A 72,089-nucleotide genomic window follows, 5' to 3' on the forward strand; every position below is an offset into this window, starting at 1 on the left:
AGAGAATCTAACGTGGATCCCCTACCTTGTTGCAAACAGAGAGTAGAAGAGCAGAAGTGTTGGAGGACTGCTTCCAACAATGTCAGAATAGCTAAAAATGTGTTGCAAGACAAAGAAACTGAAAGTGCAGAGTCAGTGTCACAGGAGGAAGAGATGGAACATTGACAAATGGTCGAAAGAACAAGATGCAAAAAGAAAGAAAATTAGAAGAATTTAGAAGTTTTAGAACTTCTAAACGACGAAAAGAAGAGAAACAAAGGAGTGACGAATAAGAAGAAATTAAAACTCAAAATTGTTTTATGTGTGTGAAAAAACTCAAGTGAGAAACCAAGCAACCAAGTTGAAATTGAAAACTGAAGCATTTAGTTGAGTTTTGAACATTAAAGAATTTGTTGCATTTATAAATTTGCAGTTTGATTTTAGTTAGTGGCTTTAGAGGCATTTACTATTTATTTAGAAAGGCTTGAGTAGAGAATATATTTAAATATTCCAGCCAGCATGATTGTTTTTATTCAACTAGGAGAACTGATCACTTTGTGGTGACATGAGAGGCTTGGGTAATCTCTAATCCCTCTGAAAGAGGGAGGAGATTGTTTCATTGTTCTTTCTAACCACAAAGTTTTAATAGTTTTAATATTCAGGACAATAACAAGCAAGATTTCCGAAGGGAAGAAGCATAGTAGGATAATTTTAGCTTGTTGGTTGGCAGGACTGTCCTGCAAACCAACATCTTTCAAAATCTAGGAGAAAAAGTTTTAAATCAGGACATTGACATTGGAAGTCAGAAAAGATGTTTTTATCTTAGGTCACATCCTCAATGTGCAGATTAGTGGAAAAAATTGGAAGTCTATAGTGATGTAGTATGATGCCATTTACATTCTGCAGTGAGTCGATATGACGCGGATAAAAGTAATTTCGTGTATTTTGTAAATTCTGTTCGATGACACTGCACCGACAATGGGGACATTGACTGGACTGTCCGGGGAGTATGCGACAGTCGACCAGCATGGACGAAAATGCAGATTCGATATTTTAGCAGCTAGCCTTCCGAATTGGCAGTTTTGAAGGATTAGCAGTGTTATTGGAACGATTAGCCAAACTGTAAAGGCTAGAATATTTTGGTGTTTCAAATTTTTAAATTTTCGAAGTATGACGTCATATTTCTGAGAAACGTCAGAAACGGCCATTTTGGCAGAAAAACCGAAATAAAACACAGCAACAACAGTAGTTGCGACGATAACAACGGAAAAACCTAGAATCGGAATTAGAGACGAGCAGAAATAGCAGAGACCGTTCCGAGTTGCAACTATTGTGTCGCTACAATAGTTGCAAGGCCGTTGCAAACAACGGTGAAGGGTAGAAGACAGCCTTCCGGAAGGAAAATAAGGTCTTATTTCCCCGGATTCAAGAATCCGGAGGGGTCTCGGGACTGAAACTCATAGCATTTTATATAAACTTTTAGCTTCCCTATTATGTCCTGAATTGAATTTAATTAACATCTGATTTCATTTTGCTAGGATGAGAAGCTAGGAGTTGGGGTAAAGGGTTGATCCATCTTCGATGGAGATGATGATTTTTATCTACTGAGCAAAAACAATAATAATTTAATAAATGGTAGTAGCCTTGTTTTTAGGAGTGACCTCGTGGTCTGGGGATACTGAGACCCAGTCATGAGCTCACTATTTCTGCATGTAGTTAAGCTAATTTGAATGTTTTGACCGAAGCCGAAAGCAGTAACGTTTTTGTCGACCCGATGTTAGAAGGACCACCAAAACAACTGGCTTTGATAGAGACGGTGAAAAACATGTAAGGCTCTGTTTAGACGTTGGCCAGTCGTCTTAGGACCTAGCTTTATTTTCCGTCGATATGTATCTTCCGAGCGAATGATACAAAATGAAGTTTGATGTTATTAAATTAAATTCAGGACAGGAAGCTAAAAGTTGTTGAGACTACAGTCCTCCGACACAATGAGAGAAATTTCCGAATCCGCGGTCTTCGTTGAGAAAGCTCCTTCTTCGCCACCAGGAAGGGTTGTAACCTTCACTTTCAGCCTTCCCAACCCGTGGACTACATCCAGTAACGATTGTAACTATACGCTCGTTACAGCTCGGACGGCTTCCTTTCTTGCAATATCAATATTCTTTGATCGCGATTCGCCATCGTACTCTCGTCTTTTATGTGTGGTGTCCTCGTTTTGATTTTTTCGCGTTTTCAGACATCGCAAAAAACAAAATTGTTTCGTATCAAGCACACTCAAATCAAAATTATAAAATTTACTACTTCGAGTACTCCTGAGCCCGCTTTTTGGTCCAGAACGCAAATAGCGTCTTAAATCGATATCTTCGAAGTATCGTACGACCTTTTCTCGCCAAAAATTCTGTTTTTTTGGGTTTTCCCAGATAACGCCACTGATCAATATTTTAAACTTTTCGTGCGATCATTTAAAATTTAAGGCATTCTGGTCAAATGGCACATACTCCCCGGACAGCAAGAGCAACGTCCTCACTGAATTTGAAGTATCAAAATGCTACAGTACCATGTGACGGAATTTGACCATAAAGCAATTTTATCCACATCAAATCAACTCACTGCGTGCTAGAGAAGGTAAGAAATCACGTCGAGATAAATTTTCATATTGTGCCAATCGACCAGACTGCGGCCAAAAAATGGTTCGACAAAATAAATTTTATTTTATGGTAGTCGCTTTGAACGGAGTAGCAACTCGGACGACTAAGGTTTGAAACATTCGCCCAAACATTACACAGTGACGGAGCGTAAAAAAGCACCTATTGGCGACTGGCAGGCGTCAGTTACCTTAGTTCTACTCGTTTTTCACCGTCTAGACCTAGCCAGTTAGTCAGTTAGTTTTTTGGTCTGTTCAGAGCTAAGTAACAAGTTACCATTTTTAGGCCATCAGTCAAACGACTTTTAATCAGCTTTCGTTTACATGCGAAGATAACCACATAGCTGGGTGTCAAATCCTTACTATTCAGGGCATCGCAGTAGCTAAAAAGTACGTTCAATAGTTTCACACAGTATATAATAGTCTCTAGACACCGAGCCTCCAATTTCCCTCAGAGATAACGCCGTTATATCTTCAATCTCGTGGCGCGAGAGGGTACGGACTCGCTCTGGCCGCCCCACTGAAGCCTCGTTTCTTCTTATCTGCTTCAGCTAAGCGTCTTATCGTGTCTTGTTATCACAAAAAGAGGCTCCATTTCTTCTCTATTTTTACTGCTCTTCGTCTTGTTCATTCGGCGTGTCTGTTTTATCTGTTTTTATCTAGCGTGTCTGTTTTATCGGCGTGTCTGTTTTATTTAGAATATTTTAACCCTCCTTTTTATTGTTAGTCTGATGCTAATGCCTTTATTGTTCTTTTTCAAGTGCGTCAGCGGGTTCGACTGTGCCAATCCGGGGGAAGGACACAGTTCTTATTTAAAGATATGGACCAATAAAGAAGGGTTGCTTTGGACTGACATGATTATTTTTGTAAGTTCGTTTAAAGAGAAAATCACATGAAGATTTTGTTTTTTGCGACCACTGAAGGACGCGAAAATCATAACACGATTTTGCTGCTCAAAACAGCAAATAGAGAGGGTTGAGGCAGAAAAAGATCCAAGACCGATTGGAAATAGAATTGGAGACGCTGCGAGCTGTATTGATTGTGCAGCTACAAATGTTATCGAGCAAATACCGCGAACCAGGAAGGCTGAAGGGAGATATAATTATTTCACATTGTGCCAATCGATCAGACTGCCGCCAAAAAATGGTTCAACAAAACAAGAAGCGTCACAGGGGGAATGACACAGTTCTTATTTAAAGATATGAACCAATAAAGAAGGGTCGGTTTGGACTGACATGATTACTTTTTAATTTTCGTTCAAAGAGAAAATCACATGACGATTTTGTTTTTTGCGACCACTTAAGGACGCGAAAATCATAACACGATTTTCGCTGCTGAAAACAACAAATAGAGAGGGTGGAGGCAGAGCTCACTATCTCAAAGGTAACTATTTTAATTCGAGCGCTTCTGCCAATAGCCTTTATGTAATAATAGTTTTGTCAACCCGATGTTATGAGAACAAAATTAACACATTGACCTGGCTGTGATACAGATTGTTAAAAGCATGTAAGCCTCTATTTAGACACTAGCCAGTCCTTTAGCCAGTTGCTAGCCAGTTTAGTTTTACTTTCCGTCGGTATGTACTTCCGGGCGGTTCTTACCTATGTATTTTTATGGTTTGCTGGGTGTTATTCATAATCTCATGACCGGTGAATCCAGTAACAGAGGCCTCCGCGCCAAGCATATTCTCTAAACAGAGCAGGAAGGGTGGTTCGGAATACGAGTTCCGGACACCACGATTTAGCTTTTCAACCAAGTTAAGACCGAAAATTCACGTAACGTGAAGTGTGGGGGATTGGCCATCTCGTCGTTCCTTAAGCGCGAATGACCAAAAACAATTAAAAATATACAAGAAACTAACCAAAATATTCAAAGTAACCTAAAAAGACCAAAAAAAACATAAACCTAACCACAAAAATTACAAAGTCAGTAGAGAACATCCCTTCAGACGAGATGCGATCTGACTTTCCCGTTTTTTGTTGTAGCATAATTATGTTCTCGTTTGTTGTTTAATCCTGGAAAAATTTTGTTGTTTCAGTCAAAAATGTACATGTCTAAGTCAAAATTTTTGTTTCAGAAACATCCAGACAAATTTACTAAAAATCTTTTATTAAAAAATTATTGGTGAAAAATGTTCTCATCTAAAATTTTATACTTAAAGTTCACTCGTGATTGTCTTATTTTTCAATATGATGGTTTAGAAACAAAATTTTTAAATATAAAGTGATGTTTTATTGTAATTTAGATCAGTTTTTTGTAAAAATTCTGGCAATTCATATAACTGCAAAAACGTTTGCAATTTACCTTTTATCGAAAATTACTCCATTTATTAGTGCATGTGAGGGATCTATAAAAAACAGGAAGGCCGTTTGCTGTCAAGTAGCACAAAAACTTCCGACCACTGAGTCTGTTGATGTCGAATAAAATGTACAAGAAGTTGTCTTTAAAACCTGTATAAAGCAACTAAAAATAAGTTTTTTTTTGCATTTTTTTTCTACTTTCTTGTTACTTGTGTGTTAGTAGAGAACTATCGAAAAATTTAATTGATTTCCATATTCATCATAAAAACCGAGGTTCTAGTCAGGAGTCCATTTACAACATATTCCAGACAAAATCTTAAAAAGTCTCTTAGTAAGGATAAAAGGATTTGGAAGAGATGAATCAAGTTGACGTGAATACAAAAAACTCGATAGGGTAAATGGTTTTTTTTCAAAATTAGCACCTTATTCGACACGAAAAAAAACTAATTTAACGTGTTTTACAAACAAAAAAAATTCGGTAACAGTGTTCATTCAGTGTGCCGAGTTTGCTCGCGGCTGTTGCGACTTGTTTTGCCAGAGAGATTCACTGTCTTAAGATCCTGCCTGCCCAGGGTTCTCCGTACATATAGTAAAGTTCTTATAAAGCTTGCTTTAAAAAAATCATTTCTGGGGCCGGCCGCGCCTTGAACCTCATAAACTACCGGATGAAAAATATGACCATCAAACCATCAAATCTTGAGATTCGTAGAGTTTTTCTTCCGGTTCATTGGTCTTATCTTTCAATATGATCTATAATTTAGAAAAAAAAATTTTAAATATAAACTGATGTTTTACTGTAATTTAAATTAGTTTGTTGTAAAAATCCTGGCGATTCATATAACTGCAAAACGTTTGCAATTTACCTTTTATCGAAAATTACTCCATTTATTAGTGCATGTGAGGGATCTACAAAAAACAGGAAGGCCATTTGGTTTCAAGTAGCACAGAAACTTCCGACCACTGAGCGCCAGGTTGTGACTTGTTTTGCCAGAGAGATTCACTGTCTTAAGACCCCTTACAAACCGACCCCGCACTTACTAATCCTATCGGAGGCTAACGGAGCCACCTATGCGTCAAAACTTCTGGTCACTTCTAATCGGACCTGTAGAAGTTTCGTGGTTCTAAAAACAGAAAAAAATGAGGGGAGAATCTATACTCTGCGTTTCAGCGACATTCAGATTTGAATGCCTACAGAAATTTCTGGATTTTTCAGTCAACAAACAACATTGCAACCATCTTTGATAACGACTTTTTCGCACAAGCAAGTATGTCGCTCTCAAATCTCAGAGCATAATCGAAGTCCTATGAACATTCTGAACTGTTGGTCCGATGGTTTCAACACAGGATTATTTCACGAGAAGACGTTTAACCATTGGAAGCCAAACCAGAATTGGAACGCATTGAGTTTTTTTGTGTCCGCTGATTCGAGTTTCATAATCAATTGAGCAATTTCACCATCCAAGTTTTTTGGTTTTCGTTTTCTAGAAGGATTTCAATTTCAAGTTCAAACCACCGTTTGAGGGTACCATTATAAATTCTAAAAACTTGTTCGAAGCAAAATCTTTGCTTCGGGCGTTTTTCGCTCTATTTGCTGAAGCTAAGGAAGCAGTTGAAGCTAGTAGATGATCGGAAGAAACACCTATGCCAGCTTTGGCTGCCGGAAGAATTGCTATAATTTGTTTTGTTAAATTTCATATGTGTCACCTCGCATGACGAATAATTTAGTATTTTGTTGCAGAGATTCATTTTTTTTTGCGAAAACGGCCTGGTACGCAAAAATTGGATTTCTAGCAAGCAAAAATGTTTTTTCAGAAAGCAAAAAACCATAATAGGCATCTGGTTTGTCAAAGACATCCGAGATTTTTTCAAGACCTTTGCTTTTTGTCGAGCCATTCTTTACGGCAAATTTCGACGGCTTGAGATCCTAGCATCACAAGTTTTTTTTTGCTTTGCAAAATAATTTTCCAAATTTGGGTTTCTCGTGAGGCTTATCATTTTAGTCAGCGACTTCCATGATTGATTTTTTTCTTTTTTTTAAACGAGAAAGTAATTCGGCCATCAACATTTGTTCAGAAACAAAAAATCAGAAACAAATGATTTGAACAAGAACGACATCAAAAATTTTACTGGAATCAGCTTGTCAAAACAATCATTTATGGAATAAATGCACTTGGAGAATTATCTGCGAATGATTTCACTCCAAAAACTTGAAGAAAAAAATTTTGATCGATACAAAGTTTTTATATGAGAATACTAACTTGATGAGTGAAGAAAGTTACGGGTGCTACAACCCCGGAGGACGCAGACTCGGAAGAGTCAACTTCTACCACTACTACTAAAGCTATAGTTCCCTTTGGCTGAAACAAGAAGACTTTAAAAAAACTTGTGTATACAAGAATTTTTCATCCAACTAAAAATGTGAAAACAAAGACACTTAAAACTCTCAGAAAATTAGGAGTAAATTTTGAAAAAAAAGTTGAATAATGTTTTAATAAAACAGATTACATAGTTTAACTAACAATTGCGATGTTTTGATTATTTAACTTTTGCAATTTGAATTGATGAAGTATGAGACGTTTTTAAAGATCTGTGATTATTTTGTACATTGTAATTTAAAATTGTAAAATCTAAGGATTCACAAAAATACTCTATAAGAATTGCTGACTTTAGAGAAGAGAAGCCTTCCGGAAAGTAACGATTAATCAGATACAACTCGTTTCATTGTGAATTACCAAGGTGTAAAGGAAGTACCGCAAAGTAGTTCTTCCTTGTGGTGAATAATTCATCAACGAGTACCGAAAAAGAAAAAAGGTCTAGCATTGAACAGTATATTAACTAAGACTTTCACTTTCTGCTCATTGTACATGTTCTGAATTGATTTTTGTACCCTCAAATTTCAGTTAAAGTGTAGAAAAGGCTACGAATTAGGAAGGGGCAATCCATCTCCGATTACTATTTGTAATATTCTCAACGAAACTACACATAAACTAGAAAAATTCCCTACTGAGGACGACTGACACGTCAGATACCTTTATTTTACCTGTTTTTCAACGCCTTAACCTGCACATTTGATTTGTTGTCTTTTTGAGGTTAAGCAACCATGATACGACTTTTGGGCTAGCAAATAAGTAATAAGCTTTTTCGTTCAGCTATAATAATCACATAGCTGGGTCTCGAATCCCCAGAGAACTAAGTTATGGCTAAAAATAGGGCTAAAACTAATGTAAAAGTTATTTTTACCGACAGTCATATATTGGATGTATTAGATATTTGATAGAAAATCATTATAGAGGTTGGTTTGTTTTTCCTTCATTATGCACTTTCCGGGCGAATATACAATTGTGTTTAGAAAACGCACCTGATGTTTTTTCGAAACATGATTTGCGAGCGTATCCGCATTGGCAAATCTAAGATTGCAATCAATTATCGCAAGTAAAATTTACAGTTCGGCAAGCTAGTGAATTTTATGCACTGAATAATGGATTTTTTTTAGTATTAAGTTGGTTACAATTGATTGCAATTTATACTTATTTTAATCGATTCGATAGTTACTAGTCAAGTCAAGTTTTTTATGACCATTAGGCAGTGCCCCTTGTGGTCATTTCAAATGTTTTTTTTTCCTATTTCCGTTCGAATTCGTACATATCAATTGCAGTCGCTTTCGAATGTTTGTCCAGTTTCCACTTGAATTACTAAAATTCAATTTTAAGTGCATTTTTTTGTACAGATTATATACAAACAAAATTCATTGTAATTTTGTTTCAGTTTTTATAGAAAAAATTTCGAATTCCAAAAAAACTTTTGTTACGTGTCTTGTTTTGTTGAAATAACCAATCTGTTTTTTTTCTCGTTTTTTGTTCAAAATGGCCGTTCCCGCATTTATCAGAAATTATCTCGTTCGAATCGAAAATTTGAAATTTAAAAATTCTAGAATATTTTGACACTCCTTTTTATTGCCAGTCTGATGCTAACGCTTTTTTTGTTCTTTTTCAAATGCGTCAGCGGGTTCGACTGTGCAAATCCGGGGGAATGACACAGTTCTTATTTAAAGATATGGACCAATAAAAAGGGTCGGTTTGGACTGACATGAGTTTTTTTTAATTCGTTCAAAAAGAAAATCACATGATGATTTTGTTTTTTTGCGACCACTGAAGGACGCGAAAATCATAACACGATTTTCGCTGCTCAAAACAGCAAATAGAGAGGGTCGAGGCAGAAAAAGATCCAAGACCGATTAGAAATAGAATTGGGGACGCTACGAACTGTATTGATTGTGCAGCTACAATTGTTATCGAGCAAATACCGCGAACCAGGAAGGCTAAAGGGAGATATAACTACCCTTCCCGATCGTGAAGACGACGCTTCTTCTCGCAGATTCGAGAAGCCGGAGGGGTCGCGGAAACTGACTGTGAATATTAATTTCAACGACTTTCACCTTTCAGGTATGGCCTGAATTGAAATTATTTCAAAACAAATTCAGTTTCAGATTAGAATCTAGGAGTTAAGTGAGCCATGAGCTCACTGTTCTCAAAAATAACTAGTTTAATTTGAGCGCTTCTGCCGATAGCCTTTAAGTAGTAATAGTTTTGTCAACCCCATGTTATGAGAACAACATTAACACATTGACCTGGCTATGATAGAGATTGTTAAGAGCATGTAAGCCTCTATTCAGACGCTAGCCAGTCTTTTAGCCAGTTGCTAGCCATTTTAGTTTTACTTACCATTATAGAGGTTGGTTTGTTTTTTCTTCATTATGCACTTTCCGGGCGAATATACAATTGTGTTTAGAAAACGCACCTGATTTTTTTTCGAAACATGACTTGCGAGCGTATCCGCATTGGCAAATCTAAAATTGCAATCAATTATCGCAAGTAAACTTTACAGTTCGGCAAGCTAGTGAATTTTATGCACTGAATAATTGATTTTTTACTACTAATTTGATTACAATTGATTGCAATTTATACTTATTTTAATCGATTCGATAGTTACTAGTCAAGTCAAGTTTTTTATGACCATTAGGCAGTGCCGCTTGTGGTCATTTCAAATGTTTTTTTTTCCTATTTCCGTTCGAATTCGTACATGTCAATTCCAGTCGCTTTCGAATGTTTGTCCAGTTTCCACTTGAATTACTAAAAATCAATTTTAAGTGCATTTTTTTTGTACAGATTATATACAAACAAAATTCATTGTAATTTTGTTTCAGTTTTTATAGAAAAAATTTCGAATCCAAAAAAACTTTTGTTACGTGTCTTGTTTTGTTGAAAATAACCAATCTGATTTTTTTCTCGTTTTTGGTTCAAAATGGCCGTTCCCGCATTTATCAGAAATTATCTCGTTCGAATCGAAAATTTGAAATTTAAAAATTCTAGAATATTTTGACACTCCTTTTAATTGCCAGTCTGATGCTAACGCTTTTTTTGTTCTTTTTCAAATGCGTCAGCGGGTTCGACTGTGCCAGTCCGGGGGAATGACACAGTTCTTATTTAAAGATATGGACCAATAAAGAAGGGTCGGTTTGGACTGACATAATTTTTTTTTAATTCGTTCAAAAAGAAAATCACATGATGATTTTGTTTTTTGCGACCACTGAAGGACGCGAAAATCATAACACGATTTTCGCTGCTCAAAACAGCAAATAGAGAGGGTCGAGGCAGAAAAAGATCCAAGACCGATTGGAAATAGAATTGGGGACGCTACGAACTGTATTGATTGTGCAGCTACAATTGTTATCGAGCAAATACCGCGAACCAGGAAGGCTAAAGGGAGATATAACTACCCTTCCCGATCGTGAAGAAGACGCTTCTTCTCGCGGATTCGAGAAGCCGGAGGGGTCGCGGAAACTGACTGTGAACATTAATTTCAACGATTTTCACCTTTCAGGTATGGCCTGAATTGAAATTATTTCAAAACAAATTCAGTTTCAGATTAGAATCTAGGAGTTAAGTGAGCCATGAGCTCACTATTCTCAAAAATAACTAGTTCAATTCGAGCGCTTCTGCCGATAGCCTTTAAGTAGTAATAGTTTTGGCAACCCCATGTATGAGAACAACATTAACACCTTGACCTGGCTATGATAGAGATTGTTAAGAGCATGTAAGCCTCTATTCAGACGCTAGCCAGTCGTTTAGCCAGTTGCTAGCCACTTTAGTTTTACTTTCCGTCGGTATGTACTTCCGGGCGGTTCTTACCTATGTGTTTTTATGGCTCTGATGCGTGTTAGTCATAAATTCATGACCGGTGAATCCAATAACAGAGGCCTCCGCGCCAAGCATATTCTCTAAACAAGGCTCTTAACCAAGAGCAGGAAGGGTGGTTCGGAATACGAGTTCCGGACACCACGATTAAGCTTTTCAACCAAGTTAAGACACGAAAAAAAAACTAATTTAACGTGTTTTACAAACAAAAAATATTCGGTGACAGTGGTTCAGTGTTCATTCAGTGTGCCGAGTTTGCTCGCGGCTATTGCGACTTGTTTTGCCAGAGAGATTCACTGTCTTAAGATCCTGCCTGCCCAGGGTTCTCCGTACATATAGTAAAGTTCTTATAAAGCTTGCTTTAAAAAAATCATTTCTGGGGCCAGCCGCGCCTTGAACCTCATAAGCTACCGGATGAAAAATATGACCATCAAACCATCAAATGCCGATAGCCTTTAAGTAGTAATAGTTTTGTCAACCCCATGTATGAGAACAACATTAACACCTTGACCTGGCTATGATAGAGATTGTTAAGAGCATGTAAGCCTCTATTCAGACGCTAGCCAGTCGTTTAGCCAGTTGCTAGCCACTTTAGTTTCACTTTCCGTCGGTATGTACTTCCGGGCGGTTCTTACCCATGTGTTTTTATGGCTCTGATGCGTGTTAGTCATAAATTCATGACCGGTGAATCCAATAACAGAGGCCTCCGAGCCAAGCATATTCTCTAAACAAGGCTCTTAACCAAGAGCAGGAAGGGTGGTTCGGAATACGAGTTCCGGACACCACGATTAAGCTTTTCAACCAAGTTAAGACCGAAAATTCACGTAACGTGAAGTGTGGGGGATTGGCCATCCCGTCGTTCCTTAAGCGGCGAATGACCAAAAACAATTAAAAATATACAAGAAACTAACCAAAATATTCAAAGTAACCTAAAAAGACCAAAAAAAACATAAACCTAACCACAAAAATTACAAAGTCAGTAGAGAACATCCCTTCAGACGAGATGCGATCTGACTTTCCCGTTTTTTGTTGTAGCATAATTATGTTCTCGTTTGTTGTTTAATCCTGGAAAAATTTTGTTGTTTCAGTCAAAAATGTACATGTCTAAGTCAAAATTTTTGTTTCAGAAACATCCAGACAAATTTACTAAAAATCTTTTATTAAAAAATTATTGGTGAAAAATGTTCTCATCTAAAATTTTATACTTAAAGTTCACTCGTGATTGTCTTATTTTTCAATATGATGGTTTAGAAACAAAATTTTTAAATATAAAGTGATGTTTTATTGTAATTTAGATCAGTTTTTTGTAAAAATTCTGGCGATTCATATAACTGCAAAAACGTTTGCAATTTACCTTTTATCGAAAATTACTCCATTTTTTAGTGCATGTGAGGGATCTATAAAAAACAGGAAGGCCGTTTGCTGTCAAGTAGCACAAAAACTTCCGACCACTGAGTCTGTTGATGTCGAATAAAATGTACAAGAAGTTGTCTTTAAAACCTGTATAAAGCAACTAAAAATAAGTTTTTTTTTTGCTTTTTTTTTCTACTTTCTTGTTACTTGTGTGTTAGTAGAGAACTATTGAAAAATTTAATTGATTTCCATATGCATCATAAAAACCGAGGATCTAGTCAGGAGTCCATTTTTAACATATTCCAGGCAAAATCCTAATAAGTCTCTTAGTAAGGATAAAATGATTTGGAAGAGATGAATCGAGTTGACGTGAATACAAAAAAACTCGATAGGGTAAAAGCTTTTTTTTTTTCAAAATTAGCACCTTATTCGACACGAAAAAAAAACTAATTTAACGTGTTTTACAAACAAAAAATATTCGGTGACAGTGGTTCAGTGTTCATTCAGTGTGCCGAGTTTGCTCGCGGCTATTGCGACTTGTTTTGCCAGAGAGATTCACTGTCTTAAGATCCTGCCTGCCCAGGGTTCTCCGTACATATAGTAAAGTTCTTATAAAGCTTGCTTTAAAAAAATCATTTCTGGGGCCGGCCGCGCCTTGAACCTCATAAACTACCGGATGAAAAATATGACCATCAAACCATCAAATCTTGAGTTTCGTACAGTTTTTCTTCCGGTTCATTGGTCTTATCTTTCAATATGATCTATAGTTTAGAAAAAAAAAATTTAAATATAAACTGATGTTTTACTGTAATTTAAATTAGTTTGTTGTAAAAATCCTGGCGATTCATATAACTGCAAAACGTTTGCAATTTACCTTTTATCGAAAATTGGAAGCCAAATCAGAATTGGAACGCATCGATTTTTTTTACGTCCGCTGATTCGAGTTTCAAACTCAATTGAGCAATTTCGCCATTCAAAATTGGCTATATCCAAGTTTTTTGGTTTTCATTTTCTGGAAGCATTTCAATTTTAAGTTCAAACGACCGTTTGAAGGTACCATTATAAATTCCAATAACTTGCTGCAAAGCAAAATCTTTGCTTCGGGCGTTTTTCGCTCTAACTGCTGAAGCTAAGAAAGCGGTTGAAGCTAGTAGATGATCAGAGGAAACACCTATGCCAGCTTTGGCTGCCGGGAGAGTTGCATGTAAAAACTTTTTATTGTTAAATTTCATATGAATCACCTTGCATAACGAATAATTTAGTATTTTGTTGTAGCGATTCATTTTTTTTTGCGAAAACGACCTGGTACGTAAAAATGGGATTTCTAGGAACCTATAATGATTTTTCAGAAAGCAAAACCCATAATAGGCATCTGGTTCGCCAAAGACATCCGAGATTTTTTCAAGACCCTTGCTTTTTGTCGAGCCATTCTTTACGGCAAATTTCGACGGCTCGAGATTCTAGCATCAAACGTGTTTTTATTTTGCTTTGCTTTTTGTTTCTGAAATGTTTTCCAAATTTGGGTTTCTCGTGAGGTTTATGAGCTTAGTAAGCAACTTCCTTGGTTGATTTTTTTTTTTTAGACGATAAAGTAATTCGGCCATCATCACTTGTTCAGAAACAATAAATCATTTTAACAAAAGATTTGAACAAAAACGACATCAGAAATAATACTGGAATCAGCTTGTCAAAAAATTCATTTATGGAATAAGTGCACTTGGAGAATTATCTGCAAATAATTTCACTCCAAAAACTGGAAAAAAATTTGATTGAATTGTAGCATTTATATGAGAATACTAACTTGATGAGTGAAGAAAGTGACGGGTGCTACAACCCCGGAGGACGCAGACTTCTTGTGTATACATGAAACTTACACCCAACTAAAAATGTGAAATCAAAAACGTTTAAAACTCTCAGAAAATTAGGAATAAATTTTGAAAAAAGTTGAATTATGTTTTAATAAAAAAAATTACATAGTTTAACTAACAATTGCGATGTTTTGATTATTTAACTTTTGCTATTTGAATTGATGAAGTATAAGACGTTTTTAAAGATCTGTGATCATTTTGTACATAGTAGTTTAAAATTGTAAAATCTGAGGATTCACAAAAATAATCCATAAGAATTGCTGACCTTAGTGAAGAGAAGCCTTCCGGAAAGTAAAGATTGTTCATATACAACTCGTACTCATCGCAACTTACAAAGGAGCAAAGGAAGTACAGCAAAGTAGCCCTTCCTTGTGGTGAATAATTCATCAACGAGGACCGAAAAACAAAAAAGGTCTAGCATTGAACCGTATAATAACTAAAACGTTCATTTTCTGCTCATCGTACATGTTCTGAATTGATTTTTGTACCCTCAAATTTCAGTTAAAGGGGGATATAAAGGGCTAGGAGTTAGGAAAGGGCAATCCATCTCCGATTACTATCTGTAATATTCTCAAAGAAACTACACAGAAACTAGAAAAAGTCCCTACTGACGACGACTGACACGTCAGATACCTTTATTGCACCTGTTTTTCAACGCCTTAACCTACACATTTGATTTGTTGTCTTTTTAAGGTTAAGTAACCATGATACGACTTTTGGGCTAGCAGCGAAGCAATTAGCTTTTTTGTTCAGCTATATTAAGCACATAGCTGGGTCTCGAATCCCCAGACAACTTAGTTATGGCTAAAACAGGGCCATAACTAATGTAATAGTTATTTTTACCGACATTCATATAATGGATTTATTAGATATTCGCTAGAAAATCATTATAGAGGTTGGTTTGTTTTTTCTTCATTATGTACTTTCCGGGCGAACGTACAATTGTATTTAGAAGACGCACCTGAGTTTTATTCGAAACATGATTTGCGAGCGTATTAACGAAAGACTTCGTGACGAGCGGTTTCTTAAGTAAGAGACATCAACATTCAACAAGGATGAGTAATTCTGAACAGGAAAAAATCCTCAAGATTGCTAGTCCAAAAGGTATGCTATCCGTTTTTTTGCTTAATTACTGCTTGCTAAAAATGTTTACATTTTCTTTGAGAGTATTGATCAATTGTAGATTCCTAAATATTGAACTGAATGATTATTTGGTTTTTAAGCAGATGAATTCTTGTTTTCTATCAACTCGGATGAGTAGTTTGATAGAAGTAGAAGACCATACCAGCAGTGCACGGAATAATTGGAAGGGTCAAAAGGACATCAACAACCAACTGTCGACTAGCTCTAAATAATTTTGTATCACTTTTGGTACATAAAGTATGATTTTAAATCATGAGGGGGTACGACATCTGACTTTTAATCAAGTTGCGAATTTCCTAGTTAGGCAGCCTATTTCAGATTTTAAGCGGAACAGCAATAGCTTAGTCTTATTCATACAACTACTTATTTTCATGTTTTTGCTCCTATTCTGTTTCTTAATAAACTTTTGAACTGATTTTCTGGTCAAAAAAGTGATAGTTTGAACCTTAGAAGATGACTTTTTTGAGACATCTTCAAATTTCTGGCCGGTAAAATGCACAATTTCTGTGATAATTTATGGAACTCAATTTGGTTGAGAAAAAATATTGTAGTCCAGTTTTTGGCAGCTTGTGGGGTTTAAAATACATCTCAAAAAAAAAATTTTTGAAATTTTTAAGTTATTTCGGTACAATTTATAACTCCAGCAAAGTGGAAGTTTGAAATGTCATATGTTGTAACCCGTTCAACGGCATCACTCTGTGTCTACCAAATTTTTTTAGCGCTTCCTTAAGATCAAAACTTTGAGAAGGATTCAAAGAAAGTTTCTGCATTAAAATTGAAGAAAAATATAATTTCGAAAAAGTTTTTCGTTTGTTTTTATGTGGGAAATTGTTATCAAATGTACCGTATTTAATTGTTAGCTCAATATTCTAGTACTTCGGTTAGATACGCGCATAATAACAGTAATTTTGTTTTTCAATAATGTGGATAGAACATTTTGTGCTCTTTGCACGGCAACTGGTTACATTTTTTTTGTTTCTTTTTGGTGTTCGACGCAAAATCAAATGCAAAAATGATGGCCGCAAGGGTTTAAGCGATATACCAGTTGAAAGCTCTTGCAGCCAACATTTAAACCCTGTTAAAATTATCGAAAATTTTTCTCAGTGATTAAGATTTTTTTTTTGATGAGAATGGTCGTCATTAAGGTGTATTTGAATTGACCATCGATTGAAATTACATAATAGGTTTTCGTTCAATTTTGCTCATAGCTGAACGAACAAAATTACCGCAATGTGTAAGTTTCCATTTTTACACCTATTAAATGGCTCGAAACAATCTGTGCTACTTGTACAACAACTGGCTATCTCTGTTTGAAAAGTCAATATCATAATTCAAATCCAGTTTTTCCAGTATTGCAATTTTCCACTCAATCATTAAACTGTGTTTAATTCAGTCGCAGAATTAACTTGGATAACTAGACATTGTATACTGAAATTATCAAAAAAAAGTTACGAGCCAAACAATCATGCTACCTGCTAAGTAACTAATTGCACTAGCCCCTGTAAAAGAAGTTGTTCCGACTTTCATAACAAAATTAACGGAATATTTGTGTTCAGTGTGTTTTTTTTCTTCAGCCAAATTTCAAATTTTTAACTAGCTAAAATTGACGTTTTCTTATATCATTGAAAAAGTATTGTTGTTTTGAGCCTAAACTTACAAACATAGTTTAATTGTGATCATTTTCTGTGAAATTAAGGGGGGGGTTAAAAGATTGCCATTTTGAGACACTTAAAGCGCAATATATTTCGCGCCATTATCGTGTAAGAGGAGATGTAATCGGTCTTAGAAACCCTTGAAGGAAGCTCATTGCCATAATTGATTTATTTGTTACTAGGAGCACATCTATCACTTTGTACTTCAAAAAAAATCTCAATGTAGAAAATCGCTTTTTTTATTCCGTTTAATTTTTTTCATGTTAAAACTGCTGCATAGACTTTAAAAGGTAGTTGGAACATTCAGGGCTTCAATCAAATTCCTTCTTCAGACAAATTTTAAATTTTCAACCAGCTAAATTTGACGGAATTTTCTGATATCATTGAAAAAGTATTGTTGTCCTGAGTCTAAACTTAAAAACATAATTTACTTGTGATCATTTTCTGTGGAATTAGGGGGGGGGTTTAAAGATTGCCATTTTGAGACAATTAAAGCGCAATAATTTTCGCGCCATTATCGCGTAAGCGGAGATGAAATCAGTCATAGAAATCGTTCCAAACTGCTTGAAGGAAGCTTATTGCCATAATTGATTTGTTACTAGGAGCACATCTATCACTTTGTTCTTCAAAAAAATCTCAATGTAAAAAATCGCTCTTTTTATTCCGTTTAATTTTTTTCATGTTAATACTGTACACTAGACCTTAAAAGGTAGTCGGAACATTCAGGGCTTCGATCTTACACGAGCAGTCTTGTTTAGATTTGCTAATGCTCAGAAAAACCTTCAACTTAGACATGAGAGAAATTTATCCCATAAACTCTTCAGAAAAGTGTTACAAAACACGTGTTGCAAAGCCTCACGTGTTACAAAGCCAACCAAAATGACTTTTTACCTCATTTTATCCGTTTAAGTCTCTTAGTACTCTTTGCGAATCCTCTCTTTTTGCTCTTCTCCATCAATTTTCCCCCTTTTACTGGTGACTGATTTATATGTATCAACAGAACCCTCAGATTTGAGAAGTTCACTGTTGAAGTCGATTGTACCGCTTCTCTGACATTTGCAACACAAACAAACCCCCATCAGAGTACGCTGTGTAATAATTAGTGAGGTGGCTGTTTACTGTGTCGCGCATCACGTCATTCCATACTCTACTTCTTGACTGCAGAGTTGCCCGGCAGAGTAAAATTGCCCGGTCTTCAGCGGGCTCACGGTGTTTATATCAATGAAAGACCCGGAATTGCAGATATATGGGGCAAATTTTACTGTTTCTTCTCCCCGTTGAAGTGTTCCAGACGATGATAGAGAGAAAGCCAGCAAAAAGCCAGAACATTTTGACCTTGACATTGTAACTTTTTGACTTCTTTTCAGATTCAAAGATGGTCCCACATCAAGATTTCGTTATTTGTAATTCAGGTTTTTCACTCTAAAATTTGTAAGCATCTGGTATGCTTTTTGTCCATGAGTTGGCAAGTTAGTTTTCAGTAGTGGTTGTGCACGTCTTGTTGCGAAAGCGTTCGCCTTCCAACGAGGAATTTTCGGCTCTATCTCATTATCATTGCAGACTTAGTCAAGCAATATCGCGAAGCTGTCGCGACATGTATAAGATAGGTATTCATCTTTGACGCAAGGTGTGTTCACTTCAACAAAAACATGCCCAGAAGAAACATGAAGTTTGCAAAAACTGGATATAACATAAAGAAAGTGTGAATTTTGATGAGTGATTGTCTTTGGCTTGAATAAAAAAGCCTTTTGCAGGGTACAAACCCTAAAAAAACAAATTTTAACAATTGTGATTTGATATAGAATTCCTAAGCGCGGCGTTGGTTTGGGCAAAAGTTAGAAAACCAGACGAAATTGAAATACAACAAAATCGTTCAAGTAAAATTATAAAAATGAATCGTCCATTTTGTACTAGTTTTAACAAAACCGACAGGGTGACTGTGAGCTCTTATTGGTACTTTTAAAAGGGCACTTTTTAATCGATGTGATTCTCTAAAAATTTAGCCTAATTTCTTTGAAAAACTGTTGTTTCAGAGCACGAGCTGTTAAAATTTTTTGAAAAAACGATAAAAATGTCTCATGGGTTTGATACGTGACTGTTAAACGAAAAACTCAACAATGTTTCTTAGCTGTGATTAAATTTCAACCACTTGGTACTGACAACCAGTCATGTGGTTATCGTGAATGCAAGCGAAAGTTGAACAAGACTCCTCGTATCAAGGCGAAGCCCTGAATGTTCCGACTGCCTTTTAAAGGCAATGGAGCAGTAATAACATGAAGAAAACAAATGTAATAAAAATAAAATATTTTTTGTTAATATGAGATTTATTTCAAACAATCCCCACACGCCATATACAGAACAAAGTGATAAATTGTGCTCGTAGTAGTAAGATAAAATTTGCTAGTAACATATCGGTTATGGTAAATAATCTTGCTTCAACCAATTTGGAACAATTTCTAAGACGAACAAGACTGCTCGTATATCAGAGCAAAGCCCTGAATGTTCCGACTGTCACTTAATTCATATCGATGAGTTTTTGGGAAAAAAATATCGAAAATCTATACATTTTGGACTATCTCAAAGTGTGAAATGTTGAGTCTTGATTAGCTACTGGCTGTTACGGATTCCGTGACATCATATATTTGACACCACTCGACCCACCAATGGAAACATTTGGTCACGAACTCCGCTAAAGGATTTTCAGACAATTAATTCATGTGCGTGAAAATCGTGTGTTGTGATTAGTTTTATTTTGTAACCTTATGCCCTTTTGATAATGATTAGACACCAATTAATTATATCATGAATCGACCATGACCAATCTAATTCAACACAACTTTCTTTTATTCTCTTAAATTAGCTGTACATAGATTGTACATATCTAGTTAGAACATTATAACATTTTTTTAAGGCTCAGTCAAACAAACCAATTTTGCGGAGAGTTCCTTCTTACTCGCCAACCCACAATATAGAGCCGCCACATTCCTGGACCCACTGGAGCGACCAATTTCAATCGGCGATTATAGCAGAAGAGAAACTGGACATCGACGATCTTAGCGGACCAGAGTTCCAAAAAAACCAGACGTCCATTTTGGAGCAGGCAACAGGAAGCAAGGAGGGTACTGAAAAAGTCAGTCAGGAAACAAGGAAAAAGAGTGCGATGAAATTATATGAAGACGCCAAAAAAGCGAATTATTGCAAAAAAAAAAAACATTGGACTGAGAAGGGCAAACGCAGAGAAGCAGACAAGAATTTACTATCCGTTTAATTTCTAGCTATTGGCTACGAAAAAAAAGGTATTCGCTCAGAAAAACCCTAGTGTAAAATTTTGGGACCTCTTGGTTTTAGGTTTTTTAAACCTCCAAAAATCACATTTAAGACGTACAAACTCATGAATAGAAAACAAAGAGACAGAGAATTTTTCGAGAAATTATGCGGAGCGTTGACGGTTTTTGACAGATTCTGCAACATCAGAGAGTCACACGATACAAAATGGATGTGAGAAAACTTTATTTGCAATTTTAAGAAAAAGGAGACCCAACGGAAGCTGTTGTAAGCAACCATCAATCCCTCAGAAGATTCACGTCAGGCTCCCATAGGTGAAAAGGGCTATTTTAACCATCAGAAAAACGATCATAGCAAAATCGACTACCAACAGAGCAAACATTATATCGTATAAAGTAAACAACTATATAAAGAAAGAACCAAGTCTCAAATTGTAACCAGGTAATATGTGTATAAACTGCGGAAATCCGTTTACCAAGCGACACCTGAACGTTTTTCCAGCAAAAAAAAATTTAGAAAAATTGTAACTACAGAGAATGTTTTGTGAAACTCTGGATATCGAAAAAAAAAACGACCAAGTGTAATTTTTGTTAACGGTAATGTTCATGCTGATAACTGTAATTACGCTCCATTGCGACCAATGATAGTAAATTCTTGTCTGCTTCTCTGCTTCTGCCCTTCTTAGTCCAATGTTTTTTTCTTTTTTTTTGCAATAATTCGCTTTTTTGGCGTCTTCATATAATTTCATCGCACTCTTTTTCCTTGTTTCCTGACTGACTTTTTCAGTACCCTCCTTGCTTCCTGTTGCCTGCTCCAAAATGGACGTCTGGTTTTTTTGGAATCCTTGAGCGGAAACCAAGAACCTTGGTATTTAGAGAACGGTCAGAATGACGATGGCGACTATGCAGAGCTAAGCATGAGAAAAAAATACGATCAAAGTACTAGAAACTAAAAATCTACTGAAGGAAGGTCGCGCATGGGAAATGACTGCACTTGTGACATACCTGTAGATTCAGGAAGCCCAATTAGCTTTATCCAGCAAAACGCGTTACCCAATGGAACATCAGATAAAAGAGTTGAACTTCGGGTTCACGGATGACACAACTAACGTTTTCGGGAAAAGCTTAGTCAGAACTGAATGCAACTGGTGGAATTGCAAAAAAACTCGCTTCCTCATCACGGGAGGACTCTAACGAAAACTTTTGGGCAACGGCAATTTCTTTCACTTGGGATAGAAGTAAAACTGCAGAAATGCCCAGTGTCGATTTGTTCACTCAGCCATACGCCGGGAGAGAGTAAGTCCACTAAGCTAACATATTTGTCAAACCAAATCTTTATGAATTTTACAGACTTATTTAATGGAATCAACAGGCTACCAAACGACAGAAAATTACCCATTTCACGCCCCTCTTAAACTGGTTCAAAATTAAAGCAGAAGCTTCTCATTAGTTTGATTATCGGGCGGGAAAGATGATTTGAAAATGAAAAACGAGGATCACATCGAAAAATTCGAAAAAAAGCGACTAAGATTGTTTCATAAGTCAGATTGTAATTTTCAGAAAGAAAGACAGCTCAATTAGAATAGCACTGTAAACAAAACATTTAGTGAAAGGCCAAGTTTTTAAAAACAAATAACAGATGCCGAACATACTTTAATGATAGATAACGTTGCACTGCATCAGAAAAGACCGATGAGCAGGTCTGGTTCAGTTATCTTGACTTAAAAAATGCTTACAGGGAACGCACTAATTTCATGCTTGATTTCATGGTCTTGGCGTTTTGCCCAAGTAATTTCAAATGAAAATCATACAAAAATTGTCATTTAGACCATATATATTTAGCCTCGAAGAAACACTAGAGGAAAACAGATCAATTGTGTATCGAATACTCACTATCCTCGACAAAAACAATATGGCGACGAAATGGAGAAATGTGTAAGTTTCCAGAAAGAGTTAGAATGCTTGCCCTTCCAGATTCGCCAAAGCCTGAGTCATCTGGCCGGTACAGCAGACGCAAACAAAACCTACCAGTTCCGAAAAAAATTCCGAACTCCGTTCATTCTTCGGCTCGATGAACCAATACGTCAAATTGGTCCTTAATTTTTTCTTCTGAGTTCAGCATTACGATCTAAACCAAAAAATCAGTGTACCTTCGGGATGATAGTCGTTCTATTGATATTGAAAAGTTAAACGCAGAAATTGTAAATAATGCTGAAAATAGCCACTTTGACATTAGAAAAGACTAATTTACATGTAGACGCCTCATATAACGGATCAGATGCTACATTTAAACAGCTTTAAGGCGGAGAGTGGAAAACGATCGCATTTGCTTCAAGCCTTTTGATGGGTTTTGTAATGATTTAGTGGACCAATGAATTGGAACTGTTAGGCGTAGTATGGACCTCAGGGCCTTTTATAAATTACCTTTATGGCTCGGAACTTGAAATGGTTACAGAGCACAAGGCTATATTGTCAGCTGTTTTAGCGAAACACAGTAGTATAGCGATGCATTATAGACTAACTCGTTGGGTAAACAGATTTTTACCGTTCAATTTGGAAAATTCACACCTACCAGGGAAAGATATGGGTTTAAGTGATCTTTTATCTAGACTTCTTTCAGGCAAAACTTCACCCTCATCCTTTTATGACGAAACACTTGTCATAAAATCAACAAACAAAATCGAGAATAGTTTTATTGAAGACACTCAATTCTAATCATGTAAACATCATCTCTGTCGCTCCACCGTCGGAAAATACAATTTTCCCGTCGGAAACTAAAATTTCGAGCAATTTGATTCGTCAAATTGTTACTAAGAGCTTTTTTTGGCATCATACTGCTGCTATTGATTTTTGTATGGCTCAGTCACTCAAATCTTGCAATAATTCTCAAGTAAGAACAAAAATTGTTCATCAATTTTCTTACCTCTAGAAAACTTAAAATTTAATTGTAAAAGCTTCTCATTTACTAACAAGGCCTTACTTTTTTCTGTCATGTTAAATGAAAATTTTTACCCGCTGAAATTTAAGCAGAGAAAACCCAATTTTCTGAACTTGTAGTTTTTCCCGAAGAACTTAACATAACCCTTAATTTTAAAGACGATTCTTCTCAAAGTTAGCACGCGTCTCTCTTTAAACGTTATAACACGGATTGGGTATTACCCAAATCTCCGTTAATCTCAGAAAATCTCTGCTCAAAGAAATTGCTTCAGATAAGGACCAAGGACGATAAAATTTTACGGAATCTGATTACGACAACGGCCGACCGATGGGCATGCCTGGCTTGTTCACGAAAAATTATGAAAAAGATATTTATACAAGGGATGAGTTCGTATTTTTTGACAAAAAACTGCTAGCACCAGCGCCAGTTTGCGGAGCCTTCAATTCAATTCGTTTTGTTGAAAGCATGACCGAAAAAGAAACCTATGATGTGACGACTATAATTTCAAACAAGAGTGCTAACGCAATCATCTCTACACCAAAAGCATTTATGTGATGGTCACCCTCAGATTTTTAGCATTAGCAGATTGGCCTGCTAGGAACAACTAAGACTTGATTTGACTTTATTTATCTCTGAATGATATGTAGTTTTCTTATCAATTTTTTTGGTAAAATGTAACTTTAGAACAGACATTTTAATTGAACACATTTCTTATTTCCCTTATTCTTTCAAATTAGCTGTACATATATTGTACATACCTAGTTAGAGTTTTAGAAAATTTGATTACCGTGTACTCATTAACACAAAACTGTGCTATGCAAAATTAACACAGCTAGGACTCATAATGATGAAGCGGATTTGTTTTCGACAAAACTTGAGTATGGGGGACGTATTTTATTGGCTATCTTATGCAATTTTCAGTTAAACGTCCATTTGTAAATTAACAGACGGTTTTTGTTTTTGGATCGACCATTAAATATAAAGTTCCATGAGCTGAGGGTAAATGTGTTAGAAAAAATCCATGAGCGTAAGTGTCAGTTATGGAGCAATATTTTTTCGATTTTTAGTATCTTTTTCCTTCCTTCTATTTTCTTTTCTAGTAGCTCCAATAAGTTTTTTCACTCGAATTTCAGCGATAATAGTCTTAATTGGCATATTCTTCTACTGAACTACAATTTTCATTTGAGTTACTTTTCCTAGCTCGGTTAGAGATTAGAGGCAATGGTCAGAAAGCTACATACAACCAATTTCAGTGAGAACATATTTTTTTCGTATCATTTTGCTCGTTTGCCAGTAAAAAAGACATTTTCTATCGTCGACTTAAGAATCCAATGCTAAAAGAAGACAAGCAAAATCTGATACTCCTAACCAATGCATGAGATTAATCGGGATCAAATCATCAGTTCCATCAAATCATCAACAAATGTGGAAAGAAGAGAAGTCAAACAAAAAATGTCAAAAATTGGGATATTAAAACTCAGTTGATCTATTTCTATCTTTTCATTGAGATGCACTAACATGCAGTCTATTTATGAGTCTGAGAACTGCCTGCATTTGTATTAAGCTGTCATCCCGGGTCGAGGTCCACGACTTAATTCCATCTTTCGCGGAACATTTTTGGCTCGTTCAGACGTTTGTGACCAAATTTTGTCATGATCAGACTTTCGCCACCGAGACGGAGGTCGTGCGACCTGATTTTTGCGACCATATTTGGTATGTCCAAACTTTCGCAACCAAGCTTTGCCATTTCCAGACTTTCGCGATCGAAAAGATCAGCCGTGAGTTTCGCGACCAAGGTGGAGTGCTTTCCAAGCTTCCGCTACCAAAAAGAAAAATCGCAATTTTCGTGAGCCAGCTAGATGCGGCTCCACCGGCGCAACGCAGGAAACGCCTCGAGGGGCGCGACCCGACATGTAGCGGCGAGTTTGGCTTGATCAAATTCTGCCATTTTTGCGACCAAGAGCTCTGTCGCCACTATTGTGAGCGAGGTGGAGACGGTGCAACCGGCGCGTTTCGAAACGCGGCAGCAAGACCGAAGCGACCAAACTCAGCCAGTTTTAGATGTTTGTCATTTCCAGAGCAATGCTGAGATAATTAAGCAAAAATATATAACAAAAATATTTAAGTAATGTTTAAATTCAAAGCGTTTGGTTAGTAGTTTCAAGTGACATTTTATGAGGTGAGGAAAAAGGAAAAATAGCCCCTTAAGTTTTGCCCAAAAAATAACGCGTTTTTTGGCGCGTGCTCCAACTCAAAACTTTTATATATTGGTGCCAAAGGTGCCTGTAGAAGTTTTAGAGTCGGTTGGCCGAAAACCGATGTTGCAAAATAGTATCAAAGGCGGGAGGTGATCGAATCCCTGAGGTGGAAAGCGCCCCAAGGTGGTAAATCTACCCTGCCCCAAAATGAGTTTCTTAAAAATTCTTTGTAAAATATTGGCTGACGATGTTGGCATTGACCAAACAGATACTAGCAAAACATCTTTTAGATTTCTGGTACAATTAATAAACTTATTTGCTTCTATAAACTTTATACGGTTCATTTCTAGAGCTGTCATGGAATTGAACTCTATTACAGTAATTTACATTCTTTTATTCGTAGGTAAGTCTACCATTTTAAACGCTGAACTGATAAAACTGGCATAAAAAAGCTTGAAAAGTGGAGAAAAGAAAACAGTCTGTTAGGCAGCTTATATCAAGCGCGGGTCTGAAATAAACACGTATTGCCAACCCAAACGCAGCTATGTGGCTTTGGTTTTTCATCAAACATTCTAAAAGAAAGCGAAACTATTTTTGCGGTAGAAAAACCCAAACAACTTGATAGTTTTTATGAACACAAAAAGATTTCACAGAAAGTCACAGAGATTTTTTCCTTTAATATCTCACGCAAGTTAATTGATTAAAGAAGCTGTATTAATTACAGTGTGCTGGTGTCCTCCATGTGCGAGGGGAAGTTTTTTGTCCACGACGCCCTCAGCCGACTGGGAGTCTATCGTGTTTTGGATCTCCAATGAAGTCTGGAAGTTCGGCCTTGCATGTCGTCAGCACAGGTTTCTACACAAATCAAAACCTTTTTCGAACTTCATTTTTTGTATGAAGATATTTGCCGACGACTTGTTTGGTCTCGACGACGATTTTGACTTAAGTTGGTAAATCGCCTTTTCAGCTTAAGGAAGTCACCATTTTCCAGTTTTTGAAAATGTCGTCAGCAGTGTTAAAAGCTGTTAAAAAGTTGAGACCATACAATTGAGTTTTGTTTGTGCACTTCTTTCCCTTTTTTGCACACTTTTGGAAGGTTGTGACCACCAAAAATTCAATTTTGTCTCTTTTTTCTTAGGTCAATTCTCCTCGTAATTACAAATCTCTTCATAAGTTAAATTGCGAGACAGAAGTTACAACATTTGATTTTCAGGCAATGAAGTGGACGAAAATTTTGTCACGTTTCTGCCGTTTTCTGTACAACTACCAAAAGTTTACGGTTGAAAGTCTTACTTGTGATAAATGAAACTGTTAACTAAAATTTGTGTATAAAGTTGTTTTAAGGCGTGGCTTGGCTTTTTACGTAGAAGGCGTCAGAGTGGTGTTTTTAAAACCATAAGAACTCTGTGAAACAACAGAAGCAGTTTCAATTTTGGACTTAAAAGTATTCGATTGGAACACTAAAGCTTCAAGCTAAGCCCTTATATGATAAACAGGAACTAAAAATTTTGTAAGGCTCTTATACAGAAGTTGACTGAAAATTTAGTAAAATCAGTAAACGCAGAAAAACAGAGTTTCTTTTTTTTGTGGCTCAGTAGCTTCTTTTCTTCCTTTTTAATTAATAAGGAATTTATATGAGGGCCTAGCTTATTTTCGTAGCTTTCCAACGAAGGCCTTTAAGTCCACAGTCTCAAACTACTTCTGCTATTTACGGGCGATTTTTTATTTTGAAAACACTTCTCCGACAGCCTCTATTCAAATGGCTAAACTACGTCTTATAGTTTAATTCAACTGTGTATCGCAAGTAGTTGTAGAGAAAACAACAGAAACGCTAAAATGATTTTAAAAAATAATTGCTTGAAAACTAAAAGTGACAATTGCATGTCCCGTGACTGCAATATCGATTCGCATCAACGGTTCCTTTAAAAATGTTCTTTTTTTCCAAGTTTTGTTTGTCTAACACAGTTTTTTACACAGTCTAACACATTTTTTTTCGGTCAAGTCGATCGAAACCTAGCCAGTTCGTGTCAATTGGATCAAAAGATAGCCAGTTTTGGTTGAGTAGGTCAAAACAGCTAATTTAGTTCGAATCTGTCGAAAAAACTCAAACAATTCAATCAGGGTAGAGTGTCAAAATACAGATGGGTTATTTACTCATAGATTTTTTTCCAAAAGATCAATTCTGTTAATTTGTCTATTTTCATGCAAATTTTCTCTCAGTTAGTAGTTTTTTTGCCATCAGCCAGTATTACTGTCTGGACGGTTACCACACCCTGAAGAGCACTACTGAGAGCAACTGTGTCGCGGACGCCCTCTTAGAACGAGACGAGGCTGCCTACCTAGCATGGTTTAACATCCTTGTACGGGACCAGTGGCACAGAATCAACATGATCGACTTAAAAAACCCTAGTTAGATGTTCAAGTTTTTCAGTACTGTTGTGATTCAGTATTTTTAGTATGCTATAATCTTGACCTCTATTTTCTTATTACGTACCAGTCAATGTTAAGTCTACGAAGTCCAGTGGACTTCGGTTCACTAGTTGCTCTTTTTAGACTACAGTCAGTTTTAATTCAACCAATACTTTTATTCTCTTTTAACTTTAGTTAGATACAATAGTTACCAGTGGTACATCTCAACTCTTTATTATGGCGCAGTCAACAACTGATTCGAACCTGAGGGGAATACCCGCCTTTTGGCCGAACCACACGGTAGAACCTCCCACCCAATGGAACAATTGGATAGACCAATTCCATTTGGCTATTATCGCGAAGGAAAATCTAGACTTAGATAACCTCAAAGAACCAATGGAAGGGGAGACGACGTTACCGATCCTAGAAGGTGCCCAGGAGTCAGAAACTGACCAACAGAGGAAAGCCAGGGAGGCCAGGAACAAAGAAACAATGCGAGTCTACGAACACGCTGAAGAGAAAAGACTAGCAGAAGAAAAACGGAAATTCGGAGGAATGAGGAGATATGAGGCCGATAAAAAAGTAAGGTCAATCCTATACTTGGCCTTAGGAGCGGAAGGCAAAAGAGTTTTCGCCCAGAAACATCCAAGGGTAAAAGTCCTAGGAATCTCATTCAAGGAATTTTACGAAATGCTAGAATTGGCTTTTATCAAACCAACCAACATAACATTTGAACGATACAAACTATTGAGCAGGAAACAAAAGGATAGAGAATCCTATGAACAATTTTGGGGCGCGTTATCAGATTTAGCAAGATCATGTGAAATTGGAATTAATGCAGAACAGGAGTGGATCAGAGACGTATTTATTTTTAACATGAAAAACTGCGACTTACAACGTAGACTACTTTCGGAAACTCTCAATCCATTGGATGCACTAAACCAAGCAATAATTGACGAAAAAGGCTACTATAACCACCTCAAACTAACCAATATGACTAGATCTTTCAACACGACAGGAAATAGTGGGAGAGGGTATAAAAACTTCAACAACGTAAGAAGGAACCAAGCTTGAACATAGAAAGATCAAATACTTGTATGAAATGCGGGAATGCGTTTACCAAGGGTCATTTGAATGTATGTCCGGCGAAAGAAATTGTGTGTAATATTTGTAAATATAAAGGACATTTCGGAAGACTTTGTAAATCGAAAGGAAGAAAACCCGCTGTAAATATTGTAGATGAAGCTGTAAATAGTCAGAATTGTTCATATTCCCCAGAAGACCTTCAGGTGAGAAGCGAAGAAAATTTTTGCGGAGTGATTAACGCTTGGACCGAAGAGGGGATAAGTGATAACGATGATTATTCCGTTCTCAACATTAGAAAAATCTACGATACCATTGGTTTGGAAACCAAGAAACTTGTCAACATCGGTTTGGGAGACGATGCAATAGTCAACTTTAACATTCCAGTGGATTCGGCAAGCCCAGTGAGCTTCCTGAAACAAAATGTACTTCACGAATTGAAGCTGAGAAATCCACAGTTGAAGATTCAGCCAGTAGAGAAGAAAACGAGGGAACTATATTGCGGATTCACTAACGACACAATCAACATCATCGGGAAAGTGGTAGTGAGATTACAATCCAATGGATGGATCGCGGACGAAACCCCATTTTTCATCACTTCTGGACATGAGAGGAACATACTGCGTAACGACAATCTCCCGAGAATTGGAATAGAGATAGCCCAACGACAGCCTCTACTACCCGTCAACAACATATCACGCCCAGAGTTGTGTAAGTTAAATAACTATTCAGACACGACCCTTAATCTGTATCATAGGTACAAAGGGCTATTTAACAGAGTGGGAAAAATACCATTGGACAGAAAAGTTACTCATTTCCATTCCCCATTCAAACATATCCAAACCAAAGGTAGAAGAGTTCCCCTACATCTACTCAATAACGTAAAAACGGAACTAAATAGAATGGAAAAAGAGGGGCATATCATAAAGTTAAACAAATGCGATGAAGATTGTTTTATAAGTCCAATTGTGATTACAAGAAAAAAAGACGGTAGCATCAAGTTGGCATTAGATTCGAAACTATTAAATAATCAGATATTCAAGAACAAGTTCCAGATGCCAAACATACATGAACTGATCGATAATATTGCACTCCAACTGTCAAGCAAAGAGTCAGGGGAAGTTTGGTTTAGTAGTCTAGATCGAAAGAACGCGTACAGCCAACTACAATTATGCACAGACACTAGCAAACAGTGTAATTTTAGTATCGTGGGGGGCGAAACCGCTGGAACCTATAGGTTTTTAACTGGATTTTACGGATTGGGCGATATGCCAAGCGAATTCCAGAGGGTGATGGATTCCTTATTGAAAGACATTCCTTTTACCAATTGTTATATCGACGACATTTTAATAGCTTCGAAAGGTTCATTAAATGAACACAAAGCGATACTAACAAACATTTTAAACATTTTGGACAACAAGAATATGTCGGTAAAATGGGAGAAATGTGCATTCTTCCAAAAAGAAATAGAGTGGCTAAGTTTCAAGATATCAAAATCGGGCGTGAAACCATTGGTGGGAAAGTCAGATTCGATTAAAAACCTACCAAACCCCAAAAATATATCTGAACTTAGGTCTTTCTTTGGGTCGATCAATCAGTATATGAAATTCGTCCCGAATTTTTCTGCTCTAAGTTCCCCCCTACGACCACTTCTCGTGAAGAAATCAGTCTACCAATGGAATGACGATCATACTAAAGCTTTTGATGAACTAAAACAACAGATAGTGAAGATAACAGAGAACAACCATTTCGACATAAAAAGGATGTCAAGACTAAAGACAGACGCTTCTCATAACGGCTTAGGAGCTACATTAGAACAATGGGATGGAGAAAATTGGGTAACAATAGCATTCGCCTCCCGATTTTTAAACAACCACGAAAGTAAATACTCGACAAACGAACTTGAATTGTTGGGAGTAGTCTGGGCTACAGAACATTTTAAAAATTACTTGTATGGCGCTGAATTTGAAATTGTGACGGACCATAAGGCATTATTATCAGCATTAAATGCAAACCAGAGCTACAAAACTATGCATAGCAGATTAACCCGTTGGGTAAATCGACTGTTACCATTTAATTTCAAGATCAAGCACATTCCGGGAAAAGAAATGGGATTTACAGATTTATTGACGAGACTACTTTCAGGAAAAGCACTCCCTACATCACACTACGATAGCGAATTTGTAGTGGCTACAGTACAAAAGATTGTAGAAAACCTCTCTGTAAAAAACGATTGTAAAAAGAATAATTGTAAAAAGAACGAAGTGTATAATCCATTGGATGTAAATACGATTAGTAACTTAGATTGTAATAATCCAATGGGTGGAAAGAAAGATTTATCGCAAAGCATCCAACGGTCGTTCTTCTCGAATATTCTGAATTACGTAAACGACACTATCAGAATTTGTAATTCCAATCACTCGCGTTCAGAGTCTTGCACAAGCGGTTGTGTTCCATTAAATTTATCAAAATTTGATTTCATTTATTTTTACTTATCAGACAAAAAATTTTATCCTTTCTTGCCCAATCAGTATTATTAATCAATCAGTCATTAAATTCAGATTAAAAAAAACAGTTACAAGAATTTATTACATCGGTCAACTTGTTAAAAATTTCCTTCAGGGCAGAAAAGAAAGGAATCTTCTTGAATTTTAATAACGACACAATGTCAGACCTTCACAAGAAATTATTGGCCAAGTACAAGGGAGATCTCAGATTGCCTGACAAACCCGTTATCACTCTCAAATCATTGCTCGAATAAGCTGATTAAACTCATGACGGACGAAGATAAAATCCTCAAGGAGATAAAGAAGGCGGTACAGGAAGGCAAACCATTGGACAAATTCGGAGCCTACTTAAAGAACTTCCAGAGGGATATCCACGTGAAAGAAGGACTGTTATTCAACGATAACAAACTGATAGTGCCGGCTGCATTACGATCACCATTCCTGTCACTCCTTCACGAGACTCATCCAGGGCAGTTCGGGATGAAAGCCCTGGCAGAAAACATCTGGTGGCCACACCTATACAGAAAGATATACCATCATGGAAAGAATTGCACTAAGTGTATAATGGCCGGTAAGAACCTAAAAGTGTTACTAGGGACGAACAAGACTGAGAAACTACCGATTCTGTCCGAACCAAATGAAGAAGTAGATTTAGACTTTGCTGGCCCATTTGACAAGAGTTGGGGTAACGCAAAATACCTTTTGTTATGCACTGATCGCTTTTCAAAGTTTCCGTCTGCGAAGGTAGTAAACAACACCTCGACTTCTTCAATTTTAACTTTCATGACAGATTACTGCCATCTTCACGGATTTCCAAAGTCCATTAGAGCTGACCATGGGTCATGTTTTACTTCGTTTGATTTTAGAAACTTCTGTGAGAAGAACAACATTAATTTAATTCTATGTACGGTTGGTGATCATAGATCCAATGGAGTAGTAGAAAGACTCATTTACACTGTCAAAGCTAAGCTTCTGGCAATGTCGTTCAACGATCCAAAACCATCTTTAAATACGGCTATTGATAAAATTATTTGGAACATACGCTCGACGAAACAATCATCCATTGGATGCTCTCCTTTCTCAAAACATTTTAATAGATCTCCCAGCACGTTCTGGAAATGTTTGGTCTCTCACGCAATTAGTTTAGATAAGGGGAAATCAATCTTAATGAAGGACAGAGCATAAGACTGGGGGGCTGATGACGCGTTCGAAGATGGCTATCTGGAAGACAGAGCAATTGATGAAAGAGGGTATGAGAGCGACCCTGCTGACAAAGTAGATAGAAATCTCCAGCGAGCCCCACTGTCAAATCCTTTCAGCCAAGGAGGTAACTGGTTTAGGAAAACAGTTAACAGGAGGGAAGGAGAACCTTATTTTAAACCACTGGGGAGTAATCCTTTGTCAGACACGAAACATACGGTCACATTAGATAACGGACATGCGATAAGAAAATCTGACTTAGCTTTTAACAAAACCCAACCGGCAGCTCCTAAGACATTCTCCGCAAGACCGAATTCGCTAATTAATAGTAATGATTTAGCAGGCAAGCGAAAAAGAAACTCCCCTTCCAAGAGACGAGACTCAAATATAGGAGGCCCTTCGATGAGTTACACACCAACGGGTGGAAATTCCAGCAAAAAGAGAAGAACAATCATCACGAGCTCGAAAGGTTCAAAATTCGACTTTAATAACCTAGATTCGTCGTTAGAGTTAGACCTTTGGGATAAAGTCATTGACGACTACTTGGGTACGGAAGCGGAAACTGTATGTAATACACCGACTGTTAACCTTCATAGTGATTTAGATCAACCAAGGAGTACCGTGACAAGCCAGACAAATACGCAGACAATGGTCACTTTACCAACGGGCACAAGTTACGACCCAATTCGAGTGGATAGCTCTCCGGAGAAGACAGTGGAGACACCAAAGACCCCGATATCTGCAAAACTTCGTGCAAGAAGAAATCCAGGCCCCCCGAAATTCTATGGCGATAGACGGTTTATCGACCAAGTGACGCTCGGAACGGAGACCATTAGTGCAGTAGACTCCGATGACGAACAGGTTATTACGTTTTCCGGTGCAAAGAGTCCAAAACAAAATTTATCATACTGTACGACGTCCCCCTCGGATTATCTTACACCCATTGATGAGATCCCACGTCATACGATTTTGGTTGCTGAAACCACACAAGACCAACTCTCTACACCGTCATCTCAGGCGACAAGGACCGCATGGGTATCGCCACCATTGGTAGAAGTTACCAGTAATACCCACGATGACGACGGCAGTGACATATCCTCGGGTATCGATACCGATGTAAGAAGAGAGGCAGATAATTTCCATACTAGATACAACTCTACGGTCACAAACTCTGAAAACTTTTAAACTATGGTAACATGACATGTTTTGTATTTGATTCAGCTTTTATCCATTGGATACCCAAAACTTTTTTTTTATTTACCTAGTTAGTGAGTTAGTTAGTTTGCTTTAACTGTACAAATGCTACATAACCCCAATTGTACATATCATTTTGTACATTCAGTGTTGATATCTGTGTAAACCTGTAAATAGCCTGTATATATTACCATATAATCACCTCCATTTGTAATTTGTACTCTCTGTAAAAATCCATTGGTGCTAAAAGCGGTTACGTTTTGTTTCTTCTTTGGCCCTGGTGGAGCGAGGGGAGATGGAGTATATGTGTGATATTGGCTACATCGTCGAGCGGGCAGATATTAAATTTTTGTGCAGTGGGGAATGTTGTGATTCAGTATTTTTAGTATGTTATAACCTTGACCTCTATTATCTAATTACGTACCAGTCAATGTTAACTCTACGAAGTCCAGTGGACTTCGGTTCACTAGTTGCTCTTTTTAGACTACAGTCAGTTTTAATTCAACCAATACTTTTATTCTCTTTTAACTTTAGTTAGATACAATAGTTACCAGTGGTACATCTCAACTCTTTATTAAGTACATGTTTTTGTTACCTATCCGTCGGATGGTATACAGGAAGATAATCAGGCACCTGCTATAAGAATTGAAATAATTCTGCAAATTGCGCTCAAAAACATCCATGAATGTTCCAAGAAATGACTCAGCATTTTAATTTGAATTTCTTCGGAGTTTTTACTCAGCAATTTTGAGCAAATGAAAAATGATAGAAGCAGTTTTTGTTGTTTAAAACTAAAATCAATATTTAGGTTCGCGTAGCTAGGATGAAATAGGTTGCTATTCCTCGATGTGGCTCAAGGTGTCTAGAAAGATAAATTTTCAACAAATGAGGTAGTTTCCAAAAGTTAAAATTTCTACATTTTTAGAGTCGTGTTGCAAAATACAGACCCAGAAGTATATAATTTATGGGTATAAGAACAAGCAGATGACTCCAGATGCCTACATGGATAAACTGACGAATTATGATGACGAAGACAAACCCCTCAATTACATAGCTGTAAGTGGACATACTCGACAAACCAAATGAAAAAGCTAAGAAGGATAGCTGGTTGCTGTGCAACTAGCACAAAAAATTCCAACCACAATCATAAAAAACTAAAAATAAAAAAGAAATAGTTTCTTTCAAATTGTGCCGTTTTTTTTTGTTCGGGGTATGATGAGATGAGAGGATCTGAACGAAGATCTAAGTTTGAAGCATATTCGATAGGAATGGGGGGCAGCTGCTTTTTTTCAGTTCTGGTCAGGGGCGGATTTAGGGGGGCGGGGGGCGGACGCCTCTCTCTCAGGGATTCGACACCCTGCCGACCAAAGGGTCCCCCTTTGGTACTTTTTAAGGAAACCATTTTAGGCCGACCAACCCCAAAATTTTTTTATAGGCGCTTGTGACGCCACGATGAATAATTTTGAGGGTAGAGCGCGCCGAAATTTTCCAAAAAATGCCTAGAAACGCCTTTTTTGGCCTGTTCTATAAAATATTAAAAAATTTGATAATTTTCTTATTCCCAAGAAGTTTTTTGCTCCCAAGAAGGCGTTAAAAGAAACATCGGGAGCAATTTTTAAGCGTTTGTAATCCCCATGGAAGAACAGCCTCCTTCTCACTTTCTTTGGTCGTGAAAATGAGTTAAAAACCTCTCATCTCTTCAGTTACCCCACCCCGAAAAACACGTTTGCAAAAAGGTGGAATTTTGTTACTATGTAGACATTCGCATAAGTTTAAGCATTGCATTAGTCTCTTATACTGAACAATTTTGTTTCAATAATACCATAAGGATATATATAAGGAGATACAATGAAATCTACAATGATGAATCCGAGAAAAAAAACAATTTGCAATTTTAAAAATACCTTTTAAAATACCTCTAAGTTGTATTGGGCTCAATGAATCATAGTTTTTTCTAGAAGCCTTCAATAGATCTAAGTATTGTGATTACTTCATTTTGCGAAAAATGATCCGATTTCTTCAAATATCTTGCATGCATTCCACAGGACTGGATTCAAATTACTTCAAAACGTATATTTTTTCAGGCAATCTATATTCCTGACATATGTCAAAACCTAATCATCGAAGTCGGATTTGGACCCGGGTCTCTTCGGAGGAACCACCATCTGAGTGTAGTCGAAAATGCAACCTACGTCATGGCAGGCCGCGATCTACCTCAACTTGGTATAAATCATATCGACACGAGAGTGTTTGACTACCAAAATCCAGGGAAACATCTAACATTCCATTGGTTCAAACATACGATCATGTGCAGAGACAACGCGTGGATTTGCGAGGACCCTGGAAAATTAAACGAATCGAGGGACGGTGGTGAAGGCGGAAGTCGAAACTCAGGCGGCGAAGGGGACGGAAGTGGAGCGATCGAGGGAAAAAAGAAATATAAGGGAGGAAAGAAAAGTCAACGCAAGAAAAGTGCAAAACATAAACAGCAATCATTATGAAAAAAAGTTTCAATCATGAATTGTCATCTTTAAATCGGCACTATTAACAAGTAAATCAGAAAAACAAAAGGAGTAGAACATTGCACGACTTTTTATAGCAGTCGTTGCAAAAAAATATGATAGTTTTTCATGAAGACTAAAAAATCCATCTAGAACAAGAAGACGAAAAATCGTCAGCCCTCAATTCGTTGGCTGTATAACAAATTACTCTGTATAGCAGCAGTCTAAAACGGTCGGATAATTAGCCTTTTTGAAAAGCGTCACAAAGTTTTTTGTTAACATTGAATGCTCAGCGCAATAGTACGATTTTAATTTTCAACTGCGACTCACTAGCCTTTGGCATCAGGGGCAAATTTAAGGGGGGCGGACGCCCCTTCCTCGGGGATTTGACCCCCTGCCGACTCAAAGGGTACCCTCTTTGTACGATCCATTTAAGGTATCCATTTTTGGCGACAGACACTAATAAATTTCTAAATATTTACTAAATTTGAGGGGGGAGCGCGCGCCACAAAATTTTGGTCAAAATTTTCAAAAAAGTGCCTTAAGTGCCTGCTTGGCCAAAACAGGGTCTTTTAAGTGCTTTGGGAGAGCTCGGAAAATCAATTTGAACGATCTAAAAAAAGGTCGACAAAATTTTCGAAAACTGTTTGGAAATCCTCCCCTCCCTCGAGCAAATCCTAGATCCGCCCCTGTTTGGCATGATACAAATCTCATTATTTTATTGTTTCTGCGCTTTTCAGCCCTCCCCCCGCAGACAATTTCCTTCAGTTGAATATAGCCTTTGCCCTGAGCCCTGCCGCCATAATTGTTCCGAGCATTTGAAAAATGGGAAACATCTTTGTATTCGGGTGTTTTAAATTTTTGCTTTTTTTAGTGTTCTTGCAACATCAGGTACCACATATAACCATCTGAATGGGTCGAATGACATTTCATATTTTGGGAATCAAAAACTTCAAAAATTGAATTAGTTTCTGCAAAAAATAGAAAGTTGGTTTTTAAGATTTTTTTTGTTAATATAAACAGCTTTCTGGAAAAACGGTTTTCCAATCGGCCTTTTTTGCTATGACTATCGAATACATTTTTTCGTTCACATCCTTTTATCACACCACGCAAAAAAATACACTAATTTCAAAAACCTTTTTTTTATTTTGTAGATTATGATCGGAACATTTTGTAGTTTTTGCACAGTAACTGGCAAGGGGGGGGGGGGCGGATCTAGGATTTTCTCGAGGGGGGGGGGGGGGGGGATTTTCAAGGAATTTTCGGAAATTTTGACAAACTTTTTTTTAGGTCGACCTAACTGATTTTCCGAACTCTCATAAAGCAGTAAAAAGACGCTATCTTGGCCAAATTGTCTGCGCCGCAGGCAAATTTTTTAAATAATTTTTATCACTACCAGAAACATTATAACTTCCATCAGCACCTTCAGTCACAAGTCAAACATCATCAACTACCTTCCTCACAAACTTTACAAGTCATCTAGAAGACCCCTCCACTGTGTGGCCAACATCTCGATAGCAACTGACTCCTTAATTGGGCATAAAACAGACTACAGTATAGACAGGATATTCACAAAGATATTCGAGAACATAATATCCAAATGCTTTCACGAATGAACATAATATCCAAATGCTTTCACAAAAAAAACTAAACAATTTAGTTCATCGTCCATTACCAATTTCACCATTGGAAGATAAACAATTTCACCATGATTGTGAAGATAACCAACAAAAAACACAACCTAAATATGCAAATAACCAGGTCACACAATATGAATTTGAACCACAAAAAAAGCAGTTTTTGGGCACTTTCTGGACATTTCTGGAAATTTTCAGGGTCGGTCGGCCAAAATTGGATTTCTCAAAAAATACCAAAGGGGTGACCCTTTGGGTCGGCACATCTAACCGCTAAATCCGCCCCTGTAACTGGCTATCCTTGTTTGTTTCTGTTTTCGTTTTCACTGCCTCGCTGATTTTTTTTGTCTGTTAACATTCTCACCGTTTTTCTGAAACAGTAGTTGAACGGCCCCACGCTGCAAAAGAGAAATTAGGCTGAAGGCCATGAAGGCCATGAACGCTAGCTACGGTGCTTGTAAACGTCGCTATGTTCGAAGCCAATCTAAATGAGATCCAGGGACATCAACTTATATGAAAGTTTGAATGCGTTTTGAATGAGTTTGAGTTAAAAGTGCCGTCGCCACGAGAAGTTTTGTGACCGATTGGAGGTCAAAAAAAGAAGCCTCCAAGAGTTCGATCAACAAAAAGATAATTGCTCGGAATAATTGAATTTATTCGGTTGGCTGATTTGCTTGCGACCTCCAGGTTGATTTCTGGATCGCTCTTTCGTCGTTTGACTACTTTACATTATTTCGAATTCTTTTCAGGTTGATCGTATCCGAGTTCTGGGCCAAATGAGTGGTCGGCTGAAAGTTTCAAAATTGTATTGATGTCGCTCTTATTTTTGTCTGAATTTTTCATTTCAGTTTTTAGTTACTAATTTCCGATCTTTTGTCCGCAAACTGCTGACTGGCACCTTCATTTGGACAATTTTTGTTTGTTTTCTTCCTTCATTCGTCATTACGAATTGAACCGATTAGATATTTCTACTAACTGAATGCTTTTCAGGTTCGTTCAAATTTTTTATCTGGTAGAATCCCTCATAGGCGAAGGACAGAATGGGTGAAAATAAAAATCAACCAATCAGGTTTCAGTATTCCAAAATCTGGAAAGAAAGCGTAAAAATCTCAAAGAAAATGAATAATTACATAGTCCTAATGGTGATAGTGGCCGAACAAAAAAACAGCAGAAATATGCACAGTTTTCAATTTGTCACTGACCACCGGCGAGTTGAAACAAGTTTTCTATTTCAAGAGTTTCGTTTTAAAAGAAGCAAAATATTGCTTCATTTAATTCTTTTTCTGGCAGTTGAGTCATATCATGAAATTACTTTCGAATGTTTTTGTTTTTGGTCCTTCGCACATAAGTTTTTTGCCTATTTGGCCCTGCGCTCATGAGAATAGCTCCCTTTTCATCACAGTTGAATTGACTGTCATCTGGATCATTGGCTTTATAGATTTGCCGATATCTTTTTTCTTCATCTTCTTCGCTTCCCTTCTGTTTTTAGGCAGCGGCCGCAGTAGTACTCCCTCATTAACCTTGAAAAATTGATCACACATTGAATTTCAGCTTAACAATATTTTTTACGCGTGATGCTTTCTCATAAAATATGGTAGAATTAATATTATCAATTTGACTAATTTTGGTTAATTACTGCACTATTATATTTTGATCTATTAACGCGGTAATTTTCTCTGGCTCAAAAATTGTCCCGTTTTGGTTTGAAGCCAGCTAATTGGAACTTATAATACATTGCTAGACTCGAATTGCATAAAACTATTTGTATATAGCATGTGGTCTGATTTTGAAAAAAAGTGAAAAAATTGGATTTGTTTTTCAGTTTTTGAACATTAATAAGATGACCTTTTCCTTTATGGGCTGAAAATTTATGGTTTTCCTGATACGACTAGGCTTGTTGCTCCGACCATTGAAAATGGGGAGTAACTTTATATTCGGATCTGTTTTAGTTTTTTTTGAACTTTTTTTAAATTTAAAGCAAAATCAGGTACCACAAATAATCATCGGACAGGGTCAAATGGTATATTAAATCATGTTCATGTGATTATATCATATGAAAATTAGAATTCTGTGCTGAAAAAATTGAATTCACTAAAAAGAAAAATAGCTTTGGAAGCTTCATTTAGCTCTTCTCTGGCAAAAAAAAAATTCTTTAGAAAATATTTCGATTTTTTTTCAGGTTTTGTTAAATAAAACTTTCGAAGACCATTGGGTTTCGTTTACTCCTAATTCACTTATTTTCAACGCGCTCGTACAGCTGCATCATCACACGACGTACAAAAAAGACACTAACTGGACCAAAAAAAAGTTTCGGAACATTCTGTCCTACTTGCATAGCAACCAGCTATCCTTGTTATTTCTTGCAGAAGTTTCGTTTGTCAAACGTGAACTTGAAGGTTGAACATTAGTTTATTTAGGAGTCCGATAAGAAGGCTTCTATGTTTAAATTGTAAAGTCGACAATGTTACTTTAAAATGGCATTCAGTTTCTTCTATCTTGTATTTTTGTCGTTGCTCAAATGCGTGTCGGCCGGCTTCTCTTCTGGCCATTGTCCCACTGGTCTGGGTGAAAGAATCCGTCAGAATCAGCTAACTGGTCGCTGGTTTGAGATCGAGAGGTCAAACTATGCGCCGTACGAGAAGGAAAGATGCAATTACAATAACTTCACTATAAAACATGGACCCTTCAGTTAGAAACAGTAGTTAATCTATCTGCTCATAGTTTTTTTTAAAAAACTGATTTCTATAGAGCTTTATATACGAGAAATAAATAACCGCTGGATTGACAACAAACATAAACGAAATTATGTTGAGTACATATGAGTGAAAAGGTTCTAAAAAGGGAATTCTTTTGTTTAAGACCTAGTCTCTAGGGCTCTGGAGTTGCTCGAAACAAAAAATATTCTTATCCTCGAATAGGCGTATTTGAAAAACTTTCAACAAAATCAACTTATTGAAATTGTTGTCAAAAAATGGATTTTACAAAAATATACTAGAACAAATTTCGACCACTTTAGAATGCATTTATGAGAATCAATCAAAGTGATAAATGGCGTCGTGATTTGAAGCAGATCTGCCTCTTCTTCGTCGGTTAATTTTCAAGATTGGTTTCAAAGTCATAAATTAATTTTAATTGTGGTTCTATATTCAAATTTGCAAAAATCAATTTCAGGCACGAAAATAGAAATTACTCGTTCTTATTTCAAGGACCACAAATACAACTCAGAGTTGGTTGAGGGTTATGAGAACCAGGATATGTCCTTAAATCGAAACGCATTCACCATCGGACATTCTGTGCTGACCGACTGGACACCAAATTTCTTCATTCTATGTCTATCAACTGAATTTATGGTAACGTTCTACTGCCAGAGAATCCAGGAAATGAAACTAGAGCTGGCTTCAACTTTCTCCCAGACTCGCAACCCAGAACAAAAAGAAATCAAATTAATGGAAGCTTGCTTGAGGTCACATGGAATAAATTTGACCATGTCGAATGTAAATCAAGAGAATTGCCCTTCGCAGTACAAGTAATAGTACATAACAATCATATAATCAGGATTTGCGTTTCCGGTCATTTATAATTTAGTTTAGCAGTGCACTGTTGCTGAAACCATTAGCGCGGATCGAAGTTTGCCATTTGTATTTCGACGGAAGCGGGTCAAACATATAATTCAAGCTCAACCAATCATTCAAGCTCGACCGAAGCTCAACAAAAGTCCATGGTCAAGAGGAGATCCTATGATGGATGTCGGAAAAAGCCGAAGTGATTGAAAAACTGTTTGAAGCCACCATATTTGATGTCGTATAGATTAATCCAGTTTATACAGTGCTGATTTAAATTATCGGGACAAAAATAGAAGAGAATAAGAGTTGCTCAGAATTTCACCAGAATTATTATGGTACATTTTTTCCCCGAAATTCTTCACCAAAATTTTACCCCAAAAATAGGTAGTTTTGGTTTTTTGTATTCAATCAAGAATTACACTACCAGGTTTATTGATGAGAAAATTATAACAAAAAAGCCTTCTACACAGCCCAACAAAATTTTAGAAGGGTAAACTTTTCAAAGCTTGCGTAAAACGTTTGAAATTTTTTTTGAGCCAAAGATTTTGATTTGTGTATAGTACAATAACTTTTTTAAGGTATCTAATATATTCTTTTATAAAGATTTTTGAAAGTTTTACAGTGAAAGAAATTTCTTTTTTTTCATAATTTTCTAATCAATTAATCCAATTATTCCAGCGTAACTCTTGATTGAATGAAACAAACCAAAATAACCTATATTTTGGGTAAAATGTTGGTTCGGAATTTCGGGTAAAAACTGCACCAGATTAATTCTGGTAAAATTCTGAGCCATTTTTGTACTCTCCACGTTTTGTCTAATCTTAAACAAACTTGAGAAAAATGCGTTTAAAGTTTTCAAGGTTGTTTGTTGTGTCCGGTTAATTTGAACCAGCACTGTAGAATTATTGTTGAGTTTAAAAAAAATTTAAAAAATCTTAATAATTTATCAAAATCAAGGAAAAAATGCTGGAGAGAAAACACTCAAACGTCAAATGGTTTTTCCGACTTTTTATATGAGAAAAAATAAAACTCGACAGGACATCTATTATTTTTATTAAAATTTTTGATTTTCTTAAATCTAATTTTGAATAAAAACGAAATTATCTTGAGTAAGATTTGTGATCGTTGAGTTTCGGTGATGAGTGGATCAGAAGAAACTTTTCCAAACTTTTCAAAAAACCTACAGTTTTCTCTTTAAAATTTTCAAAAAATTTATCTATTTGAACCGTTTTTTCTTAACTTGAAGTAAATGCTTTGATCTTCGTAGGACTCTCTGACTTATCATCGGCAACTAAACTCGTCGAGATTCAAATTACGAAAAACATCCTTGCATATAAAAAAGACAAGACTGCTTGTATCAAAGCGAATCTTTGGGTTTTCTGATTGCTCTTTAACGTCCATCAAATAGTTTTTATAATGAAAAAAAAAGATTAAAGTTGGAAAAAATAACAAAAAATAGTAAATCAACAGAATTAAAAAATGAGCACAATCCTTTTGCCGCTTATGAGTTAATGAATGAATTTTTATTGCGCGTTATCTATCCTTAATTGGCCCCATTGACAATTTTCAAATTCTACGAACACTGGTGTTTGATGGAAAAAAATGTTGGACAATAAAATCATCTAAATAATATCATCTTTTGGGAATAAATGATGAACATAGGGGTAAAATGGGGCGGGAGCCGGGGGTAAATGTGAAAACGTGGTGCAAAAATCGCAAAAAATTCCAAAAATCAAATGTTTTTTTTTTGAATTTGGTTCAAAATAAACTGATATTTGTAGCAAACTAATGAAAAATGACTCAACTAATAAGCTATGACAAAAAGTTAGATTATAGTCGATTGAGGAGAACCTATGTTTCAAGCAAAAAAAATCAATTAGTTGCAAAAAAATGGATTATAAACGAGCATAATTGATTAATTTTTTTGTTCAGTAATTTTGAGTTCAGTAAAATAGTATCATTATAATCGGTTTTTAAAGGTATATAATTACATTTTTTTCGGTAATTTTAAAAAGACTAACAACGGAAATGCATCGATTAACCATGAAACTCCAGTGCTGGTATATCATCACATACTAGAAGATAATCATAAGGCTAAATAGCTAATCTCAATTAAATTTGCAATTCTTGACCTGGGTCAAATAGCCGCTTACAAGGAATATATAGCGCGTTAAATGATCCGAATTGGTCAAATTGGCAATGTTCAAATACCTATAACTTAGAAAAATGATTGCAGTGACATAGCTAATGAAATATGAGTTCAATACGCTATTAATTTGCAAATGATCTTTCAAAGTTCTGCTCAAAAAAGGCTTGTTTAAAAGAACTGTCCTCAAAACACCACACGAGAAGTTTTTTTTGGAAATGGAGCTGTCTCATACAGCTTTTACTGACTAAAAATTACAAAAATTTGATTGCCGGCTGCTGCGCAAATTGAATCACAAATATCTTTGCCAACAAACATTTTTATTCCAATTTTTTTATTAAGGGTTGATCAATGTGTTCAAACGATGAATGATTAACGCAGCGAACAGTTAGCTTTCAAAAAGGCTTTCAAAAAATTTGATCTAACAATTGCCGGGTGAAATAATATAACTTATTGTAATGCCTGAATCTTTTTAGTTGAACCGAGATGACCTAAATGTGGGAAGCATAATAAACAAAAAATTGGGATATGAGGAGTGGTTTTGTGCAAAAAACGTTTGGGTACAAACTTTGAGGTCACAGTCTTCGAACTGAATTCATTGATGACCTTCAATGTTCGCCAATCTTCTGCCTAATTTTGGTTGGTAGGTTGTTTTTTGTATCAATTGACTATCGCGACAGTCTATTTAATGGAAGAACGGCCAACACAGCCATGTTTACAATCACTGAAAACGGTCCTGAAATCAAATTGGGAAATGAATATCCTCCATGTTGGTGTATTCCAGGACTGTCGAATAAGCCTAAATTATACTTTTAAGTCAGATCCCATCTCATCACGCAATTTACTTTGAGTAAGATCACACCACGCAAAAAAACTACACTAGTTCGAAAAAACTCTTTTGGTATTTTTTTAAGACAATGGTCGGAACATTTTGTGCTATTTGCACAGTAACCGGCTATTTGTAATTGTTTTTGTTTTTGTTTTCACTACTTTGTTGACAGCTTTTCTTTTTACAGTTGTTCTGCTCACTATCTTATATTTAATGACTGATAATCGGAATGCGCTATGGACACAAATTATAACTGAACGCAATGTTTTAATTTTCAAGTGCAATGTAAAATTTCATAAGGCTCAACATTTAGAAGAAGTCCAAGAAAATTTTAGATTTTTAAATAATTTTGAGTTTCTGAACATTCTCAATTCAAATTATAGGCTAGAGAGTACCTGTGCACTTTTTGTCCAAAATTTCAAGGTCTAACTATCTCAAGGTCAGACAGATTAATTGAAACGAAACAGTTTGGAGGTCAAAACTGATTAAATTGGTCAAAACTGATTAAGCTTCAGGTAAGGTCAATTAGTGATCACCAACTAATAAATTAGCCATTAAATAATTAACTGGTACTTTCGTGATGCGTAGTTTGATATGCCATTTATATTAACTTTCTCAATTCATTCCTCAATAATCACTACATATTCTCAATTATCAGTTCAAACCTCAGATTATATCTCAGTTTAAACTGAGATTATAACTAAATTCAACAATCACTACCTCTTCTCAAACCTCAGTTCAAATCTCAGGTTACAACCCCAGTCCCTAATCCTAGTTGCTCTAACTCTGAATCTTAACATAATGCTCAGCTCAATACTTCAGTTTTAACTTTAATTGTGTCTCACTTGCCTGGGGCCTGATAAAATCAAGGTGACGTCAAAACTAGTCAAAACTACTTATCGTAGGAGTTGAGCAAATAAGTTTGTGAGGGCTCAATTTTTGTTGTTCCGACTCGAAAAACGCGAGAAGTTTATATGCTTAAGGGTGATTTTTTTCAGACCAGTTTCCAAAATGATGTTTGCAGTTGGGGGCCAGATCCCTGGAACAAGGAATTTTAGTTTTTTTTGGCAAAGGGTTCGGTCAATGTTAGGCTCATACATGTGTTCCACTAACTACAATTATTTAAAACTCATTTGCGATTGAATTTTAGACCTGAAAAAATGCAAACACCGTTGTTTCTAATGTTACTGCGCATTGCGCGCTTTGCTTTTATGCTTGTTTTTATACTTATCTTACATTGATCAAGGAAATTTTACGTCATGTATCCCGCCGACAAACGCATTTTTATTGTTTTTCTCTCTGGTCTATCTGGCTGCCTTTCAATTCTTCGTTCACCCATATATCTGCCACCATTTTTGTTCCGATCATTTCAAAAATAGGGAAAACTTTGTACTTGTGTGTGTTTTAGTTTTTCAAATTTTTTTCTTACGTTTTTCTTTTTCTTTTTGTTTTCCAAGCAAATCAGGTACCACCTAATCATCGGAATGGATTTCATATTAAAACCCTTTCAGTTGCGATTCGAACGACATTAAAAAAATTTGAAAACTTTAACCAGAATTCAGAAAAAGTATTTTGAAGTTTTTGGTTATTAATCAAATTTCAAGCTAATAGATCAAGCGAGCAGGATTACAATAGCTTACTTATGCTTAATTTAAGCCATACAATTTTAATTTCACTCAAGTTAGTTTTTGGAGTTTTAAGCGACAAATGTTTTACAATTTTTTCAATGTTCAATGTTTTCAATGTTTACAAAAACTGTTTTCCAATCTGCCTGTTTTTTAGAAATGTCGAATATGAGTAATATATAAATTTTTGCTGACATCTTGTTATAACACCACGCAAAAAAATACACTATTTTGACAAAATTTTTTGTATTTTTAAATCCAATGGTCGGAACATTCTGTGCTACTTGCACAGTAACCGGCTATCTTTGTTTTTGTTGGTGCTCCTCTCGCGATTTTTTTGTGACAATCATCGCGATCTTTTTTTCTCGTTTTTTTTTGGTGCCAAAACTTAGTAATTTGTTTCAGATCAATCTAACTGATAACATCAATAGCCTTCTTGCGTTGATTATAACCTTATTATTCTTTATCAAGTCCTTTTTCTCAAATTGATATCCTTGGGTTCACTTTCCTGTAGTCACAGATTCTATATGCAATTTTGAAATTTGTTCTTGAAATATTGATTTTTTCAATCAAAAGGTGCGCATAGCTGCTATCTCATTTATAAAGGACATGAACGTTTTTTGCTCTGTTCTATGATGAGAGCTTACATAATATTGAAGATTTGACAAGTTAGTATAATCAATGCGCATATACTCTTTTCTATTGAGTTTTCGATGGCAAGAATTTTTTTGAAGCATTTGTAACCACAAATTCATGGAAACTTTGAAAATTTAAAACCCTTGAAACCACTTGCCAAATTCTCGCAAAGGTATTTTTCTAACTGAAAAATATGCGCTCATTGTTCCGACTTTTGTTACAAAATTAACGGAATATTTGTGGTCGGGTGTTTTTTTACGGAACTTGTAAAAAATCATTTGAAAAATATTGTTTCTTTGAGCTAAAAAATGAAAATTAATTCAACTGTGATTATTTCTCGTAAATTATGGATGTTTAAAGATTGCCGTTTTGGCCATATTGGGACAATTAATGCGCGACATATTTCGCGCTGTCAACGCGTAAGCGGAGATTTAATCCGTCTTAGAAATCGTTCCAAATTGGTTGAATGAAACCTAATAGCCACAATTGAGTTGATACAAGGAGCGAAATCTATCACTTCGTAGTTTATATAGCGTGTGGCTGGGATGATTTTAACAAAAAAACTCAATTTTTAAAATTTAAATTTATTTTTTGTACATTTATTTTTTTATATTATTACTGCTCTAGAGGCCTTGAGAGGCAGTCGGAAAATTCAGAGCTTTGCCTTGATACGAGTAGTGTTGCTGTTCCGACTTTTGTAACGAAAGTAACGGAATACTTGTGCTCGGGGTGGTTTTTTCTTCTTCAGACAAATTTTGACTTTTTAACTAGCAATTTTTAACCGAGTTTTTTTAAATATCGTTCAAAAATCATTGTTGTCTTGACCTTAGGTTTGAAAAGATATTTCAGCTGTGATCACAGTTCGTAAATTTATGGTAGTTTTAAAGATGCCATTTTAGCCAATTTGGGGCAATTAATGCGCGATATATTTAGCGCTATTAACGCGTAAGCGGAACTTTAATCCGTCTTAAAAACCGCCCCAAATTGGTTGTAGGAAAGTTTTTTGCCATAATTGATTTGTTACTAGAAGTGAATTCTATCATTTTGTTTTTCATATGGCTTGTAGAGCTGATTTATATGGCGTGTAGAGCAAATTTTAAAAAAATCATCTTAAATCATTACATTTAATTTTTTCATGTTATCAATGCTCCATAGACCTTAAAAGGCAGCAGGAACAATCAGGGTTTCGCCCTGTTAAGCTCAGTCATTTTTATATATTTTCTCAATTGTTTCATGATCCGTATTACTGTTTTTACCACCAAAATATCAGCCCATTGTTTTTGTTTCAAGAAAAAATTGGAAACACCAGTTTCACCTACGAAAAGATCATATTCACATGTATATATTTCATCAAATATATGGCGCCGAATTTTTCATGTTTGGTACGGCGTCAGTTTGAAAAACTCTAGCAATAAAAAAACGTAATGGTTTTTTTCTCGGAACGGAAAATTAAATCAGCGTGAGACAGGAGTTCTATAAAATAGAAAACGAACTGATCGTTCCTCCATTTTTTAAAGAGTTTTAAAGAATTGTCTCCGGAATCCAGGAACATAAAGACACCAAATTGTGCCCCAAAGTTTGGTCTAGTAATGAAATTTTTTAAAACCGGTTTACTCTGTAATTGTTTTGAATCAATTAAATATATAATACCAAGTCATTGTAATGTGATGACGGAAGCTTTTATAATAAACAATAGCTTCAGTGTTTTTTTCATTCATCTGGTATTTTTCATTCATCATCTGATAGACAATTATAGAAAATATTTCTCCAGCAATATATAATTTTCTCAGGCAAGTTTGGCCATTTTTCCAGTTGCAACGAGTATTTATACACAACGTTTCAACAAAAAGAAAGCAGAGGAAACCTTACGATTTATTAGTTGTTCGTTGTCTTCGGCTTCCTGGATAATTATTCAAAGTTTGAATTTAGAAGAAAACTACTGTATTTGGGAAATTGATGTGCTATGAATTAATTTTGTTAGACGCAATTTTTTTCAATTTCAAATATAAAAGTTTTTTTTTGCGCTCATTTTTGTCGTTTTTTTTATTTGGAGCTTAGGATTATATTGAAGCCATTGGAGTCGTACATAAATTGCGGAAGATAAGGTCTGTCTTCAAAATTTGATATCCAAAATTAAATTAGCAGTTGACGTATGTTTACGTATATCACTCTAGGATATATTTTTAAAACCAGTCGGATCTTCCGTGTTTCCCCCTAATACGAGCTGTTGATTTCTATTTTAATATGAGACATGTTATAGACATGAAAACTTAGACAAAAACCCATATGAAACTTATTTGAGTTAAAGCATATTAAATTGGTGTTTTTACGTTCCCTAGATATGTACAAAATAACTGTTCCTTTCTTTGGACTGCTCATCGTTTTCAAATGTTCAAAAAATTTACGCTTCTGTAAACAACGAGTAAATTTATACTCTTCAATTGATAATTTTCTATCCACGGACCTCTGAGAAGAAAAAAACAACTTTGTTCAAAACTTTGTGTAACAGGTCTCAAAACTCTCACTCACGCTCAATCGCGATCATCTAAAAACCCAGAAAAGTCATCAGTAATCAGTATTTTGTGAAAAACCATAATTTTATAGAAAAAGTTAACTTGGAGTATTCATAAGCCGGAACTTGCAGTCATTTCAAAACTAAACTGATACTAATCAAAAGCTGCCGGCGTCGTTAAATGGGCAAATAGTGAAAATTTCAAGCTTTTGAATAGGGAAACATATTTTTTTCAGCGGATTATATAAAAGTATGAATATATAAGGATGAAGAGCAAAGTTTACTTTTTTTCTATATTTCGATGAAAGTGACAGAGTATTTGTAATCGGTGTGTATTAATCCTACAGACGAATATCAGCTTTTAACTAGCTGTTTTCAACAGTTTTTTTGAAATTATTTTAAAAGTGTTGTTGTCCTGAGCTCAAGTTAAAAAAGATCGAACTATCAAGTTTTGTCAAAAAGTAATGGGGGATTAGAACTGAAACAATTAACGCGTGACATGATTGGTGCTATTAACGCGTAGGGGAATAGTACCAGTTTATTTTTTTGACATAAGTTATCATTTTTTTAGAGCAAACACTTCTTCAAGATATGTTTTACAAAGCCATCGACATTCAAGGTCTTGCATTGGTGCGAACTGTTTTGTTCTATTTAATGTGAAGGATATTATAGAATTGAAAACACAGTCGTAAATACCCATGAAGTTTATAAAAGTGATTAAGGCCACTAGAAATCAAAGGAAAAGTGTTTTTCCATTCCGTTGATTGAACCAATTAACGGTTGTTTTTCGTTAACTGCTCATCGCTTTTAAACAACCAACTTTCTTACGCTTTAGTATAAAAGAAGTACTTTTATATGCGTCAGTTGATAACTTTCTTTTCACAGATCTCTAAAAAGAAACAAACCACCTTTTGCAAAATTTTTAATAACAGGTCTGATAGCGTTTACAAATGTTCAATCGTAATCATCTAAAAAAAAAAAGAATTAAAAAGCAAAAAAAGAGAAGAAAGAAAAAACATTTTTGGAATATTCAAAAGCCGGAGCTAGCAATAGTTTCAAAATTAAATTGATTATTTTTATTTACTGTGGCCTCTCAATGGTTCAAGTAGAAAGCCATTTTCAAAATTTAGCTACACTTTTTTAATCAGCTTTTGAAGAAATTGACGGATCATTTATGCTCGGTATGTTTAAATCTCTAGACAAGTTTCGACTCTATAATTAAACTTTTTAGCGGACTACTTATAACTATCTACAAACTTCTGATGCCGCACAGTTTATATGATACAAAATAATTGAAAATGTAATAAGGAAGAACCCAATTAGTTTTCAGAGAGATGTTTTCAGACAAGAGTACCCTGCAAAAAATCCAGATGCATCCAGATCCAGATATATGAAAAAACTGAACCATCATTTTATTTATTGAAAAAGCAACTTTTTATAAGCTACGTAAAAATTATATTATACATAAATACCCAGAGTATTTGAAACTTTTTGATATGAGAGAACATGATATAAATTCTAAATGTAACCAACAGGCAGTTGGAAAAGGTCAAGGAACGCAAGATCACAAAAAAGCAAACTGACTTGTTTTTCAAAAAACTTCAACTTTCAAATTTCAGAAAACATCAATGACCATAAGATTTTTTAAATTCTAAGAACAATTTATAATTGACACTCTTTCATAAAATTAACTCAAATTGAGAAAACGGTAATAGTAAGTAAAAATTCTGTTACGCTGGGAAATTGTAAAATTATATTCCGTTTTCGAAATTAAATTTCAATGACATTTGTCATGACTATTAAATTTTTGCTTTTCAACAATGGAGTTTAACTTCCTTTTAATAAAAGAAATGAACTTTAATAGAAAGAAACCAAAAGCCAAATGGCGGAAAACCAAATTTGAGCGTGAATAACTTTGAAGACTTATTGAAAAAAATTATTACGACAATATAAAAGTCTGAACTACATCATTCGACTCTCAATTATTCACAATCTAAGTTACTCAGTACGTTGCTGTAGGAGATATTGCAGACAAGAAGTTATGGCAGAAAACACCGAAGCAGTTTAGAAGAGAAAAACTAATTAAAATTGGACCTTATTTTAGTAGCGTGGATTAATCTTTTCGCTTAAAGTACTTTTTAGTTTTAAATTTTGTTTCAAAGGGAAGCGTTATATCATATTGAAACCAGTGCAATCGGGATATAAATTGCTAAGAATCGAGTCTCAAGAGTAAAAAAGATTTTCTCTTAAGCTAAAATCTCAGATGATATTTGATGGATCGTCTAGCAGCTATCACATAGTAAGCTTTTATTTGGAAATTTTAAAAAGATGAGAACTTGTTTTTTGACTTTTGAAAAAAGTTGCGAAAGATTTTTGCTCGAGGTTGCTTTTGTTTTTCTGCACAAGTTTTGGTTTTTTCAGTCGGTTTTGATGGGAAATAAAAGTTATCAATGCCTTGGGTTCGAATAAAAAAAACAATTTACCGGCGATTGTTTTTTTTAAGTTATGAGTTTGAAATTTTTCAATTTGGCGAAACTATGAACTATCTTTTGTTTTTTTTCTGAAGATCAATTGAAATTTTTTTTTTCAAAATTACTTTTCATATTATAAATAGATCAAAACGTGTCAGCGTAAACAGATGAACAATTTCTTGCAACATTTCTTGAAACATTTTAAACGCCATGTCAACATTTTTTGAACAGCTTTGCTTTATAGTTTTACGAGGGGGTTGGGAAACTGGTAAAGAGTCATATTGGGATACTCAGAACTTTAACAGTTTGTCTTTTTTCTTGACGCGTAAAAAGCAATTCAAACTGGTTAAGAAATCGTTATAGATTAAATTGAATTCAAAAAACTTTCATAATGCAATTTGCATGGAAGTTTTGTAGAAATCTATTCGTTTATTCACGCTTACATGTTGTACTGCTGTTTAGATGAACAAAATATTTTCAATTAGACTTTCTCAAACTGCATTTCATGAAAAAAATCAAAGGGGGGGGGGGGGGTAGTGGAAATTAGACGCTATCAGAGTTAAATAATAAGTTAGTAGACGTTGAATACTTCACTTTGCATTTTGCATAATGCGTGGTAGTGACGCAAAAGCGTTGTAGGAAAAACTCTCTATGAAAATGAGCAGACAGGGGCAATAGTGGCCTGATTTTGACCATGAAAGTTTTCTTGAAAATGAGTGTCTGAATAAATCGTTTCAATTGAAAATTGATTGACAAGTTTTCAATTGTTTACCATATTCAAAAATTTCAAAACTTCAGTTTCTTGTTTTGATGTTTTATCAATTTCTAAGGAGGAAATTTTTTTTCGTAGACTAATTTTCATAGAGAGTTATTTATACATTATGCCACTATTTTTCTACTCTTTCGTTTTTTTTTCAAACTTAGAAGTGTTTTCACCTGTGAATGATTTTGTTCGAATTAGGAGTTTGAAGATTGCCAATTTGGCCAGTGTGGGATAAATAACGCGCGATATATTTCGACCTATTAACGATCAAGCGGCAATTTAAAACGGACAAATTGAGAAGTTGTTGCAATTCAAAATTGAGAAAATTGTTGCAATTTTAATTTGAGACATCTTAGTTCACCTAACTGATACATTACTAGATGCTAAATATCAGAATTTGTAATATACGCAGCGCGTACCAAGTTTTTTAAAAAGTCATAAGTTTCAAAAAAGATCATATTTGTGAATCTAACTCTCTATCATAGTCAATAAAAGGCAATCGGAACATTCGAAAAGGTCACCCTGATATAAGCCCCGTGAACTTAATCAGCTATAACAACCTTGTTTTTTTTGTTCCGACTTTCGTAACGAAAGAAACGGAATATTTGTGTTCGGGTGGCTTTTTTTCTTCAGACAATCTTTGACTTTTTAACTTGCCATTTTGGATAAAAATTGAAACTTATTGTTGTCCTAAGGTTAATTTTGAAAAAAATATTTTATCTGTGATCATTTCTAATAAAGTTATGGGGGTTTAAAGATTGCCATTTTGGCCATTTTGGCCAATTTGGGACAATTAACGCGCTAGATGTTTCGCGCTATTAACGCGTAAGCGAGATTTAATCCGTCTTAGAAATCGTTCCAATTTGGTTCAAGGAAGATTGTATGTCATAATTGATTTGTTAATAGGAGCAAAATCTATCACTTTCTACTTAATATTGGAGTGTGGGGGGATGTTTTCACAAAAAATCTCATTTTTTTTTCAAAAAAAAATTTAAATTCTATTTTTTTACCTTTAAATTTACTATGTTATTACAGCTCCATTGAGCTTTAAAGCAGTCGGAACATTCAGGGCTTCTCCCTGATACGAGCAGTCTTGTTTTTGTATATTACCATTTGACGCTCCTAATGCGACTTAGTCGACCAACCTTTTTTAGACTGTTTTTTTTTAGTATAAAAAATGAAGTTGAGGTCTTTCAGCAGATTTTGATTGTTAACTCATATAAGATATTTAAAAAACGCATAAAAGTTTATTTTATATAAAAAAAAGAGCTCGGTATGGGGATGAATTTCTCTAACCAAGTGTTTTATCTCACGCTTTGTCTATAAAATTCTAAGCAAAGCAAACTAGTTTAGCGGCAATAACTGTTTTACGCGCACACTTTTTTTTTGCGCCGAATATATTCGCGGCGTGGCGGAGCAAAAAAGCGAAAGTTTGCGTTCTTCTGAATTGATGATTGTTTTAAATTATAACTAAAACCTGGCCCGCTAGGGAAATCTGCCCCTGGGAGGAAATGTCTCGCTGGTCTCTCTGGTTTCCATTATATAAAAGTCTAATAACTTTCAATTTTGCAACTGTACCATCACGTGTTACTTTTGTATTTTTTGATTTTTTGCACAGCAATCAGTATTTGGTACAAGACATTACAGGTTGGGGTGTCACTGATAACTGCTCAATGGTTAAGGAACTACAAACTTTGGTTCTTAGATGTTTTAAAGAATTGTGCCATTACGTTAAATTAACAAAAATTATACGTAATGGGATAATACTGAAAGAGATATATACTAAATGAGATGTCACCGAATTTCATTTCAAAAAGTCTGTGGTTCGAGGCCTTATGTAATGAAACAATTATCAGCCCAGAAAAAAACGCATGGTCAATACAAAGGGACAGAAGGGGGTTTGTCATAATAAGCAGATGAAGTCTTAGATTGGTGTTTTTCTGCGAGGAGAAACAATTTTTAAGCTGAAAAAAAGTTTCAATCAAGTAATGATGGTCGAAACATTATGTTAAGATTCTAAAATTAAATTGTTTTGTTTCTGGCAACAATGGTTAAGCTCTTTTCGGGTCATTTGTCCGATAGCTCTTAATCTTAATTTTTCAACTGTCTGAATACGATGTAAATTTATCTTTATAGTGTTATTATGATATATTTTGCTTCTAACATGAAACATGAAAAGCTGGTTTGAACTAAAAAAGCCTTGATGCAACCTAGGGCAACATGCCTATCAAATATTTATCTAACTAATATTTATTCGAAAAGAGCAAGAACATATTAGTAGTTAGGATGATGAACTTCCAAGGTATTGCTATACTCACAGCAGGTTAGTGGTAAATAAAACTTTTATTTGATTACCGCTGTAATTGAATACATACTTTTTTCTAGAAACTTTTTAATATGGTCTTTGAATTTCAGGTCAATTAAAAAAACTTCCTTGAATAGAATAAGAAAATAATTGTCCCACGAAGAAACTTTGGTGTTTATTTGGGAGTTGGTGTTATATTTTGAAGAAGAAATTAGTACGGAACAAGACAAGGGCGGATTTAGGATCGAGGGGGTGAAGCTTTCAAAAAAAATTGCAAATTTTGTCGACCTTTTTTAGGTTTCATTTTCCGAGCGCAGTTAATTTTTTGAAAAAAAAAAACGGGTCAAAAATGCCGTTTTAGGAACTTTTAGAAAAATATTGACCAATAAATTGCGTTTTTTTTGGCCCGCGCTTCCTTTCAAATTTGTTTTTATTGGCACCAAAGGCCCCCTTGGAAAAATTTTAGGGCTGGTCGGCTGAAAAATGAATGATATAAAATAAGAAAAAAGGTTGGATCATTTGGTTTGTGAGGGGTTCAATTTCCTGGGGAGAGGGCGTGTCCGCCCTCCCCATGCCCCCCCTAAATCCGCCACTGCAACAAGATACTTCTAATAGAGAGAGGAAATTATATACCTTCTTCGTACACAGTAATCAGGTCTAAAATAGAGATTAAGTGACAAAATACGACAAAGGCAGTGATTCTGATCAAATAACCGAACTTAACTAATTGTGACATTAGATAGTGATACAAGATAGCACGCAACTCATTAAAAAAAAGGAACTGCTTGATTTCAATATGACGTCTGGACACAGTGATAGCACGCGTGTTACAAAGAACTCTCGGACAACCATATATTCGGCACCACAAAAGTTATCTGAACATGCAACCACTGATCATTATTGTGTTGAAATTGATTTACACATTGATCTCATAAAGAATGTTAAGGCGAATATTCTTTATGTAGAAAAAAGAAAAAAACTGCAAAAACAGGAGCTCAAAGTTGAATTCAACTAGCTTTTACATAAAAAACTAATGCAAACTGACTTTGATGATAGTGTAGTTGGTACTGATGAAAAAATTGAGTTCCTGCACTCTGGATGCAATGTTACCGCTGTCAAAAGGAAAGACAAAATCAAAAAAGCTGGATATTGAATGATATCGAGAGCTTAGAAACACAAATTATTAAAAGTATATCAAACTCAGTGTACTTTAGAGGCGAAGCAAAAACCTAGACAGCAAACTGTCAAAGCCAAAAACATGGTATTGGAAAATAAAAAAGATTTTTACAAAGGCATATTCTTTAAAAACACTGGAGAACCCAATAGAAATTTTTTAAAATCATGTGAGCGAAATTAAGGGCGATAATAAAAAAAATCAAAAATCGAAGAAAATCCTATTACTGCACAAAAGCTGAAAGACTATTTTGTCGCAATGGGTCCAGAATTGTTATCTGGATTTCTAAACAGTGAAATTTCCAAAATTATTTGCAAATACAGACAAATAAGACACAAAAAAGCATGGCCCAAGAAAAAACCTGAAGATGAATCTTTGTGGAAGCGTCATTGTGGGGCACCTCAAGGTTCTGTTTAGGGTCCTCTGCTTTTTTATTTACTTCAATTATCTTGCCAACATACCACAGCACAACGAATGTATTGTTTATGCGGATTCTATTGTTTTTGGAACACTCAACGAAACTAAAGAACTTAAATCGAATTTGAAATTAAAATCAGAAGTTATGGAAAAAAAAAACTTGCAACATACAAAGGAAAAACTCAAATGATGACTATTAATGGAATAAAAAAAATTGAACGTTTTATCTGAAATCAAAACACGAGAGAACTAAGAAGTGTAGTTAAGTAATTGGAATTCATTTTGCATCAAAATATTAACTTCAATCAAAATCTTGAATAAGTAAGAAAAAAAAGCTGTCGATTCAGTTCCATTTTTATAAATCAAGAAAATTTCTCAGCTCATCTGCTCTCATTAGAGTTTACAAACAGTTCTTACAGCCAATATATCAATATGGAAAATTAGTATATGAAATTGCCAATAAAAAGGCTTTAAAAAGTTTGCAAGTACAACAAATTTTTCAAATTCGAATTGCGTTTTGCCTCCAAAAAAAACACAAGAAGTAAGGAAAATTAAAAAAAAAACGAAGGGAATTTTCTCAATCAATGAACTACATGTAAGCGAACTGCTGAAAATACTCTCTTAACTAATAAGACGAGAGCATGCAAGTGAGAAAAAGAACAATTTTTTTTTAAAACAAGATTTAAACAAATCACTCGATACCACTAGAAGAATAAAAAAACCAACAAAAAAAAATTAACACAAAGTTACAAAAAAGCATTTTCTGTCCAAATACGGACACTACTGAATTCTCTAAATAATTTCAGTATGTATATCGTTAAAGAAATTTTAATTGAACATAAACGTCAGACAACCGCCTGCATGAAATCAGAGATACTCAATAATTGATGGCAACTACTTCATCAAATTATTTTGTTGAAAAAGTATTGAAATAGTTTTTTAATATCAATGAACCATAAAAAACACACAAAAAACATCACAATAATTGAAATAAGGCAAATCATACAAAATATTTTTGTCTTGTCGGAAAAATGTTTTTTGGTCTTTTTTTTGCTGGTATGTATTTCTGAATAATCATATTAATAAGATGCAAGATAAGTGAACTGTAAGATTTCGAAATTTCAGTTTTTTTTTCTTTTAATTTAATTTTTTTGTGGATAAAGGTTTTTTATATTAAACAATCAGATCCATATAAAATAGTAATTAATAGAAAGTTCTCAACCGCGCTTCAACAGGTTGAATTACCTCCTCCACCTGCTCAAGATGGTGCTATTTTAATGATACCTTTTTTATATTGTTCGATTATTGCATTACTTGACTTTTTTTTATATATATATAATACACGACGTTCATATTGGGGCGGAGTTTGATTGTTCCGACTGCCTTTTAAGGTATCTGAAGTAGTTATTAATTAAAGTTGGTAAAGATGTAAAACTTGCCAATTTTCTCCCCTCACGCAATGTCACTTAAATGGTGATATATTTTTCATCGAATAATGCACTTTTTGGGAGAGGTAGATTGCCTCAGCTCATTTTGAAAGTCAAAGCAAGACTCCTTGTGTCAGGGTGAGCCCATGTTTCAAATGTCTTTAGGGATTTTTAAAGAATATTTATAATAACAAATGATGTTAAAAATTTATTTTGTTTCTTCTATAGATCTTCCCGCTCATGCAATGTAAAGTTCAAATGATTTCTGAACTGGAGTTATTTCCTATCCTCTATTCTCCAACAAAAATTGGAATTCTTGTGAGCTTTGATTATCCCAAATTGATGAGTTTAGTCCCAAGGTCAAACCCCCATTATTATTAAAAAATAATTGGGGTGAAATTTTTCTACTGCTGAGCTCAGGGCTTCGATTAAAAGTCCGAACTTGGTCTTCATAAGAAAAGCATTGCTCGTATAGTTTTTGCGTCAGCTTAGTTAGTCTCTGAAATTTGGGGCAAGAAAAACTCAAGGTTTTTGTTCACAGAAGTATCTCTGTGAACTTTGTTCACAAGATCAGTTGAGCTGAGACATGACTACTTTGTCCTAGTTTTTCCGCATGTCCCTAAAACGTAACAAAACCTGTAAAAATTTCAGCTTTTTTGTCCGCGGAGGTATATTGCTCTTTGTACACGCCCCGAGGGTACTCAACAACTGATGCCACTGAAGGTTGGGAGTCGCTGGTGTTCTGGATTACGAACTCAATCAGCAAACGCGGAATAGCATGTTCAACACACAGGTGAGGCTTAGCCATATCATCAAACCCGATCCAATAAAAACCACCCAAAATTGTATGATCACACAGAAATGTCTTCAAACCTTAGTAGCATCCCAATGTAGGTCCCAATCTGGAAAATCAATATTGAAAATAAAGTTAGAAATAAAGCTTAACAATAAAACTATTTTAAAAAGCTTCAAAAGTAATTATTACCTTTATTTGATTATTTAAGTGGGCAAATTTCACCACTGATCAACATTTAGCGTATAGCTAAAAGAAGCAAGCGTAGACTTTCTGCATCTGTGACATTGACATGAAGTTTTGAAGGGAGGTTAATGGCTCTACGTTTTCGGATCTATAGGTTATCTGCCTTTTAGTCAATGGTACTGCCTGGACGCATATCATACTCCGGACCCACAGGCTTCTGGACGCGCGATGATGCCAGACTTATCTGGGCGATCTACTTTTCTGCAACCGTTCGCAGCCAAGGCCTGGTTCGATCTGCTGATAAAAGAAAAATGGGAGGACATAAACATGATCAATTTTCTCAATCCACGTAATTGTTTAACGGTTTTCGCCTGAGGGAAAAATCTTGATTAATTGTTCTAAGTTTGGCACCCAAGGTTTAACATAAAAAAGGAAGAAATGCTACATACGTTTACTTTCGTTTGAATCCGTAACCAAAATTTACCAAATCCAAACCTAGCTGCTCCACGGAAGTAACATCAGTTCCATTTGATTTACAGTTCGTTTGGAGCATGTTTATATTTACGTTGATATCAATTTGCCGGATGAGGAGCTAAATTTCCCGCAGTGATAAAATAGATAAAAGTTGATTATCTACACAAAAACCTATATATTAACGTAGCTATAAAATCGATTTATCTACAATCATTTTGCGAACGATAATAGATTCTATACAGATAATTTGGTGCTAGGGATTTTAGCAGACAGGTTTTTTAGCAGACACAAAACAATTATAAAGTGTGATAGCTAACTTCAAACGCGGCTTTGGCGATTAGCGATTGCTTCCTCCGCTGCGCTTCAATTCAGCACCGTTGTTATTGTGCGCATAAATCTTTGTTTTACCGCTAATTTAGGCAGTTAGTTTTTGAAGTTGATAGTTTTGTTGACAAATCGTGAGAAAATCGTCTTTTTTCACTTTTTTGCTAAAAGATTTGTCTGCTAAGCAATCGATCCGAGATAATCTGCATAAAATCTGCATATTCAGTATATAACCTTCCCGGGATGACCGAAACTTCTTATCATACAATTCCCATATATGAGAAACTTCTTGTCATACAATTCCATACAATGCCATACGTACAAAACATTGTATGAAATCTCTATGATAAACATTTTTCCATAAATGAAAATTGTATGATAGATGTTTTTCCATAAAGCAAAAAGTTTGATTTTTTATTTCTAAATTTATTTCTGAAAAATTTTTGGTTGTGTTTGCAGCCGAACACAAGTGACAAAGACCTTGGTTACTCAAAGCACCAAAGGTTGGACGGTCTTTGCATTTATAATGCATAGAAAACGACCTGAGATCGGCTGTCTTTCACAATTGATATAACAAAAGCAACAAACTTTTAGTTTTTGGCAAAATTTTTTAATGGTGATTATTTTAAATTTTTGAGCTTTCAAATTATCAGACATTGATCACGCAATAAATTAACACACCATACAAAAGAAATAGCAATTTTCAGCGTTTTTGAAAAAAAATTTGAGTGAAAAGAAAAGAAAAGCCAATTTTATCGTATCCAGGACTACGTTATGCACACAAAATATTAAATTTTGCATGCAAAAATTTTTTTTCGAAAAATGTTTGTTTGCGTACGAAATTCGATTTGCGGTTGAAAAAAAACAAAAATTTTTTTGGGCCAAATTTTCAAAATTACTTGTCACCATCAAAAAAAATGCCAGTCATACAATTTCCATATATGGGAATTGTATGATAAGCATTTTTTTCAAAAAACGAAAACCTCAGTTTTTTTATCACCAGACTGTTTTATTAGAATCAAACAGCCACAGAAATAAGTTTATACCAGTTTTCAACCATTTTTAGAAATTGTATGAAAATTGTATGACAAGCATTTTCCCACACACTTGATGTATGGAATTGTATGATAAGCATTTTTGGTGTATGGAGGTCAACCCGGGTTTATGCATTGAAACATGCAGATATTCTGTAGTCCGTACATATTTAGCAGACATTTTGTATGTAATCTGTATACAATTTGAACAAAATTGATTAAATATACCGATTTTATACAGATTTGTAGCCTAAACACTGTGTGCGTCGCAACAATTTCAGTTTTGACCGTTCATTTTTTTACTTAAAGAATTTTTACACAACTTTAATAAAAACTTTTCTCAGTGTTATAGTGAGCGGACCTCACTTGAGGAAAATTGTTCACCGCAAACTACAAAGCTTAAAAGATCCTTAAAAAATTTTGCAATCTAAATGTTCCCGCGGTAAAAAAAGTTATGCGATTTTAAATATCTTCTCAGCGCAATTTTAAAAAAAATCATCAAAAAAAATTTAGAAAATTTAACATAGAGCAAATAGTTTTTGCAGCAACTTTTCCCACAAAAAACAATTTACTCATATCATCTGATTGGCGATAATTTGAAGAAAATCAGTATATAATTTGTATATAGTCTGAATAAAATTTGTATACAAAATGTAGATAATCTGTACACAGCCTGTCTTTAATCTGTATAAAATCGGTATATAATTTGTAGAGAATTTGTAGATAATTTGTAGATAACCTGTATAAATCTGCATAAAATCTGTATGTAGTATGCAGGAATTTTGATGCAGAAAAAAAACAGAATTGGATTGTTTTGGCAATGATTGCAAAATGAATGGACACAGTATGAAAATTTTTGCAAATAAAATTGCATTATTAAAACTACATAATCAAAGTTATACTATATAAAAATACAACAGATACGAAACCTGTACATTTTTCTGAAGATAATCGATTTTTATCCATTTTTGTCGCTGCGGGTTCAGCTAAACTATTAATTACGATTTTTCCTTTTTGGGGATTACTTTTAAGGTCTTATACGAAGTATGTACTCATCATTTACACATTACTCATTCAATAAACACAAAATATATTACCTGGTATCTTTGTAATGCAAATCTTGCAAAACTTAGCAAAAAATCTTTCGCAGGAACACATAAGCTTTTTCTTTGCGAAGTTTTGGATCAGTTGTTTTCTTGCAAGCTTCGCGTACGATTTTCAAAAAATTTGCAGTTTTTGAATAATTATTTATTTTTTTTATATTCCCTTAAATTTGGTGTATTTCATAGTTTCTGTTACTTTGAAGCATGTATTTACACACATAGGAAATTGACAGAATACTGTTTGCCCCAAAGTGTGGGATACTTAGAGAAAATGCACATAACAACTTTGGTTAATAAAGTTATATTGATGATTTTTCAATAATTTTCAAAAGGGTGAATAAGTGATAAAATGAAGTAAAATATTTGCAAGCGAATAGAACATTTTCAGTTTTTGCAGGTAAACATTTCATGTTAATAATAATATTGGGGAAATTACTTACTTCATGATTCATAGACTTTTGTCATAAATTGTTACTGCATGGTTAAGCGTAAGCAACGTATTAAAGAACTATTGCGATAACCTTGGAAGATTATTGTTCCGACTTTCGATACGAAAGTAACGGAATATTTGTGCTCGGGGTGGGTTTTTTTTTCTTCAGACAAATTTCGACTTCTTAACTAGCCATTTTTGACGGAATTTTTTTTATATCATTCGAAAACTATTGTTGTCCTGAGCTTAAGTTTGAAAAGATATTTCACCTGTGACCATTTTCGTAAAGTTATGAGGGTTTAAAGATTGCCATTTTGACCAATTTGGGACAATTAACACGCGATATAATTCGCGCTATTAAGGCGTAAGCGGAGATTTAATCCTTCTCAGAAATCGTTCCAAATTGGTCAAAAGAAGCTTATTCGCCATAATTGGTTTGTTACAAGGAGCAAAATTTATCTTTTTGTACTTTGTATGGCGTGTGGGGGGATGATTTTCATAAAAAATGTCAAATTTTAGAAAAAAAAATTTTTCATTTCATTTTTTCATACATTTAATTTTTAAATGTTATTACTGCTCCATAAACCTTAAAAGGCAGTCGGAACATTCAGGGCTTCACCCTGATACGAGCAGTCTTGTTGTTTTTGTAAAGTTTGCATTTTTACTTGACAATCAGAATAAAGCAAAATTTTCCGGAAGTTTGGAAGTTCTGTAAAGTTTGAACTTCGAAAGTTCGAAAGACTTGCAAGTTTTTCCATCCACGTACACAAGGTTGCACATTATATATACACTGATCGGTGACTCAATTTCAAATAACCGAGGTGGAAAAACCATGAAAGTCAATTATAAAACTTTTTTCTTTTATTTTTTTATGCAGTCAGGGTATTCAAGTTAAGCTTCGCTGAAATATCAATTTGAAAAATTAAAAGTTTGAAATTATATTTTAAAGTACTGGAATTTTAAAAATTATTAGAAAAAATTGATTTGTTATACTAAAAAGCACAAGTACGACCAATTTAGTTGACCAGTTTGGTACAGATTTTTAAAACGTTACTTTTTTAGCAACTTAGTTAAAATTTGTTTTTTTTTCTAAACATTATAAATAGTTAAAGCTTTTTTTGTATCAAAATTTATCTTATGAGCAATAATATACATATTTTTCACCTAAACAAATAAAAACTTTCTTAAATGTGTTTTTTCTTCGTCATGGCATTTAAAAATGCAAAGCTGCCCAACAACTCGTCCATTTAATAGACGACGCGACGCATCAATGACAAAAATTTGAGCGTTGATCAGTTTTTGGGTTTTCTGAATGACCATATGGAGTCAAGAATTGTAGAAAAGCTTCGAATCCTCCTCAATATTATCTCACCAATATTTCATCGATGTTATTTGCAGCGTTAGAAGAATTTTTTTTCTAGGTGACTGCTGCACAAACCAGGTGGACAAGTACATGGTATTCGGACTTTTACATAAAATGATGAATCCTGACCTGTACATGGCCAAACTTACAGACTACAAAAATGAAAGCAAGCCACTCAATTTTATAATGGTAAGATCTGCTTCAATCGAAAAATTTATCATAATAGGTGGTAGTTATGTTTAAAAAGAGCTGAGGTAAATTGCAATACACTCCAATCTTGTCAAGACTAGCGCGAGGTGAAGCTGAGACCTGTCGAACCATGATAACACTGCAAAATTATCGAGAGTTGTAATTCTTGTAGAGATCTCGTAAGAGAACGTAACATCACTCTGAGACAGAACTGCATCTTTATAAGACGCGCTGTTTGACTGTGGATTATTACAGAGACAAATATCGTCAGATATCAACCACCAAATCCCTCAACGAGTTGTTTTGAAATCCACAACGAGATACCGTATATTTTGTCGGCATATGAAATGTGTTGCAAATCCGCAACGATAGAAAAAATCAAAATTAGGTAAGAATTTTGAAGGAAAGAGCTTAGCGTTTGGAGCTGCTCTGCGTTTTAAACATTAATTTCTGGATTCCACAACAACAAAAACATAAAAAATGGCATTGTTGCGGATTCTGCAATACTTATTTTTGAGGTTGTGGAACCCTCATAAAAGACAAAAAGTTACAGTTTGGCCTCATGAGAATTGCATAATGTAGAGGACTATCGGTTCTTTCTCATTATAGCCCCCAGTCTTGAAAGCCCCAAACTATAATAGGAATTACTCGGTTTGTCAACCACCCTATACACAAAATACTGAAGCTCCAAACTCTCTGAGAACCTTTTTACTTGCTCAGCATCAAAACTTGGGAAAAAATCAATGACAAGAGTTTTTTTAAGCGTTTTATGGGAGCCTGATTGTTAATGGTAATGTTTTTGTCTATCTGATTGAGATCTTTGGCAGATTTTAATCACAAATTCATGGAAATTTTGAAAACTCAATGCGCTTCAAACCACTTGCCAAGTTCTCACAAAAATATTTTTCTAACAGAAAAGTATGCACTTATTGTCAGAATGTTTGTGCTCGGGGTAGTAGATGTTGGAGGTGATCAGGGGGGGGGGGGGGGGGGGGGATGCATGGAAGACCCAATGTATTAAGATAGGTTATAGATTTCCGGTCTTCCATATTATGTATTAAGATTGGGTATAGAGTCTACAATGTATTAAGATAGGGAATACCAATGGTAGGTTTCAGTGTGATGGTAAGATAATGGTAAGAAAAAGGTTTTTTTTTTTGGTTTTTGTGTGGCAATCTCGGCGCGCGTATCTAATTGGGAATAATTAATTGTTAATTACTTGAAGATTGTAGAATTAAGGTTATATTTTTAATTTTTCATTGCATGGTAAGTCAATGGTTAGAGTTCTTGTGCAAAAAAATGGAACTTTTATGAAAAATTTTTAAAAAAACTTCAAAAACACGATAAGATTAGCTATTATTTGACCTAATTTATTAGATAATCTTGCTTTCTATCTAATTGAAACAATAATTTTAATTTCTATCTAATTGAAACAATGCTGTAATCTACTGAAACTTTGAAAAAAGTCAAAGTTTTTGGAAAAAAAATTGCAAAAGTTTTTAGTTTTTGGAAAAAGTTGCAAAAATTTCAAGTTTTTGGAAAAAATTTGCAAAATCTTATAGATTTGGTTAATTTTTTTCGTTGTTTCTGATATAGTTGAAACATTATACGTACGTACAGAGTTTGAAATTGAGTTCAAATTTTATTTTAACTGGAATCATATTGAGACAATGATACAAAAACTTGAATAAAGTTTTCGATTTTCCCAAAAATTTTAAACAAAATATTGAAATACGATAAGTTTTAGCATTATTTGAGCCTGAAAGTGGGTTATATAATGCTCTCAATATTAACAAGAAAGCTCATAACTGCTGAAATAATATTAAAGTTTCTCGTATTTCAAGAATAATTTTGGGAAAATAGTGAAATTAATCGTAATTTTCGAGAAAGTATAGTTAAAAATTAATGGAATCTGTCCAAAATTTTCCATTTCAACCTTTTTTTTGGTGGTTAATTGGTTTTTTATCCAATTCAGGGTGAATTGAAATAGGATTCTCAAATTCAAATGAACATTAAGAGCAACATTCTACGAAATTTCTAGATCAAACTCCATGATTAAACTCCTCCTCAGTTTTTATTCTCAATGATTAACCAAATTTTGTGTAAAAATTACAACTTCTGAGAATTTTTTCATTTTAATAATAATGAATTTCAGATCAGTGATGGAAAATGTACAGTTAATTGCTAAAATTGACTAAAAATGGGATAAAGTTTTTCTTAAAAGTTTCGTCGATATTGGTTCAAATTCAAAAAAAATGTCTTCAAAACTGATGATTATCTCTCTGTTGCTTCTGCAACATAATTTCCATGAATTTCCGAAGAAATGTTCTATGTTTTTTATGGCTATTCTTGTTTTCTGAGAAAATTGAGTCAGAACTAGAGAATTTAGGAGGAAAATAGTATCAATTGGACGAACAATTTGCTGGCAGAGATGAAATTAGAACTGATACAGTCTGGTTAATATGATATAAATTGTAAATGACTTCCTCAAGGTTCCCTTGTTTAGTTGCTACAGTAAACTATTTTAGCAAAAAAACAATATTTGGAATCAATAACTGTCACTTTTCTTGAAAAATAGTTATTTTTTTCATGAATTTCAGAAGAAATGTTCTATGTTTTTTATGGTTATTCTTGCTTTCTGCTCAATGCATGTTTTCGCTATTGAACACACTTTGCAAAAAAATTGAGTCAGAACTAGGGAACTTAGGAGGAATATAGTATCAATTGAACGAATAATTTGCTGGCAGAGATGAAATTAGAACTGATACCGTCTGATTATTTTTGATAAATATTGTAAATGTCTTCCTCAAGGTTCCCTTGTTCAGTTGCTACAGTAAACTTTTCAAGCAAAAATACAATTTTTGGGATTAATAACTATCACTTTTCTTGCAAAATATTTATAAACAAACGTTTTTTATTCTTAATTGATAACGGAAACTTTCTCAAAAAAACCCAAGTGAGAAAAAATCGGTGCTAGTTCATTTTTACGATTTAAGAACAAATTAGGAGCAGCTCTATTAGTAATACTCTGAACATCTCCGATAATACGCAAGGTAACCTAGTTCCCAACACCTAAAATATAAAAATTTCCAAAAGAGCGCGTCTCAAAAAATTGTTTTAGCAAAGCAAATTATAAGGGATTAAATGTTTTCGGATCGAGTTCCATGGAAAATTTCTTGACAATTTGAACTAATTTTTTGCTGTCTTTATCATCAATCAAAAGCTTTGAATAAAAAAAAACAAATGACAGTTCAGGTATTTTGATGAAAACACTGTATAATTTCTGACTAAATTTATCACAATTGTTTAACTTTCTCAGATTCAGTAAAAACTAGTGTTCATAGTAATTTCTAAGTTTTTAATAAAATATATTAATTTTACCTTCTCTTGAAGTGTGTTTGGAGACTACTGAGTACATAATTTAACATTATGACGACAATGCTTCTTCTTGAAACGATTAGTGAGTTCCTCGCTGCTATAAGTATAAAAGTTACCGTTAGAACACTTCAAAACAACACAGGTTCTACGATGTCTTGATGCGTGTAAGCGAGTGTATTCTCTGCCACTATCAACACAAGCAACTCTTTCGTTTTTTATTCAGTGACGGCATCTCAATAAAAAGAAAACGATTGAATGGGAGATTTAAAATGTATCAAATTTTTAGATAAAAAGAGTTGAATAGCCTCAAAAAAAGAATAAAAGTGGAAAAAAAAACAGCAAACTTTTTAACCAATTGTTTTTAACGTGAACTGAAATCAGAATGGATATGCTATTTAGCCTAGCTGAAATAAAAATCATCAAATCTAACCAGAGAGTTTTCAAAAGTATCAACCAATCAGAATCGAGCATTAATTGTAAGGAAACTTTTATCTTTTCTGATATCAACCAATCAGAATCGAGAATTGATTACAAGGAATTTTTTCTTTTCTGATATCAACCAATCAGAATCGAGCTTCAATAGTCATGGAATTTTAAACATATTTAGTGTCAAGCAATCAGAATTGAGCTTCAATAGTCATGGAAATTTCAACTAATTTATTGTCAGCCAATCCGAATTGAGCTCTACTACTCATGATTTTTTCGACACTTTTGATATCGTTTGTAGTTATTGAGGATACCTTCACAGGTAGTATTTGTGGTAATAACCAACCTGAATGAAGTATTGACAGATTTAAAAAAAAATTTTGTAGATCAGAAGCAAACTATGTTTATGAAATTTCCTAATCAATCAGTTTTATTAATTTTTCTAACATAACTAAGATATAAAATTTGATACCTTAGTGGGATAAATGAGATTTTTTGTCGAGTTTTTTTTTTGTTTTTTCGATACTCATTTCAAATTTTGAAATTTGGATAAAATTTTTTTCGATTTGTTTTATTTCTAACCAGTGAAAAAAAAAATTACCAAAATATATGTTTTTATCGTATTGTATTATAATAGACCGGAAGTCTTTTAATTTTGGATAAACGATCAAAAGATATTCTGACACATCTGGATTTTGTATTTGTATCAAATTCAAAACAGTAATCGAATTGATGTTCTCTATCTCTAATTTTTGTTTCATAGGCTCTTCCGTTGTTTTGTTTTTTACTGATTGACCACTCAATCTGAGTTACTTCTTCTAAAAAAAAACCTTGGTGATAAATCTGGCAGTACTCTTCTTTTTTTTAATCTCCTCTTCATCTTTTTAACAAAACTATTGAAATTTCTGTGTTTCTATACAAGTTAAAATTAACACAATATCCATCAACTTCATCTTGTAGTTTTTTTGTAGTAGTTCAATTTTAAAATCTGATAAATGTTTAATTCAGACATTAAAAACGATTTGGATGGAAACATTTTTCTTAGTGAAATATACGAAGAAACTTAAAAAACTCGAGTTCTTTTTATCATTTTTAGAGTACTTTGTACTAACAATCACCGTAAATATTTTTTTTCTTAATTAGAGTCAAATTAGTTTTAAGGAAAATCATGCAGCCAATCAAAACTTCCAATTAGGGTCAAAAAAAAATTGAAAACAACCAATGAATTTCAAAAAATCTATAAATAATGATAATGTTTTCAACTAAATATACATTCTTGTTTGTAATTTTGTTAAATTGAGACAAAATTTAGCTAAATTTTGATGAAAACAGTAATTAAATAAATTTATCTGTAAATTCATAAGCAAATACTGGAAAATCATTTGATAATTGGTAAGTGTTTTGTGTCAATTTTGATTAAATTGTATGTTTTGTCTGACTTTTACTCAGATTTTATAGCTCTAAATATACACTTCAGTGAGAAAAATTAGTTTCGAACCAATAAAGTCTCAATTACCAAACATGCAAAACATCACAAAGCTTTACTGAGGTTTACAATTATCAACAAACACAAAGTCTACCAACATTTGGGACAGTTCTTTGAATTCATTCAAAGTATAGTTGACATATGCAACTTGCTTCAAGTCTTCATTTTCCTTTGCAGTGAAGAGTCGAATCTGAATGTAGGGTCGCTTGCTCATGTTGTACTTCTTGATTGTGACACACACCCTCCTCATGTTGTATGTTGCTATATCTTATACTCTATTACAGATGTCGAGCTCCTGATCCATAGTTGATTCTTTACCAGATTTGGCTTCATATAGAGGTACGAGTCCAAGATTTTCAGCACCGTGAATAACAGTATTCCGTATTGCCCATTTTGCTTCTCCTTCTTTTTCACCACTATGATAGACTTGTTGAGACTTTTCAAAATGTCCCAAATCATTCCTTTTTAATAGTTGAAAGCACGGTTCCAAGTATATTTTCCCCTCGAAGGATTTTTGGAACTAAACAAATCTCCCAATTTTTTTTTGATTTTTTGAAAACTCAATATAGTTGGGACTATCAGGTTTTCTCGAGTACATTTTGAAGAACAAAATGATCAGATGAGGAGAAATGAGAGATATGATTTTGAGATTAAATGAAAAGGGAAGTAAGCGGTATGAGTCATCGTGATTTCCATATAGGAAGTAGTACCAAATATGGAAGGATTTCCCTATATGGAAACTGCGTAGGCATTACTACTACTATATAACTCCGCAATTTTCTGCAAAAATCATTTTTTGCCAATGGCAGCTGCTATGTGTCAAGCTCTTACCAGCTTTTATTCAGATTATAATAGTAAATCATTGTTTATTTCTGTTTTCAACGAGTTTTACGAAAAATACATAGTAACCCAAGATTATTGCGTGTCTACTCATGATTCTTTCTTTTCCTTGGAAAATTGCTAATTTCATATAATTTTAATTGGAACATCTCTTAGCCAAAGTCTTCAGAGATTGGACAAATATCAATACATATATCAAGAAACTGATTGTCTTTACACTTTGTATTAGCACAGATTCTTTTCGAAAATTGTCACATCAGGTGGGGAAAACTTCAATCAGCTTCGTTGCGGAGTTCAGCATAATTTACGATGGAAAGGAGCAGAAAAAACACCAAGCGTATCAAGGAAACGGTTTATTCGGAAAAAGTTCAAAAAACATTATCCAAGTTCTAATCACGCAAACTATTCTGGCTCAGCATTTTTAGACAGAATTCGAAAAGTTCAAAACTCAAAATGAACCTGATTTCTTAAAAACAATCGATTGTTTTATTGATGGTTATGGTTCTGTAAATAGTGAGCGTGTCAGTTTTTCTATTAATTTTTGATCCTTTCTTCATAAAAACCTAGTCAAGTTTAATTAAATTTCAATTCAAATGCTTTTCAACGAATAAATTCATGTTACTTCTTTTACAAGATGCAAAAAATTTGATCACTTTAAAACAAATATGCGTATTTTACAGAAGGTTTGTTGCAGAACGCAAATTTTTTTATATTTTAAAATATATACATTTGCAAAACCTAACTGCTTTTTTCTTGTTGTTTAGAAATTATCAGTATGGATGACTTGGAGTGCTTCCAAGTCATCCTCTTTCAGTTTTTCTTTAAAATGCGAAAATTTGTAATGAAACTGTTCTTAATTTTTTTTGATTTTTTTAACAAGTGTGCAAAAAAATTATGAAAAATTTTGCATGTTGCAAAATTTGTAAAGAATTTTTTCGAAAATATGCAAAATTTTTCGAAAAAAATTTTTGCACAATGCAACTTTTTTCATGATTTTTCAAAAAAAATATGCAAAAACCAAGCTTCTTTTTTCTTATGCGAATGCAAAAATGCTTTGTAAAAAAATTAAATTTTTTTCATAATTGATGACTTTGAATGCTATTCCCTATCTTAAAATATTGTTTTTCCAATATTTTTGATCAATCTACATGCAAAAAAGAGATTTCTTTATGATCAAATTTAAAACAAAGATTTTTATTTTCTTTAATTATTGACAGTGCAAGAAAATCCTCTTTCAGTTTTTTTTAAAATGCGAAACTATTTAATGAAATTTTTCTTAATTTGCAAGATTTTCGAAGATTTTTTTTAACAAGTATGCAAAAAAATTATGAAAATTTTTTGCATGTTGCAAAATTTGTAAAGATTTTTTTCTTAAATATGCTAAATTTTTCGAGAAAATTTTTTTGCACGATGCAAATTTTTTCATGATTATTTAAAAAAATATGCAAAAACCAAACTTCTTTTTTCTTACGCAAATGCAAAAATTGCAAAATTTTATTGTAAGAAACTTGTTAAATTATTGCAAAAATTTTTTCATAATTGATGACTTTAAGTGCTATTCCCTATCTTAATACATTGTTTTTCCGATTTTTTTGATCAATCTACATGTAAAAAAGAGATTTTTTCATGATCAAAAATAAAACAAAGGTTTTCATTAACTTTAATTATTAACAGTGCAAGAAAACCTTCTCAGTGCAAGAAAACCCTTTCAGTTTTCTTTAAAATGCAAAATATTTATTGAAAGTTTTCCTATTTTGCGAGATTTGCTTTGATTTTTTTAACAAGTGTGCCAGAAATTTTATAAAAATTTTTGCTTGGTGGAAAGCTTAATGTAAAACATGTTTGCAAAAGTTGTTCTAATTTTTTGCCATCTTTCTAAAAAAAAACTGTAAGAGTATTTACCAGTTGCATAACTAATTTCACTTTTAACAAAGTTTTCCAACAAATTTTTAAACAAACATTTACCTTTGGAGTATCATAACAAACTTTTCTATGATCTGATATTTTTGTTCCTAGCTATTTAAAATAAAATTACTAGATGCAAAGAAATTAAACTACAAAACACAAGACAATAACTAACTTATTTACAAATCAAAGAGCTGTCGAGCAGCTGA

At 34.5% G+C, this 72,089-nt stretch overlaps 1 protein-coding gene and 1 long non-coding RNA gene across 2 annotated transcripts in view; both read left to right on the forward strand.

The window, feature by feature from the left end:
* Positions 1–25,857: 25,857 nt before the first annotated feature.
* LOC134842728 (uncharacterized) lies at positions 25,858–27,956 on the forward strand. The gene is made up of 3 exons (XR_010162539.1): positions 25,858–25,956; positions 26,278–26,404; positions 27,796–27,956. It is a non-coding gene; the product is annotated as an uncharacterized LOC134842728 (long non-coding RNA).
* Positions 27,957–54,899: 26,943 nt separating this feature from the next.
* LOC134842799 (uncharacterized) overlaps positions 54,900–72,089 on the forward strand; it is a 24,566-nt gene continuing 7,376 nt past the window's right edge. Inside the window, exons 1-4 of the mRNA XM_063859287.1 lie at positions 54,900–54,949; positions 58,601–58,742; positions 59,099–59,277; positions 63,715–63,845. Of these exons, the coding sequence (XP_063715357.1) occupies positions 54,913–54,949; positions 58,601–58,742; positions 59,099–59,277; positions 63,715–63,845 (489 nt within the window). The 5' untranslated portion in view covers positions 54,900–54,912. The remainder of the gene's footprint in view (positions 54,950–58,600; positions 58,743–59,098; positions 59,278–63,714; positions 63,846–72,089) is intronic.

The sequence above is a fragment of the Symsagittifera roscoffensis genome, chromosome 3, assembly GCF_963678635.1.
Source record: "Symsagittifera roscoffensis chromosome 3, txSymRosc1.1, whole genome shotgun sequence".
Taxonomy (NCBI): domain Eukaryota; kingdom Metazoa; phylum Xenacoelomorpha; order Acoela; family Convolutidae; genus Symsagittifera; species Symsagittifera roscoffensis.